General features: G+C 34.4%; 1 protein-coding gene across 1 annotated transcript; it reads left to right on the top strand.

Annotated features, from left to right (window-relative positions):
* The first annotated feature begins 42456 nt into the window (after positions 1-42456).
* LOC149170408 (uncharacterized) lies at positions 42457-48062 on the top strand. The gene is made up of 4 exons (XM_089425565.1): positions 42457-42697; positions 43503-43602; positions 46004-47016; positions 47170-48062. The coding sequence occupies exons 1-4, from the start codon at positions 42457-42459 to the stop codon at positions 48060-48062; spliced, it is 2247 nt and encodes a 748-aa protein (XP_089281691.1).
* Positions 48063-72089: the final 24027 nt, after the last annotated feature.

Genomic DNA, 72089 nt, shown 5'->3' with positions numbered 1-72089 from the left:
AATGTCGATTCACATACATTTTGTTATTTTTTTCAAATATAATCTAACCCAAATGTATCATATCTTCACCATTTGCACTTATCTCGTTTCTTGAACGAAAATTTTAATAATTTGACGGTCCCAGGTTCAATTTCCAATCAAGATATTTTGAGAGATGTTAGTTTTTTTAAGAGTTCATGTTGATACAATTATTATTCTACTTTTATTATATCGGTATTGTGAGGACATATTTTTAAAAGAAATAATTATGTATATATAATTAAATGTTAACAGATTCTGATTTTGTCCGATGTTTTGGACATAGCACCACCCTCTTCCTCCCTACTAGGAGATGTGTCAAATATTCGATTGCCACAAGTATTAAATATTTCACTTATGTTTTGTTATAAATTGAAGTGCAAGTTTCATTAAAAAATGAGATAGATTTATTTTATAGTTTTAAAATTTTCGAATTTTAGGTTTGTGGAGATGATTTCCATTCTCTAAAGACTTTAGCGATGGAGTTGAAAATGGGGATAAGATCATATAAACAATTTGAAAATTTAATGTAAATTTTTTTAATATTGTGAGTTTATGTATTTTCATGTGCAATTTTAAATTTTTAATATATACATGTACATGTATTGTATAGGGCATCCAAGAGGGTGCAATGCATGGTGAACACCATAAGGTCACAATGGAGGGGGAACACCATGAGGTATTGCATGGAATTTGAAATTTTTTATAATTTTGTTTTGATGATTACATTCTCATTTAGTTTTAAAACATTAAAATTTGATTTTAAAGTACAAAAGCTTATGTATATATGCAATTACACATGTTGTGCAAGGAACCCATGATTTAGATGAGAGCATGAGGTTGATAGATCACATATTTCAGCAAGATTCTCTAAATTGGTGCAACTTTTTATTTGACAATCTTTTAATGTTATATTTACTTTTATCATGATATAAATTTTGGACATATTTAAAGTAAAACACTTTATTATGAATTGATGCATATTTTTATTTGACAAATTTTTATTATATATTTACTTTTATAATGATATAAATTTTGGACATATTTTAAATCTAGAACTCTTTATTATGATTTAATACATGATTATTTTGGAGTTTATGTACATTTTGCATGGTACAATTGGCATGATGCATGGTTTGATGCTTAAAACTGGTTTTACATATTTAAGTTCATGAATATGTAGCAATGAAGGTAAATTTGTATTTAATTAGTACATTTTTCATAATCATTGTTACAATGTTAGTAGATGATTCTTAGGTTTTGTTTAAAGTTGTCTTGTCTTAAAACGAATCTATTAAAATTGCAAATTACAAAACATGGTACATTTTGCATTTGAATGAATCTTTTAATTCAGTATAGAAGTTTAAAACAATCATAACTTAAATTTTGCATTATAAAATATGTTATGTACATTTTGCATTCATGTATAAAAAGACTACTATGGATGTCGGTTGATAGGTAACTTTTAAGATAAAGTTATTTGAATGCACAAACATCCCAGATAAAATTGCATTATAAACATGGCCCACAATTTGCATGGTTTGATGTTTTTGAAGGTTTTACATATTTAAGTTCATGAATTTGTAGCAATGAAAGTAAATTTGCATTTAGTTGTACATTTTTCATTCAATCATTCCTATAATGTTAGTAGGTGATTCTTAGGTTTTGTTTAAAGTTGTTTTGTCAATTTATTTAAAATGAATCTAGTAAAATCACAAATTACAAAACATGGTACATTTTCCATTTGAATGAATCTTATAATTTGTTGTAGATGTCTAAAACAATGATAAATTAAAATTGCATTATAAAATATGGTATGTACATTTCGCATTCATGTATAGAAAGGCTACTATAGATGTCAGTTGATAGTTAACTTTTAATATAAAGTTGTTTGAATGCACAAACATAGTAGATAAAATTACAGTATAAAACATGGCCCACAATTTGCATGTCGCATGCATGGTTTGATGCTTTTAAAGGTTTTACATATTTAAGTTCATGAATATGTGGCAACGAAAGTAAAATTGCATTTAGTTGGTACATTTTTCATTCAATCATTCCTATAATGTTAGTTGATGATTCTTAGGTTTTGTTTAAAGTTGTTTTGTCAAGTAATTTAAAATGAATCTATTAAAATTACAAATTACAAAACATGGTACATTTTGAATTAGAATGAATCTTATAATATGGTGTAGATGTCTAAAACAATGATAACTTAAAATTGCATTATAAAATATGGTATGTACATTTTGCATTCATGTATATAAAAACTACTATGGATGTCGATTGATAGTTAAAGTTTAATATAAAGTTGTTTGAATGCACAAACATACTAGATAAAATTGCATTATAAAACATGGCCCACAGTTTGCATGATGCATGCATGGTTTGATGCTTTTAAAGGTTTTACATATTTAAGTTCATGAATATGTAGCAATGAAAGTAAATTTTCATTTAGTTGGTACATTTTGCATTCAATAATTCCTATAATGTTAGTATATGATTCTTAGGTTTTGTTTATAGTTGTTTTGTCAATTTATTTAAAATGAATCTAGTAAAATTGAAAATTACAAAACATGGTACATTTTGCATTCGAATGAATCTTATAATTTGTTGTAGATTTCTAAAACAATCATAACTTAAAATTGCATTATAAAGTATGGAATTTACATTAAATTGCATTAGTGTATAGAAATGCTAATACATTTTGCATTCATGTATGAAATCGTTTAAGACCAGAGAATGTATACATATAAATTACTTTTCGTGCATGCAAAGATAATATCAGTAGCATCAAATCCTCAATACACCTACATAATAGACAATATATATATAAACTTGTAACTCAAAACCAGACCCAATGAGTATCGCTTTCACATCATCACATTCTTAAGAATGGACAACTTAAGAGTGCACAAAAAGAAAGGCTAACAATGTACTTGAACTCTAAGTTCTCAAAGATGAATCCAAGGAGAAGAAATTGTTAGGTAGTTAAATTAAAAAAATTCTAATGGAATGCCATTCTCAATGATCCGTTCATGATCAACTTTTGACATTATCCATTTTTTAACTTTCAATTGTTTTTTTATTGAACTTCTATCAAATTTATGCACGTTGCACACACCAAGTGACTATATTGACAACTTATGACATTGGGTTGATAGTCTTGAAAGTAAAAATTAATCTTATTTTGATGAGTTTCTTGGAAAAAATAACCTTTCAATATAATAGACCATCTTTCATATATAAAACCGTTATCATCATAGTCTTCCAATAACTTCATCTTTCATTCGGTGCACTGCATCAAATAATGCTTGACATTTTCTATGTTGTTAATGGGTGCAACTATAGCAAAAACATCTCTTGCACAATAAAACAAGTGTAAATTCATATCATAATTAACATGAAATTAACTTTATCAACATGGACTTGATTTTATTATCTATTTCTAGATCTCTATATTTTAACTATTATCCAGATACCTATACACATATGATATTTATAAATATATATAAATATATATATATATATATATATATCCTCTAAAATAAATTGAAATGTTACCTTCTCCAACAAGATCATAAACTCAATCACGTTTAGATGATAATATAGTCTCCTCTGATTCCATCTCTTTGAATCTTGCACCTCACATTTTCCCCTTTGTATTTATTTTTGTATGTTGCCAAGATTTTACATACATATCATTTTCACAAACATCATTGGGTTGTGTCCTTTATGCAAACAAGACAAAAAAAAGAATATTTTATTTTATCAAATGAAATGAATTTCGATAATCCTTTGTTTTAATTGAATGCAATTTTCAAGTCCCTTTTACTGTTTCAGCTTCATATGTAATTGATCTATCTACATCTTGGACTCCAATATGCCAAAAAAACCTATAGTAAATTCAAACAAGAATTTAAATATGTTATTTAAAATACAATTTATATATCAAAGATAATCATCATCATATTGTTTAAACTATATAATTTATAAATGTTTAAAATTAGAAAATTAATAAAAATTATCATATATTAAAACTATATACAAGTTAATTTGTATATATGTACATACCTTCGTACCTCCCTTGATGGGTTAGTCTGATGGCTTAGTGTAGCATTGCACCATTGAACAACTTGTTCAGCTAAGACAAGTCGGTTTGCAGAGTGTTCCATTTGATATCTTCGAAGTGCTCATTTTAGACATGCCCTTGCATCATCATGTTCTCCTTTTTGATGACCAGTCTCAAAGAAATTCCAACAATGTTTAGTGTGGGTTTTATTACGAAGACGACACAACCAAAAGAATGATCGTGAAGATTTGAATTAACCTGCGCATCCATCTAACCATATCCAATGTTCATTGAGTTTTATTGCATGACCTTTCAATGAGTCATAAATCTTATCAAAATAATGTTGTACAAAATGTGTATTATGTACACGATCATCACTAATATAAAAGTGATATTCTTTAATAACATGTCAATTCTCACTGGTGCTTTCTATATGATCAATATTTTGTTCAACATGTCTATATAGAATATGGACAAGCATAGAGACTTGGTCAGAATGATAATATTCACTTTGTATTTCATTTTGTGCAACAAATGTGTAATTCTCTGCAAAATCAACTATTGACAAAATGGTCCCTGGTGGAAAAATTTCATGGGATTTTTTGAATTGCAGGTCCTACCATCGAGCTCTATGCGAATGATTGGTGTACTTATAAATTTTTGTCTCAAATTTCTTCAAAAACTCTATCACAAAAATTTATTCTTCTTGTAAATCAATCATTTTAGCACTTGTATTATTATTTGAACTAATCGATGTATGGATATATTCATATCTCTTCCATTTCACTTTTAGGTTAGACAATGATTGACCATTTATATCAATAGAATATTTGTTGTCAAATAAAGTCAAATTTCCACAAAGATCACATTTTTTACCACCAATATATTTCTTTTGGTAAAATAATTTATAACTTTCTCTTGCGCATAGAATTTCGGATATGAAACCATGGGTAGTGGAAGGAGGAGATGAATTTATCCAAAATGTTTGACCAAAATTAAGGAATGTGTCATAATATATTTGGAATTCCACATGATAATGACAACAACAAGTGTTGTGTACAGTGATAGGTTTAACATACCATGGTTTGTGTTGCACAAAAGCACTGATTGAGACATTAATTCCACGGTTATCTTCTATGAACTTATTGAACAACTCTATCTGAGTGGTGTCCAAGATATGTTTTACATGTTCTTCATACGGATTTCATGTTATTCTTCGTCGCATCACATCTCTTGCTTTTGGTGAAACACGTGAATTTTTCATCCAATATTCATATATTATTTTTTAAACATATTCTCCAAGTCTATCTTTGTATGGTTGCCTAAAAATAACTATCCAATAAGCGATCTCATCATTTACATCTATTTGCAATCGAAATTTCCTATGTTTGTGCAATGTTTTTCGTGAGGTCCCTAATGCTTTTTCCATAGATTTTACCAAACAATTTTCTTTAGTACTTGATGAAACCACTGCCATTTGTATTTCTCTACGTGTATCTATATCACTTTTCTTTCTAGATCTTCCAATTGATTTTAGAGCACTACTTATATTTTGAATCACATTTTCCTTCACCTTTTTATCTTTCGATGATTTTCAAATACCCAATAGATTTGTAGATTCTTTTAATTTATTTGATGTTAAGTGACCTCTCAAAATTTGAGTTTGAACTGTCACACTTTCATCTTTGAAAAACCTATCAATAATGAGCTTAACACGATATCATATAACATGGTCAGCTTTTTTATCTCCATATATGTCAGTGTCAACATTTTCTAACATCTCATCATTGATATTGATTTCATCTGTACATATGAAAATTAAATGTAAATGGGTATAAATATTCATTAAATAATTAAATTAAAAAATAGAGTTTGAATGAAATTGAAATTAATAAATATGTATAATTTCAATAATACACATGACATATATATACATACTTGATGGTGATTCAACTTCTTCACTTGAATCTCTTTCAACATCTTCAACAACATCATCAATAATTGGTTCATTATCTTTTTTCACTTTGTCTTTCAACATTTTCAATCTCATCATCAACGTTATGAGGAATATCTCTCTTTATTTACATTGCAAAATATTTTTCAAATTAGTTCATGAAATAAAAATTAAATTTCACAATACACTAGTTAAACTTTAAATATCATTTATAATATTTACATTTACATACCTGCTTCAACTTCTAGTTGAGATTGATTTTCCCTTTTAATATTTAAGTGTTCTTTCTTGTTTCTTTTGTAATAGTTTCTCGCATATTCTCTATAAGCCTCACAGTCTCTTATTCGATCATATTTTCTCTTGAAATTTCTTTGATTTCCCATGATAATTAAATCTATGTAGATTTTTAAAATCCAACCCAAAAAAAACATATTTCAAAATCCTGCAAAAAAACTCACTTTCAAAATTTAAACCAAAAAACTCACTTTAAAAATTCAGCACAAAAGACTTACTTTCAAAAAAAGCTCACTTTAAAAATTCAGTGAAAAAGATTTAATTTCAAAAAAACTAATTTTAAAAATTCAACACAAAAAGCTCACTTTAAAAATTCAGCCCAAAACACTTACTTAATAAGCAAAAATAATGTTTCAGCTCCATTTATTTATATCGTTAGGGCGAAACGTTTTTTTTGGTCCATATGTATTCAACTCTACACCTCTTAAACAGAATGATTCAAATTTTAATCCATTGTAAGCATATTGTAACAATATTCACTCTTGTAAAAGCTCAAGTATCCATCACATCAATTAATTTGGAATGGAATATATTGAGATGGAGAAAATTCTTGTAAATAGTCATGGCATCAAATCGTTTGTAAAATTTAATAGTTTTGTTCAATGTTTGTTAAAAAAGTTAAAAAAATTATTTTTAAATCTATCAGAGATGTCATAGATGTAACAGATGAAAAAGTGTGGGTACCAATTCACTCGAGACAACATTTCTCTTTGCATAGACATTACAACCCAAGAAAATGAAAAGTATTTTCCTTCTAATAAAAGTTATCTTCATATTGTCCATAGGAGCATGTTATGATATATGCATACAAGGCAATATCAAACCCTAAATTATTATATCTTCTACTAGGCTAGCTAAAACATATATTTAATAGCCTAAGTGACTATCTCAAAAGTTTTTGTAGAGCATGATAGAATTACAACATCTATAGTTGTTGCAATATTTGGGATCTCTTGAAGTCACAAACACCATACGATTGCAATTCACAAAGTAACCAGATGCTTATAGAAAGTAAAATTGTGATAAAATGTTGCTCACTATTGAAACTATCAAACATATTATAGAACCAAAAAAACCCTAAAACATATATGAAGGAATATAAAATCTAAAAACTTGTTTTGATATAGATAAAGATTGACAAATTAAAACAACACAAGAAACATTATAAAACACTTTGTACATATATTTCATGATAAATGAAAGAACCCAAGATGTGCATGAGATTATTTTAGAAGAAAACTCAAAAAACAGAAGGAGAAAACCAAAAACAAAATTTGCATTTAAATAGTTAGGGCAACCTTTTAGATTCTAAACTTGTAAGGTAAGAGTTGTTGAACATAATTGCCTTAATGAGCCATGTAGTATGCATGGAGAATTCATTTGTTTGGAGAAGCTTCTTTTGTTTGTCATGTTGTTTTAAATATATGAACAAAATATTGTTATTTTTTATATCCTTAAAAACATTATATAAAATAAACAAAATTATTTATGTTCAAACATGAAAAGCCTTTATCTTTTAATTGCCTACTAATGGATAAAGACTTGCATGAATTTTTGGTGGGTAGTAACCACTACTAAGTTTTCACATTTACACTTTTAGTCCTACATGTTAAAGCACTGAAGAAAACATAAATAATGGTGAGAAGTAACTCCCGGTACGTATAATTGTTTTCATCCCGTTCCTATTCATTTTTTATGCAAATACTTGCTTAAATTATGGTGGACAATACCTGATGATAAGTAGGTTATTTACATAAGCTATTTTCAAGGATTTTAATTCTAGGTGGTTTTCCTATGAATCTTAACAATGAAAAATCATTGCATAAATAGTTAAAAATCATGGCATAAATATTGCAAGTACATCAAAAAATTATGGAAAAAAATGTGAGGTATTTATCCACATCGCACAAAGGTTGCAATAAGGTCTTCAAACTTATGGTCCAATCAAATGTTTGGAAAATAATTTTTTAAATAAAATTGAAAAATATATATTTGTTTTTTCAAAGTTAAACATTATAACTTACAGTGTTCAATGCTAAACTAATAGTGGTCAACAAACAAATAGATTGCTGGAGTGGCAAGGACTAATAAGATATTCCAATGTCCATATTATTTAATATATTTTAATGACAACTTCATTTATATCTCTGTAAAAAATGAGACTAAAAGAAAAATATTTTAATGTTAACCATAAATAAAATATTTCCATGTTTATTTTAATTAAAATAATTTTATTTATATATAGGGATATTTCAATTACTTCCTACTTCTTCCTAGTATCCTATAAATGTGTAATTTATTTCATTCTTAAAATGAAATTGATATATGAAATTTCAAAATTATTAATAACAAATATATAAGAGAGACATAATTATTATTCCATTGATAGGTATTTTCTAATTCACGGGATATAAGGGAGATGTATAATTTTTCCAATATGGAGTTTATATGTGTGCGTGTGAAAAAAACAAAAATACATTGAGAGAGATTATTTCCTTGGATTTATGCTTTCTACTTCCAACTTGTATTTAGAAATATATTAATAACAAAAAAACATTTTAATCTAGTGTGGTCATAAACAAAATAATTTAATTGTTATGTTTAAAACACTTTATTGGTGGGTTGCTAAAAATGAAAGAAGTGTAATTATCTTTATACTCAACATGGAATTGACACATGTTATACATGCCTCAACATAAAGTTGACATATGGTATATATGTCTCAACATGGAGTTGACACATGGTATATATGTGCACTCATGGGAGCATAACGAGCATAGATCCATCATGACTTCCTTAAATACAAACCTTTCTTTAAATTATCCATTAATAAATCCAAAATTAAATTAAAAGTTAAGAAATTTAAAAATTTAAACATTAAAATGTTAATTAAAATTCCATTTTATTAATAAAAAATTAATTATAAAATTTCCTTCTAAAAAATTGTCTCATTTTAAAGCTACTTAAATTAATAATATTTTGGAAATATAAATAAAGTACAGTAAAGCATTCTTAAAAGAATGAATTTGATATTTGTATTTTATTTTTAAATAAATAAATATCTAAATAATAAATAATAGATATATAAAATATTATTTTGAAATAAAAATATTACTGGCAAGTCTTATTAATTACATAGAGAGGAGAGCTCTAGCTCAATATGGTATATATATTATAATGTAATGTAATGTCCTATAAACATTTTAGCACTCTAAAAAAAAAAAAAAGATCCATCTTAATTCCAAATCTAGAGGGATCAAATCTCACACCACTTTTTAGATCTAGAATTAAGATGGATCTAGGTTGGTCTACTAATTATGAAATAATAAGGGCATGAGTATGTTATCACATGAAATTAACATAATTTTATAAATAAATACACTAACATAGCCATATAAATTAAATGGTTGGGAAATGTCCATAGTAATCTATTCATAAGCTCGAAGGCTATTTAGAGGAAGCGGGATGTGATGGCATGATCTTAGCTAGGATAGTCTTCATCCTTCTTCTCTATGCTGACGATATTGTTCTTTTCGCAAGGTGCCCATCTGATCTTGATAAGCAACTCAAGCTTCTTAAGGATTTCTGCTTTACCATGGATATGACTACTAACATTGACAAAACAAAAGTTATGATTCCAAGAACGACACTTACGCTAATTTTATGTATGACAATAATAACTTGGAGGAAGTGTATTCTTACAAGTACCTAGGAATTGATATTCATCACAAGCTCAACCGGAAACATAGCATTGAGAAAAGGATTAATGGAGGGTGGAAAGCCTATTTTGGTCTTGAAAATAATTGTAAAAAAACAAACCTCGTAATGTGGGATAAAAAGAAGTTCCTCTTTGAAACTTTAGTCATCCCCGTTATCTTATATGGCTATGAGGTTTGGGGTTGCAGCATCTCCAGAGAATCATGGAGAAAGATTGAGAATCCAGAAGCATTTTATAACTTATAACCTGAAAATTAAAAGTAATACACCCTATCCTATTCTCCTTATAGAAGCAGGTCTTTCCCCTATTGAGAGCCTAGCTATGATTAGGTTTCTGCTGAACAAGCACAAACTCAATAACATAGACAATCATAGACTTCCTAAGCTAGCTTTAAATTCCAGCCAAAACCACCTAAGGCTCAATCAGGGGTGGCATAAAGACACAAGGGCCTGGATAAACTATTGGGAGATCAACGAGAATGATGCATTGCAAAACATTAATAACACTAAAGATATTGTTACTTCTAAGTTCAAAGAAAAAATGTGGTGTGAGAAAGATTTAGCGGCTAAAAGAAAATTAAGCTATTATAAGAAGGTCATCAACCCCACCCTAGAAGATCAAAATTATCTCTCTATTTTAACTAGCTCAAAGAAGAAAATTAATATAGCAAAGATTAGAACGAATTCTCGTGAGCTCCATAGTGAAACAGGTCGTTGGGCAGTTCCTAAAACACCATGGATGGAAAGGATCTGCCATATATGTGAGAATAGGAACATCGAGGATGAAAACCACTTCCTCTTAGAGTGCCCTGCATACAACCACATTAGATCTCAGTTTCACAATCTTTGTTAGAATACTGACCTTCCTAGCCTTTTACAATGTCAAAATTATAGTGAGCTCGGGAGGCTTCTCTCCAAGCTTTTTGAGCATAGGAATAAAATCTTAAATCAAAATAAATAATTTGTTTCTTTAGGTCCAATAGACCAATGTTTGGTCTGAGTGGACGTTAACCATCATCATCATCATCATCATCAAAAATCAAACCACTTACTTCATCATACATCTCAAGTTACGAAAATGAAATAAAATAAAAACATAAGAATTAACTAAATTATACGTTTATTATTAGTAGTAGTAGTGGTGGTAATAATGATAAATTAAATAATATATAATTTAAATTAAGTTAATATATGTGTTTATTTTGGAATAGGATTTCCATAATTTTAATTTAATTATCAACAATTATTATGTGGATGATAGGGATTTAACTTTGATGAAATATTTTAAAATATTTATAGTAGTATACACAAATCAAAGGTTAAAATTTATCTTCAAAATAATTATGTTTTTTTTCATTTTCTAATTAAATTGATTAATTTTACAAACAAAAAATAAAAAGTCATATGAATAATAAATGGGTTGTCATTTTTTGAACATGTGGTGTTGATAACTCATGATATTGTGTCATGGTATTGCAACAAATCTTATCACATATTAAGGATCTCCATGGTAAAGTGGCGATAAATTTTTATGGTTAAGAATTTTTTACATGGTTGATTCGGTTTCTTTTTTAACCTCAAAAATATTTTGATGCTTTTTAGTCCCTCTCAAAACAAGACTAACAATCTATTTGCATTTGAATACTCATTAGTTGATATTGTACTCATTAGTTGATATTGTTTTAATCGAATTTTATGCCACAATCAAGGTTTGTGCATCATTGTGCAGCTGCATTTTCCCCATAGTAGGAGAGCTTCATTAATATAACTATTTTTCTGTTCTCTATAGTGGATAGAGACGCGAGAATTTCATTACTCATGTTGCTTCAATGAATTTCCTTATTTGTAGACATATTCAACCTTGATCTGTAATGAAAATCTTGATTTTGAAGTTTCAATTGTGCACCTAACTGAGAGTGTTTAATCTGTGAAACTATGTAGATGGTCTTTTATTACATGGAAATTGGTTGGGTAGACAGACAACCAGATAAAGAATCACTGAAACAACCAAATCAAGAGAAAATTGTTGAGCAAAGGGAATCGACCCCAGTCCCATCGTCCCCTCAGTCAACCCTTGGGACCCCTCAGTCAACCCTATAGTAGCAACAGTACCTGCGTCTCTGGGCCTATTCCTCGCCACAAAGTTCAGGCGTTCTAGAGCCCTACAACACCAAAGATAGCAGACTTCTTCAGAGAAGACCAGTTGGAAAGGTGGACGATCGAGGCAGCAACTTTGAATGAGGAAGAACATGTTGACCTCAATGTCAATTTGTGTATGAACTGCAAACAAATCTTCAACCATTGAAGGAACGGTGGTTTTAAATACTATACTACTTCTGGTCGAGATTGTTAAATCCAAAAGTGTTTGGGTGGAGAGCGATATGATGAGAGAAAGTATGGATAATAAAGTAGTTGTTAAATCTCCAAGATGGTGTAGTCCATGTATGATAGAAACACATAATAAACTATTACAACAGAAGCATTTATCAATACCGGTGAATATATCCTACCATTTTATACCCTACTCATGGCATGGCATAGGTGCAAATTAAATTAATAGTAATACCAATGAGAATTTATGGAGACCTTATCCTATCATTTTATATCCTACTCATGGCATAGGTGTAATTAAATTATTAGTAATGCCAATGAGAAATTATGGACATTTGAAATTTTAGGTTTTCAATGTTGGAAGGTATTATTTGGTAAAGGCATTTATGGTGATGGACTTTATGTATTACTCATGGCATAGGTGCAATTAAATTATTAGTAATGCCTGGAGATCTGAAATTTTAGGTTTTCAATGTTGGAAGGTATTATTTGGTAAAGGCATTTATGGTGATGGACTTTATGTCTTACTCATGGCATAGGTGCAATTAAATTATTAGTAATGCCAATGAGAAATTATGGAGATCTGAATTTTTAGGTTTTCAATGTTGGAAGGTATTATTTGGTAAAGGCATTTATGGTGATGGACTTTATGGTAAAAGTATTGAGTATAACATTTTGGATGACGTGAGTTGTATTATATTATTTTTATAACATATTAAATTTGATTACAATGGATTGTATTACTTTTATATTTATAAAATTTCAATGCTAATGATATTAGTTTAGTTATATTATTATTATTATTAAATTGTATTGAATTGAAATGTTTGATTTGTGTAATTCTATTTTTTTAGGATATTAAAAGTTAGTGGATAGAATCACAACTCTAAGGTATAATGATATTAGTTTAGTTATATTATTATTATTATTAAATTGTATTGAATTGAAATGTTTGATTTGTGTAATTCTATTTTTTTAGGGTATTAAAAGTTAGTGGATAGAATCACAACTCTAAGGTATTATGTTATGGTATTTTTTCGTTATCTTTTTTCAAGTATTTTTTTTCAAATTTGTGTGACAGAGACTACACTTTTATACAATAATTGTTATAAATTGATGTCTATCAGTATTTATCAGTCATTTAATTTATATGGTTGTGCTCGTATATGTACAATTAAAAAACATGTAACAAGATTATTAATCATGGAGATTTATGCTCATTTTATCATGGAGATTCTTAATATATAAATAGGCTTTGTTACAATAACATGAGCCAATATCATGATTCATCAATAGCACATGCTTAAAAAACCATAATTCATTTCATATGAAATTTGTTCATATAAGATTTTTTTACTTAATGAATTTAGTTAGAAGAGCAAAAGAGACATAACTGCTTTAGAAATAAATCCCAACAATTCATGTATATTATTAAAAATATTCTAAATAAAAATTAAACTCTGCCATCCACTTAACAAGTCTTGATAATTAAATTAAATTTATAAAAAATTTATTCCAAAATAAACTTATTTATTAAGTTAATAAAATTTTATTTTAAAATAAAACCGCTCCTCATAAATCTTGTTCTGGTAATATAATAAATTAAAATGTAATCCTGAACAAATAACGCCAATAGTATCGTATAATAAAGATAATCTTTTTACGTTATAAAGTTATGCTAATGACTTGAGAAGGAAGGAAAATTGTGGTTTTGAATATATATATATAAAACATAAAATATATTAAATTATAAATTTTATATTAATTTAAAATATTATGTAAAAAAACATTTTTTAAATCATAAGCCATGTATTTTTTTAAGTAACTTAAAAAGCTAATTTAATATATATTGAGATTACTTTTAAAAAATACATTATTTCACTTGCTAGCACAATTTATTTGAATAAATCATATTTAAAGGTCATCAAAGGAAACCAAGTCAATGTATTTTTTTTAAGAAACTTAAACACCCAATTCAATATATATTGAGTTTGCTTTCAAAGAATGCATTATTTTACTTCCAAGCATGATTCTATGAAAATGAATGATATTTTAATCTAAAATTTCTGTATTGTTTTAAGAAACTCAAAAATCTAATTTAATATGTATTGAGATTACTTTCAAAGAATGCATTATTTATTTCCAAATATGACCTTATGAAAATGAATGAATGATATTTTAACCTTGGACTTCAGCTTTTTTTTTTGAAAATCCAAAAACCTAATTCAATATATATTGAGATTACTTTCAAAGTATGCATTATTTCACTTCCCAGCAAGATTCTATGAAAATGAATGAATGATATTTTAACCTAGGACTTCAGCTTTTTTTGTTTTTTGCTTTTTTTAATTCAGTTTTTTTTAATTCAAAATTGATAATATTGAGATTACTTTCAAAGTATACATTATTTCACTTCCTAGTACCACTCTATGAAAATGAATGAATGATATTTTAACGTAGGACTTCGGCTTTTTTTGTTTTTTGCTTTTTTTAATTCAAAACTGATAATGAACTGGCTCAACTTTGTAACAGTTCCCTTGTTAAAAAAACAATGCCAAAAGAACAATACTAACATATTACCAAATGTTCGAAATAATTTATGAAATGTATAGATTTACGGTCTCTTACCGCTTACCCAACTAGATTGGGGGCGCACCCGGGGGCAGCACCCAAGTACGTGGAATAATTATTGACCAGTCGGTGGTGACTTGGACTTTGTTGCCGTTGTTAGAGACAGCTCAGCTGTTGTATCCCATAACAAATGCTACTATGGAGTCACACTATATGAACCACTGTTGTTTTTAGAAATCTGCATGCAAGGTGGTCCAAATTGGAGTGTAGTTGGTCTCCATAAATAAGCAATGCTCATGCCCCACCTTGCAATTAATTGTCTGAAAAAAGAAAAAACAAAAACAGCTACCTAAATTTGAGGGGGTCAAGATGGAGTTGTCTATAATGTGACTTTTTGGAGATTCCGGTGACGGAATACGGCGGAAGAAATTGAGGTTAAATCTTGATTTGTTGCAGTTAAAATGGTTTTTTAACTACATATTTGGATTCAGCACCCTCAAAACCCCTGGGACGCTTTCATTGTGCAGAAACTAGCTATCAAACTTGCAATTCCAATAAATTCCTGCCGGATTTCGACCGAAAAAACCCGCCGGAAAGACTTTCAAAAAGTCACGTTATAGACAACTGCGGTCAACATAGGGTATGATTGGCGAACAATAAATAATAATGACAGTGGCCCACATTGAAATAATACAGTTATAGTACTAGTATTATGAATGTGAGGTGGCAAGTAACATGATTCACCAATTTGACTTGGACCAATGGTCTCTTTGATGGGCTTCCTCTGTGTTGTGTCTAAGGAGTCAGCAAAGTGGGTCTTACAATTTGTTGCATCGGCGGTCCATCTTAGTGATATAGACATCTCGGTAAAAACACAATTAAATATTTATGAAGATAATTAAAAGTATAATTGAATAATTGATTATAAGTTAGATTATTAAATCATTAAGTGAAAAGCTAACCTTTTCTACTCACAAAGGTCACACTTGTTTTTCAATATTCATTGGTTTAACCGTCGTTTTTTCCAAAATGGGGACAAGGAAAAGAGTTAATATAATTAGTTTTAAAGCCTATGAATTTATTTTAATGAATTTGTAATATTTTTTAATTTATTTTTTTAAGTAATATTTTATTTTATTTTATTTTTTTATTTTTTTTAGCAAAATGATAGTCTATATCAATATGTTTTTCCTTAAATGATAAGCTAGATTCTTTACTAAAAAACTATATTAGAGTTATCATAACTTATTCTCACTATATTTTTAGGAAAACTAATATATAAATATAATCTTTGCAATCATATTAATTTCTTATATCTATGAGGGGTTGCCATGCAATCATCTTTTAAAATTGCATATACATCCTACTTCTTGCTCATCCAATTGGTTCATCCACTAAATAAGTTAAAAACATAATTAACATATCTAGCCCAATCTACATCAACAAAGCCCTATACCTATCTCCCTATGAGGTCCACATCTTCCTTGGTAATAGATTGCATAATCTAGAAGTGCCAACAAATATTTAAAGAGCCTCTTTATAGTTGTTATTGTTCCTTCCTTGGTTTTGACATATACCTGCTCAAAACTCTCACTAGGTAATGTCTAGGCTAGTACAAACCATAGCATACATTAGCCTTCCAACAACACTAGCAAAGAGAACATGGGTTGTGTCCTCTACCTCTTCTTGTGTCATAAGATACTAATTTACAAATAAATTTACATCTATAGGAATATGGACCTTACTTGTTTGCATTATTGCATATTAAATCTTGTGCAAGCTTTGAAACGAAAGGTGTAATCTATATAGTAATTCTTTAAGATGTATGATAGTCTCAAATCGAAAGGATGCAAGTTATGATAGTAAAAAGTATTGACTATTGTGTTGTAGATATTAGGAAAAAAGCAAGATACACAAAACTAGTATGAAAGCTTATCTCTTCCAATGAGAATAGTGATTAATTTCCCTATAAGTATGGGATATTCTCTCTACAAAGTCTATTTTATTAAACTTAATTTTCTGAATTTATACTAAAATAAGATAAAATCATTTTATTAATCTCCATATGACCACAAAAATAGGTCAATTAAACTCTTAGATATAATGATATAATTACAAAGCAAAACATCAAAATTGTTTTTATAAAAGCAAAAGACTCTTTCTTCAAGGGTTAAGAGCTCTGAACAAACACTAAAAGAATTAGACTTTATAAATGAACAAGCACAATAGGCATCAAAGACTCTAAAAACTAACAACATATATGAACATATCTCTAAAATACTGTCATCATAGCTCTAAAAGCGGTGCCAACATATCTTGAATCTAACTTTTTTTTATAAAACCAAAAGACTCTTTCTTGAATGGTTAAGAACTCTAAACAAACACAAAAAGAATTAGACTCTATAAATGAACTAGCACAATAAACATCAAAGAATCTAAAAACTAACAACATATATGAATATATCTCCAAAATACTGTCATCATAGCTCTAAAAGCGGTGCCAACATATCTTGAATCTAACTTTTTTTTATAAAACCAAAAGACTTTTTCTTCAATGGTTAAGAACTCTAAACGAACACTAAAAGAATTATATTATATAAATGAACAAGCACAATAAACATCAAAGACTCTAAAAAATAACAACATATATGAACGTATCTCTAAAATAATGTCATCATAGCTCTAAAAGCGGTGCCAACCTATCTTGAATCTAACTTTAATGACCATGCTAAGGATAAGTGGCAGATGGGTAGGCATATGTGGAGAACCTTCGTTCTGTTCACATGTTGAGTCTTGCACGCACAAATGCAACCAAAGGGCCAAGAAGATAAGTGCATATAAAAGTATTTACCTCATAGTATATGAAACATTATAGTGAATCTCTAACATTAGTACATAATGTTTAAATTGAATCGTGATGTGATACTACACTTCGATATGAAGTTAAATATGTGCAATATGCGGTATTGCTGCTTAGTATTTGTCTTTTATGTAAAAAGTAATTGATAGTGGAAGTTATTGTTATTATGTAAATAGTTGTCCATATTTATAGCAATTTGTTAACACATTTGTTTTGATAGATTAGTATGTTAAGTTGCAAAGTTACTTTTATACCTACTATATTAAACTGAATGAGAAACAAATCAATTCTATATTGGTCCTTTTATATTTTAGAAATTTATAGTACTAGTGTTGTTATGCACATTATTGTTTTAATGTATAAAGCATGTATCTATGTTTTCACTGTATAAAATACACATCCAAACTTCATAACATATAGAATGCAAATCAAGAATGAGAAACAAATCAATTCTATAATGATTCTTCTATATTTTAAAAATTTATAATACTAGTATTGTTATACACGTTATTGTTTTAATGTATAAAGCATGTATCTATGTTTTCACGGTATAAAATACACATCTAAACTTTATAACATATAGAATGCAGATCAAGCATATACCATAAATGTGGTGCCCAATGCATTTTATTGATTTAATTTCCAAGTATTTTTAATATATACAATGTTTAAAATAGTTTTTATATACCGTTAATATGTTCAATTATTTGTTCATTTCTTTGCATAATAAAAAATAATCTAAATTATTTTAATGGTTACATACAATGATTAAAATTTGTTTTTTTTTTTTTTTTTTAACTTTAAAAAAATAATATTATATCCATTATTATTTCAAAATCTATTTAATAAGTTTTCAAAATCTATTTATAATTGTTTTTAGGTTTTATTACTTCAACGTAAATAATAATTTGACATGTTACGTAGAAATTTTATTAATATAATTCACAACTTACACACATCTAAATTATCATTTTGTTTTGACGGTTACCTACACTGATTAAAATTTGTTTTAATTCCTTTTTAACTTAAAAAAGATAATATTGAATCTATTGAATTTTTAATATCTATTAATTTTTCCATTATCGTAGGAAATTATTAATTCTTCCATCATATGAAAGTATATTTTTTGGATTAATATTATTAAAATATTTGTGGTAAGGGATATTTTTAAAATGAAAATGTTTTGAGTTAAATCTAAATTAGAGTGATGGTTATGTAAATATTTTTAAATAATTTAATTTGAACAAAAGAATGATGATTAAATGGATTAAATTGTTTCTAGTATTTACTATTCATGGAATAAATTGTTTTTAGTATTTATTACTTCTTGGATTGTAATATGAAAATATATTATTTTTTAATATATAAATCTTATTAATTTTTTTAATGGTAAATTAGGCCTTTAAAATAGCGGTCCCTTGGCCTATCAACTTAGAGCAGGTGAGCTTTTCTGCCCAATTCATGTTGCTTAAGACCATCTAAAACACGTCTCAACGCATCACTCTCGCTATGACTTATCAATCTCCTCGATACCTGACATCTGTCAAAAGTCTCTCTGCATGTTTTTGGTCTAGCCTCATTTAAATCTGCTGGCGAGCTTTTTGTTTGAAATTTTGTCACCTTTTTCTCCTCCCTACGTACTCCTTACGCAGTGGTTTGCTCACTAGCATTCAAAACCTCTTTGCGAACGCCCTCCATCTCCTGTTGTTTTCTGTTTGGGTTTGTTCCGGCTAGTTATGGTGTTTTTTCTCGGCTACCAATTGCACTCTGCACTCGACATGCTTGCGGCTCCAGGTTAGTTTTTCTATTCCTCTTATTATCTTTGTGTGTCATAAAAAATGCTTTTTTTCAAAAAGGAATTCTCAGAACTTAGGAATTGAGTAAACTCTTTGATTTCGCTTACAGTTTCTGTTTTGGTTATATGGTGTAATCTTAAAGAATCACAGGGGTTGTTTTGATGGTAGTAGTTTTGCATTGCTTATAGTTCTGGGTTTCTCCTTATGATTTCTTATGTCCGTTAAATCATCCTCAATCGGGACATGGTTTTCGGGCTTAAAGGTTCAGAACTATTTTGTCATTTCAAAGCCATGCTCAGATTTTCGTTTTAAGCTGGGACCATGGTGGTGTGTTTGCGAGATTATCTGTTGTTGCCTAGTCTGTCCCGAAGAAGCATCGTGAAGTGTATCACATTTGCTCTGCCCTTTCACTTTGCTCAATTCTTGATAGGGTAGATTTCAGGATGCCAACGGAAATCTCCTTTCGGGACAATGTAGACTCTGATATGTTTCCATTGGTTTTTCCGGCCTAAAAAAATTTCCAGGAGGCTGGAAGCAGACTTTGAGGTACAAGCGCTAATTTCCGCAAAAGATACATATCTTGTTTTTGGTCAGGATATTAAATCCAGAATGGGACAAGATTACGTCCAAGAATAAAGCAAGCCGTCAGTTTCAAAAAAAAATCCCCCCTCCTGTCTAAACCCAGCTCATGTTATCGTCATACCTCCTTAATTTTGATGAACAGATGGGCCCCTAATCAAAATATCTTCTTTTGGGTAGGAGTCATTTGTTTCCCGAGACTTCCTTTGTCAGTATTTCTGTCAGAAGAGCTTTATTTGGCCCACTGTGAACCATCTTCCCCAGGTTTTTCTTTCAGAAATTGACTGTTCTGCAGTGTCAGTCATAAATCCTACCCGCTGTGAACCATCTTCCCCAGGTTTTTCTTTCAGAAATTGACTGTTCTGCAATGTCAGACATAAATCCTGTTGGATTCTATAGTACCTCGATCGAAGAGTTAGGCGGGCTCTTTATGAATGGAGTTCCCGTCTGACTCATCCGCCATGGAGGCTATGGTCCACGCGGCTATTCAGGCGGAGTCTATGCATGAAAATGCCAAGTTGTCATCTGAGTGGCGTTCCACCTTGGAGGACATGCTTATTCACCCAACGGCACCACAAGATGACATGGATGACTTTAATGCATGGAAATCTAGAGAATTTCGAGAGGATAGTCAAAATGAAAACAAAATAAAAGGAAAATCCTTCACCGCGCCTTGAAACTGTTCTCAGAAAAACTCAAAGCCTGTTAAAACTGCTCCTCCCCCAACGGCTATTAAAATAGAAAGTGTATATCTGACAGATTGCATAGAAAGTCTCCAGGATTATGCTCTGGTCGACCGCTGGCATTTCCCGGAGATGGAAGACTCCAAGATGAGGAGCTGGCTTGAAAAACAATGGAAGCCTCTGATAGGCTATGTGCCTATTATAGCCAAACTTCTAAAAGAATGGTATTGTTTTCACTTTTTAAGTTCATCCGACTTGGAAACCATCCTAAACCAGCATTGGGTATCGGGAAGAAGCTTCCTAGCTTTACACAGATGGTATATGGGGTATAATCCGTTAAAAAATACTCCCTCTAACAACTTGATATGGGTCAAGTTGCCAGGGCTTCCTCTGGAGTTATGGTCAAAAGAAACATTAGCGGAGATAGGAAACGCTATTGGAAGGTGTGTTTATGTTGATCAGAGATGCTTAGGTGAGAAAGATAAGAGAGTGGCTTGGATTCTCATAAACAAGTCATTCAGAGGAGGTTTCGCGGAATACATAGATATTTTCTGGAGGGATTTAAAAATTAGTCAGAGGCTGGATTTTTGGGGAGTCCCCTTTAGATGTTCAGTGTGCCACCGGACTGGACATTTAATAAAGAGCTGCCCGCGACGACCCTCAAGAAGTCGTAAGCAACATGGTATCCCCCGAGTAGCGGCAAAATATTATAGGATAAAGTCCCCTTCCCCGGGAACAGAGAAATTATCATCAAAAAAGAGCTTATCTCCTCCTTTTCCTGATGAATAGCGAAGAGACTATCAAGGAGCCCATCAACTTTCTCCGCCGCTTCTCAAAATTCCTCCCCCCTTGGATACCATCTCTCCTTCAATGCCCCCTCTGGAGTCGCCTTCTGACCTCGAGGTCCCGTGTCCCCCTCCGGTTTCTCTTCCCCACATTTCATCCAACATGGAGTTTCATGTCATCCCATCCTCATCCCCTTCTCCAAAAAAGAAAAAATCTCCAGGTGGAAAAGGAAAAGAGCCAATGATTACGGCCACTCCTATAAATTCTCCCACATCCTCTCCAACAAACTTAATTGGGAATGACCTAGACTACCTCTTAAGTAAAAGAATGCTAGAGCTCAGGCCGCTTACTATCCATAAACCTGGAAATCATCTTTCTCCTCAAATAAGCCCAAACTCAACGAGCAACATCACAGTGAGGAGAAAGAACAATAGGGGCAGTAGACATTTCAGGGGAAGGGGTGAGGGAGCAGGCAGAGGAATTCGCAGCATATCTCTCATAGATGTTCCTATCATCGACATGACAGAAGAAAGGCCTCTTAGAGCAAGCATGGCCGCAAAGTCACCAAAATGAATTTTATCTTATCCATGAATATAAGAGGTCTGGGGGAAAACCAAAATTTTTTGGCTTTAAGGGACTTTTTCCGTTCAGCAAATCCCAAAATCATTTTAATCCAAGAGACAATGCATGACTCCTCAGCTACAATCTCTTACTTCAGGAAGATGTTTCCATCCTGGCATATCACTGCTTTGGAAGCATCCGGCCTCTCTAGAGGCTTAGCGGTGATATGGGATCCTGGGTGGATCAAGGCTAAAGCATATCGATGTCTGGTGGGCATCCTCATCTCAACGCAAATTAGGGGGCATAAAAATCCTATAAACATCCTGAATATTTATGCGCCCTACAAGAACAGATGGCCATTCTGGGAAAAACTCTTTGAGTCTGAAATTTTTGACATTGATTTCTTGCTGATTGCAGGAGACCTCAACGTCACTTTAAATATGGATGAAATATGGGGCATCAACAAGAAAAAGGATCCACTTGCTGATAGAATAAAAAATGAGCTTTTAAACAGGAATCTAGTTGATATTATGCCGCATAAAATGCTTCTGACATGGGAAAATGGAAGAATAGAAAATGCTTATATAGCTAAAAGGCTTGACAGATTTATTCTTCATGATAGTTTAATTGATGAGATGGGCATGCCATTCTCATCGATTGAAAATGTATTCATTTCAGATCACAGGCCGATTCTGTTAGGCTGGAGGGAAAAGGGCTTTAGGAAAGGTTATTCATTTAAATTCAACAGAACATGCTTGGAGGATCCAGAGTTTAATGAGAAGATAACAAAGACCTGGAATGATTTGTCGTCAAACAAAATTCATCCATCTTTAATGACCTTCAGGGATAAAATGGATGCTATTAAAAAGGTGGTAAAGGAGTGGCAATTCCAAAAAAGACAAAAGAACAGAAAGACTCTTCATGAAATCCAAATAGAATTAGATAGCGCAGCGGGATCCATGGCTATCCATCAGCTACCTTTCAAGTTACGATGCCGAATAAAGGAGCTCCAAAGGGAAAAAATTAAAATTTTAAAACAGGAGGAAGCTTTCTGGAGATTAAAGAGTAGGGCGATCTGGCTAATGGAGGGAGATAAGAATACAAAATTTTTTCATAAATACGCAAGCTCCAGAAGGGAAAAGAACTCTATTTGGAAAATAAAGGATGGAAGTGGAGATTTCATATACTCTCAACAGGACATTTCAAACGAGGCTGTGAGATTTTTTGAAAATCAGTTCAAGAGATCTTAAAATTGCAAGATTCAGGATATTATATGGGGCATAGAATTATTCCCTCAGATGTTCGATGAGGAGTTAAATGAACAGGTTTTTCAGCCAGTATTGGAGGAGGAACTCTTAGCAACAATGAAATCCTTTAAAAAGGATAAATGCCCAGGTCCAGACGGCTGGACGATAGAATTCTTTCTACATTTCTTTGATCTGATTAAATATGATCTGTTAAGGATGGTGGAGGGGACCAGAATGTCCGGCAGTTTTAATCAGAAAATTTCCTCCACCCACATAGCACTTATTCCAAAAAAGGGAGATGTGGAATCTTTCCTGGACTATAGAACGATTTCTCTGTGCAACATCTCTTTCAAAATAGTCTCTAAAATCATCACAGATAGAATCAAAGGAACTCTATCAAATTTCCTAACAAAAGACCAACACGGCTTTTTAAAGGGTAGAAATATTCTGGATGCAGTTGCGACAACTCAAGAAGCTCTGTTTTCCATTCACAAAAAAAAGCGAAGATGTCATTTTCAAGATTGATCTGTGCAAGGCATATGATTGCCTTGAATGGGGATTCATCAGATGTTTACTTGCAAAGATTGGGTTGAGAACCAATATGATTAACTGGGTCATGGCTTGCATTGAAAAGGTGAATTATTCAATCATTATCAACGGGATCCCTTCAACTTATTTCCCTGCGGCCAGAGGACTATGCCAAGGTTGTCCCTTATCGCCCCTGATTTTCATTTTGGCAATGAATTCACTCAGTCTCCATATCAACAAAGCAGTAAAGGAGAACAAATGTCGCCCTTTAAAAATTTGCAGGAATTCATCTATCTCCCATAATCTTTTTGTGGATGATATTATTTTGTTTGGTATGTTATGCAGGCTCACTTGGTTGTGTTTTTATGATATCCTAAATTTTTTTCAGAAGGCTACTGGGTTGAAGATAAACAGGGAAAAGTCAATAATTTACCACAACGATATCAGTTAAGAAGCAGTTGATTGGTTGTCTGCCCTTTTTGGTGTTGAGACACAATCAATCAAACATGGAATTAAATATCTGGGTTACCGTATCAAAGCAAACGGTTATTCCAAAGGGGATTGGCAATGGGTTATTGATAGATACTACAAGAAGATTTCCTTATGGGAATATAGATGTCTATCGCTGGCGGGTAGAGTAACTTTGGCGCAATCAGTGTTGAACCAACTTGCAGTATATTGGGCACATCTTTTCTACCTCCCTGCAAGCATTATTCAAAAATTGGAGAAGATTACGGTGAATTTTATATGGGGAGGCCAAGCGGAAAAAAGGAAATACCATCTCTCAAAATTATCAGATATATCTGTTCCGAAGAGCATGGGAGGGTGGGTTCTGTTGAACTTGCGGATTTTCGGAAAGGCTCTATTATGTAATTCATTGTGGAAAGGCATTTTTTATGAGGGTTCGTGAAGCGACACCATCCAAAAAAAATATCTAGGTGGAAAGGATTTTGCATTTTGGTTTAGGGAAGGAATAATTGGTCCCTCTTATGGCTCGTCTATTTGGTTAAGTCTTCATAAGGTGGAAAGATATTTTTTGGAAAACTTAACCTGGCATTTTCAATCAGGCAATAAGATCCTAATCGGAATTGACCAGTTTCTGAGTGGCGCCGAGGTAATTAATGTGCCGGAATCTCTATTAATCTTTTTTCACAGAAAAGGTTTTTTCTTCTAGGAAAGTTTGATAGATAGTTGGCAAGGTTCGATCCCACTCTGGAAAGACGCAGAATCCTTGAAAATGCCGGAGGATATTGCTAGGCAATGGGAGCCCATTAGCACATGCCTCAGAAGTTGCGGTATTTTCCGCACGGCGGGATCTGATTGCATAATCTGGAAAAATTCAAAGGCGATGAATAATATTCGTGTAAAAGATGTTTACCAGAATCTAATTGGGATGGGGGTTGTCCCGCACATTACTATTTTTCCAATGATATTTTGGAAAGCTGAATGCCCATCGAAAATGTTATACTTTTCCTGGTTGTTATTCCACAACAGAAATTTAACCTGGGAAAACTTGGTGAAGCGGGGATGGCATGGCCCTGGGTTTTGTACTTTTTGCAGGTCAACAGAGGAATCAAACAGTCATCTATTTTTAAATTGCCAGATATCGCAACAATTATGGCAGTCTTTGGAGAACTGGTATGGATTCCAACATTTGACTCATTCTTCAGTTTCTGATGCGTTTCTCTGGTGGAGTAAACAAAAAGATATTTGGAGGCTTCTGTTTATTACCATCCTCTGGTGCATTTGGAAGGGGAGGAACAATTCTATTTTCAATGACAGGAAATCCTCTTATCTGGATATTTTTTCCAATATTGTATCCATATATGATAATCTCCCTAAAAAGACGCTCATGATGAAAAAAGAAGTAGGTATTGCCTCTCCACAGGAGATATCATCTTTCCCAAGGGCATTCTTTGATGGAGCTAAACAGAGGGGTTTCTGTGGTTGTGGGGTTTATATTCTTGTAAATGAAAGCCGTCAATTTTTCATCCACTGGAATGGCGAGAGGGGTTCCAACAGCAAAGCAGAAGCGATGGCTCTTGCAGGCCTGTTATTTTTTTGTTCCTTTCTAAGCATTCAGTCCGTATTGATTTATGGAGATTCAAAGGTAATGATGGACTATGTGGACAGGAAAAAAAACATCTTCAAGCCCCACCTTGTCGGATGGCTGGAAAGAATCAGATCTTTTTGGGATGGATTGGAGGGATGCTCTATTCATCACATCAACAGGGCAGGCAGACTCTTTGTCAAAAAGGGGTCTTCTTTCGGATCCGGGTTTTTGGTATATGCAGGTATCTTCTGAAGAGAAAATTTTCACTATCCAGGATTTTTCTCTTCCAGTTTTCTAATTTCATTAGAACAGATCCTCAGGTATGCCTGTTTCTTTTAAAGACATGTCCATGGTTTTTGTTTATAAAATGATGCATATGGTGAACTTGTTTATGTGAAGATGCCCTTATGAGTACAGTCTCTTCAATGCCTTTGTCGTGGGCATCTATTCTGGAGGTTTTGTGTTGTGTTTTTTCCTCTTGACAGATCTATATGGACCTATCTCAGATATTTATGGAAATGTAATATTTGTGACTCTTTATATTTCTTATATAATACAATTTGGCTTTTTTCGTCTTGGAAAAAAACTTAGGCCTTTAAAAAACAAAATGTTTTATGAGTGTTAACCTAAAGATTATTAATTTTTTTAATGGTAAAGTAGGCCTTTAAAAACAAAATGTTTTATGAGTGTTAAGCTAAAGATTATTAATTTTTTAATGGTAAAGTACGCGTTTAAAAACAAAATGTTTTATGAGTGTTAACCTAAAGATCCAAAACGTTGTTCAAATTGATAAGATATGTAATACTGGTCATGTGCATCTGCATTTGTGAATGACGGTAATAATATATTATTTAGGGTTCGTTTTAAAAAATGCTTGGTAAGCTCGTCAAAATGTTCTCCATGTTTTGAGAAATAAAGATTATTGCATTCCCTGTAGTTCGTTCTGCAATGATCACACAGTTGGAAACACTGATCAACTTGTTTATTTTGGGAGAAGTGGATTCAAAGATTTTTAATTTCGGTACATTGAGTAAATATGGATTCTCACAAATAATTTTTAACACCACAGCAATTACTTTATTTTTAATATTTTGGTGAACAAATTTTTAGATTACTTTATTTTTAATATTTTGGTAAACAAATTTTTAGATGTTAAAAATCGTGTAGTCTAACAGGTGGAGGAGTTGTCCCGAACGTTATGGAAATTCTGGTCATATTTAGAGAAAATCTGGTAAGGATTTTTGTACGTTATAGTTGTTAAACTTCAAAATTTTAGGTGTCCTAGACGTTTTTGATGGTGCTGAATCCATATCCACCATCAAAAACACGATGCAAACACTGTCTCTACAAGACTTTTTGAAATTTTTTTACCCGGATTTCGACCACTTTTGGCCATCCGGGCAATTCCTTGGCCTCGTTAGACGACTCATTAAAAATAACATACGTTATAATATAATCGAGTCTCCCAAGGCAAGAACGTAATTGATTAAATTAGACAATATGGATGAGGGTATCTAATTTTGTGTGAAAAAATCATGGCGACTATTTGTATTTAATTCTGTGTCAAGCTCATCATCACCACTATTTGATTACTGTACAGAAGTATTGAATTATTGAATGAGCATTAATGATTTGGACTTAGACCTAGATTTTAAGATTTAAAAGTATCTAGCAAGAGTGAAAGCTTATTTCCTTATAGATTACCAATAAGTAATTCCAGTGTTGTGGTTTTTCTTAAATAAAGATGATGAGTTAGACATTATAGGAATAGGTTAATGGCCCAAGACCTAGATCCCAAGACCTAGAGGTATCTAGCAGGAGTGAAAACCTACTCCCTTATAGATTACCAACAAGTAATTTCAGTGTTGTGGTTCTTCTTAAATAACAATGATGGGTTAGCTTGCATTCTTGCATAGCACCTAGTGATGGTTGACAAGTGAGTTATGATAGGTTTTCCCACTCCTTAAAAAAAAAGGATCAATTGATTGGAGATGAAAATCATTTTGCCACGCTACTAACCTTCTTGACTTGTTAAAGTAGCAAAACTATGGTGATCTTGAAATACTTTTCTCCTTTTTATTTTATCATAGAAATAAAATATTAAAAAATCTCAATTAATATTTTACTTTCCTAAACTATATTAATTATAGTGGAAGTTAATCATCATTAATATTTTCAATAAATTCACAAAATTTTATATTTAATCAATAAATTTTATTATAAGTAAAAATGATGAAAATAAATAATTAATTTTATTTAAAATTATTTAAATTATAAGAAAATTAAATAGGGAAAAAAATTAATTAAAATTTTATTTAAAAAATACATAACTTTCACCTTTAAACACCAACTTTTAGCCGATGACTTCAAATATTCAACATATTTAGTCGTTCTCACTATGTATAATGTTTCATAATTTTAAAAGGCGAGGTGAAAGGACGTTTGAGTTAGAAACAATTTTATTAGAAAATGTTGATTAAAATATTTTAATTATATTAAAATTATTTTAGTATGTAGATTTTTATAGTTAAAAATGTGATGTTGAAATTTACAAAGTATTATGTGATTTAATTGAGATGTTTGATGTTTTGAGTAAATATTTATTTATTTTGAGCTTAAGGATTTTGAAGATGGGTGAAGTGTTTATCTAAAATGTTAAAAGCCATAGTGCTCCAAAACTTTTAACATTATATTATTCGAAATTTTTACATACATGATAGTGTTGGTTGTAATATTTTTTTTAAGGAAGTACCATTTTGATTAATAAATGTTAATTTAATGTGAAAGTTTGATTAATAAATGTTTTTATTTTTTTGTCAAGATGTCTTGACCCTCTAGGCTTGACTTGTGGCTTGAGGAGCCGAGACCTAGGGGCATCTAAACCGTCAAAGTCACCCGGGGCCTGGGCCACAGCAGCCGATCCCCAGCTTGGGCCACACCAGCCCTTAGATGACTGGATTTTTTAGCATGTCGCCCCCCCTGGCACAGGGTACAACCACCCCTGTGAGGTTTGATCATGGGTCGCCTTGCTGACGAGGCCCATCCTCAATCGGTTTTGTTATTAAGACTTAACGTTTAATTAATAAATGTTAATTTAATGTGTAAAATTGATATATAAAATTAAGAAATATTTTATGCTCCATTTAATTTTGTAAAATAATTTTTTTTTGGATAAAATTTTATATGATAATATAAATTTTAAATATAAAATATAATATTATTACAAAAGTTATATGATAATATAAATTTTAAATATAAGGTATATTATTATTTAAAAATTTACATTGAAAAAAAAAAAAAAATTCATAACAAATCACGCACCACCTTTGGACTCGTTTTGGACGAGACTTTTGTCCAAAGATTTTATTAATTTGTTTTTTTTGGGTTGTTGGACATGTTTACTCTTGATCTTGTGTCTGTTTCTCATACTTCTGCTCTCTGCGGTATAATTTGAATTCTCCTACTTCCGTGGTTTACCAAATATACAATTATATTCGCCTGCGCGGTGATATTCGATCCTGTGGTGGAATTACATACATTCTTTTGTTTGCTTATACTTCTGCAGTGTATTATTTTGGTCTACGGGGTAATACTTTTATGTCTACCTCGTTCTACTTGAATCCCTCGACATGGTTAAAAACCCTATATTGAATACTCATTCTCAACAATATGGGCCTACCATGATAATATATTCGGATCTGCAGTATTCACATGATAAAAAATCTGGCTTTGTAGTGATTCATGTTCTGTGGTGATACTGAGGTAATTTTCTATACACTAGGGTCTTGGTCTCAGACAATTGTTTATGCATTGTGGTCTAAATCTTGGACAACTTGCACTTACAGGGCGTTCTCAGGCTACAAACATTGCGCCTCACTTTTGCGGTTTCGGTGGATTTTTCAATAGTGAATCTCGGTGTGAAATTCTTGGTCTCAATTTGGGTGAATCATAATATGGGCAACTATTCTACCATACGAAGGTCTGTGCAGGTCTACAAGAGAGGAACTTGGGTATATTTTGCAACTTTATAACTATTCTACAGTTGAGTTCAAGTTGTTGTCAAGATTAAGCAGTGATCTTCACAGTGAATTTTCTTCAGTAAATATCCTAAGTACATAACTTTTTTTAAAATAATTATCATTTTAGTTTTAGTTTTATTTGTTAAAGTTATGAGTATTTCTCCCCATATGTCTAAGCCTCCATCTAGCAAAAGGAGGCCAATCAAAATCACCACAAAAAGCTTTTACAATCATATTGACTCTTTAGAAAAGCGAAGAGAAGAAAGAGAAAGGGAACATAAACTGAATTATCTATAATGATTAAGGAGCATAAACTCGAATTATCTACAATGTGTATGGAACATAAGCTATAAATATCCAAAAGGCTTGACAACAGCTACAAATCATTAGAAAAGAAAAATGGTGGCACTCGAGACCGAACTCCAAGGAATAAAAGATAGAGCGCAAGAAATAGAAAACAAAAACAATCAATGGCTGAAGAATATTGGAACTTGAGAGACGAGATTAAATACTTAAAAGAAAAACTAAATAATATTTTGGCCCTAAGTAACACAGAGAATAAATTAGATATCAAACCCATTAAAGATAAAATCAACAAACTAATTGAACTAGATCATGAGCACCATAAAGGAGCCCTGAACCTTACAATTGTTGGTATAAAAGAGCAGAAATATGAGGACACATTAGAAATAGTAAAAAAAAATTGAAAGCTAAGTCATAAATTCAAACAACTTATCTCACAGAAGCGAAAATGGTGGGAAAAATACTCGAGCATAAACATAGATTGATTTGTGTTAAGGTAAGTTGTAATGACCATAAATTAGATATACTTAGTAAATATCCAATTCTAAAAGGGTCATAAATCTTTATAAATGAGGATCTTATTCCATAAGATCAAGTTGAATTAAGGAAAGAGGTTCAAAAGGTAAAGGAGGCAAGAAAGGGTCGCAAATGGGCAATAATTAGAAATAGGAAAACTATTATTAGAGATAGAGGTCAAAATAAGAGTGATAAATAGGACCTGGGAACACTTAGATCCTCTTCTGGAACTACATGGGGGCTTCACTGGGGGAGCAATACCATATCACGTGTGTATATATTGGGGGATATATATTGAGGGAAAAATGACATAATATAATGGGCATATAATAGGGGGTAAAGGGTTTTTTATATTGGTAGGTATAAAAAATGGAGCTCAAAGTTAATGAAAAAATATAAAGGGTTATAAAAAATGTTAATGAAAAAATGGATATCTACAATATCTAATGAAAGTAGGGGATTTTTTAATTGGGAAGGTGTATTGGGTGTGTATTGGTAGGGGGTTAAATAATGTGAGTTTTAGAGGTATTTTCTAATATGTAGTCAAATTAAGGGTACTATTTAGTATGCCAGGAATGCATGTGATATGTTAGAGGTTCATTGAGTGAATCCCCCGTGTGGAACTACTGTGGTTTTCTGGGGCGTAAAGGTACTATGTTAAGTTGGATCCCGAGTGATATTGATCTTATTTCCGTAGTTGAAACTTGGGAGCATGGTGAATCTAAAGTCCACCACATAGATGGATTCATTCTCTGGTCGAACTAGAACAATAAATCCTCTCATATATGTTTTGGTGGAACAACTTGCTATATAAAACACAATATTTCTCCTCTTATTCAACTTCATAAGATCACCCCCCTCAATTGCTACATTTGGATCAAAATTTGTAACTCTAACACCAATAGGTTATCTTGCAATTTGTTATTTTGCTCTTATCAACTCAACCTCATGTGAGAAAAATAATCTGGATAAGAATTACCCCTTCAATAACTTGGAACAGGTCATTCATATTCTAAGGAATGAAGGTAATCTCCTCTTGTTAGGGGAGTTCAATGCTAGAACCAGAACTAACCAAGCTACTACCCTAAGTAATAATTCTCACTCGAATCATGTATGGCTAGATGAGGACCTTGACTTAGCTAGTAGATTCAAAAGAAATTATGAAGACATAACCAAGAACTTATTTGGTACCAAGATAATCAAGCTTTATATTTCTCAAGGCCTGGTAATTTGTAATGGAATTAATAAGTGACCAACCTCCATCCAGATGACTTTTATTCATGGGTTTAACAGTAGTGTTATGGATTATATGATATATGATATCCATGTTCTCAATTGTATTATAAATTTTTACCTCCTAAACAACCATGAGAGTGGTTCTGAACATAGACCTCTAACCTTAACTCTAAACCTTGACATTCACACCATCTGCATGGAAGAGAATTATCAGAGTCAAAATTTTGACAAAAGTAAAATGAATCTGTTCTTAGAATATTTAAATTTGGATTTAGATTGCTTAATGTATATTGATAACATTGGTCAAATCTACCACAATTTTACTACAACCATTTCCACTACCATTAACAAGTTCTCTATCGAGGTGTTTTATAAAAAGAATAATAGAACTTCCAACCCTTGGTATGATGATGATTGTAAAATTGCCAAGAAAGTGATTAGAGATGCTCCTAACGAACCGTAAAGATTAAAAACATAAATATGTAAAAATATCTTATCAAAAAGGAGAAAAGATCCTATATAAATAGGAGGCAAGTGCATCGTCTTCGGCATTCTAAAGTTGAGCCCATAAAGTTTTGGAGGAAAATTCTTGTTCGTAAATTGAAAGAAAACAATTTGATCCCCTTAAAGAATTGAGATATCTACCTTAATAATATTTAGGATTCCAATGACATCATGGGCACCATATTGAACACTCCTATATAGGAGGATATCTTATCTTTGGAAGACGTTGAGTTTAGGATTACACAACTCACTAATGGGAAAGTTAGGTATATTGAGGGCTACCAAGTTGAAATTCTAAAAATGGGAAGGTTATTCTTCATCCCTCATATACCCAAACTCCTCAATCTAGTAATGAAACAAGGCTTCCCTAAGCCTTGGATGTAAATTATTATTGTGCCTATATTTAAAAGTGGGGATAAAAGCATTCCCTCTAACTACAATACCATTATGATTAACCACATTTTAGCCAAGTTGTATGGACTCATTTGGAAAAAGAAAATTAACCTTTGCCTTGAAATCCATGGTAAAAGAAATAAAGGGTAAGCTTGATTTAGGAGACATCATTCAACTATTTACCATATTGTTACTCTTAGGATCATTGGAGAGGAATATCACAACAATAATACCAATCTCTTATGTTGTTTTGTTGACTTTAGAAAATCTTTCAAAACCATTCCTCATGATAAAGCTATAGAGGAGGCCACAAGAGATAGTGGTTCCTCCCAAGCTGAGGGTTGTAGTGACTATGCTATATGAGAATGTTATTTCCAATCTTAGGACCACGGGGGTTGGTCAGAATAAATTACATGCAATATCAGAGTTAAGTAAGGATGTCCCTTATTCCCTGCCCTTTTTTGCATTTACATTGATAAGCCAGAAGAGTGTTTGGAAGTTGCAGGATGTGATGACCCTAGGCTCATTGGTATGGTCATTACTCTTCTCCTAACGATATTGTTCTTGTAGCTAGGATACATGATGTTCTCGACAAGCAGCTTAGAATCCTCCAAGGTTACTACTCCAAGATGGGTATGACTGTTAATACTGACAAGAATAAAGTTATGATAATTAAATCCAAAAATATCAACTATGATAATTTCATTTATGATAATAACTACTTGGAGAAAGTTTCTTCATACAAATATTTGGGAATTGACATTCATCATCAGCTCAATTGGAATTATAGCATTGAGAAAAGGATAATTGGAGGCTGGAAAACTTATTATGGGCTTGAAAACAATTGTAAGTCAATAGATCTTTGGGCATGGAGTAAAAAAATGTTCCTCTTTGAGACTCTCGCCACCCCTGTTATTTTATATGGATGTGAGGTTTGGGGTTACAGTATATCTAGATAATTGTGGAGGAAGATTGAGTTGATCCAAAAGCAATTTATAACCTACAACCTCAAGATTAAAGGAAATACTCCCTACCCTATCCTCTTGATTGAAGCTAGCCTTTCCCCCATTGAAATCATGACTATGACTAGGTATCTCATGTATAAGAAGAAATTATACAACATGGAAACCAATATGTTTCCTAAAATTGTTTCTAACTCTAGCCAAAACCCCCACCTCTAGCTCAAGCGAGGATAACATAAGGATGCCCAATCTTGGCTAGACCATTGGGGGGTAAAGGAGGAGATCATCTTGAAGAATAAGGATAATATTAAAAATATTATTACTTCCAAATTTAAGGATAAGTTGTGGGACGATAAGGAGTTAGAGGGAAAAAGGAAGCTAAGATATTATAAGGAGGTGATCAACCCCAATCTTGAAAACCAAAATTATCTTTTTGTCTTGACCAGTGGTGGTGATCAACCCCAATCTTGAAAACCAAAAGTATATTTTTGTCTTGACCAGTGCTAAGAAGAAATGAATTTTGCCAAGATAAGAACCAATTATCATGAGATTCAAAGTGAAATCAAACATTGGTCATTTCTAAAATCACCTTGGGACGTAAGAGTTTGTCACCATTGAGATACTAAGAGGGTTGAAGACAAAAAGCACTTTCTCTTGGATTGGCCAACTCTTGCTCCCATCTGTTATAATTTTCAAAATATTTTCCAGACTACCAACCTTCATGACTTGTTAAGTCAACAAAACTATGATGATCTAGGAATTCTTCCCTCTCTTATTTTCGATCATAGACATAAAATGTTAAAAAATATCAAGTAATCTCTTTCTTTCTTAAAGTTTGATAGACCATATTGGTCTTAATGGAAATTAATCATCATCATCACCATCATCAATATTTACTTTAATAATTTTAATATGAATTAAAATTTTATATTAAAATATTAAATGTGTATGTTTGTGTATGTAAAATTTTATGAGAATTTTTTTTATCTTTTTTCAAAATATTTAGATGGAAGGCGATTTAACCATCAGTTATAATAGTATTAAGTAATCCAATAAGACTAGGCAGAACTAGAACTAGACTTCATGGTGACCATTTTCTTAAAACGATATATTCAAACAAATTAAGTTAGATTGGTTTTGTACATGTGTGTGTATACAACAATAGAGTTATTAAAGTGATAGTCTATCTCCTACACTTTTGGAGTTTTCCCGATTATAGTTTTTCAATTTAATTTGCCTCGAATGCAACAGGGATTTGTTGGAATGGCAAGATTGAGTTGTGAACTCTCTACAATCTGAGTGCCCCATGATTATTCATGGTGTTAAATCCATATATGTAGTCAAAAACATATTTTAAACAAGAAAATATCATGATTTGACCAAAAATTGTTTCACCCAATTCTAGCTAAAAACTCCAAAGCATAGAATAGTTAGACAATGTTGTTATTAAGTGGGTCTTTCTTGTGTGGTTAAGAGAAGTTGTTATCCTCCCACCTCTGTTGAAAACATAGTTATGAAAATCTTTCCACTTGTGAGTTTAATGGCACAAGAAAAGTACCAACAATTTAACTCTCTTTTAAGTTCTTGAGAGTGGAATGAGATGTTTCTGAACATTATAAACCCTAAGGTTTGACTCAATTGGTTAAACTATCCAGTTAAGTCATGTTGTCTCCTAGATGCCATATGTCACAGGTTCAAACCTTTCAAGGTTACCAATCACTATTATGATTGGTAGTTGATTCACCCTACATCTAAATACCCTAAGGAAGAGGAGGGATCATGTGATGTTTTTCTTTATATACATGAGGGTGGGAGTGAGGGAAACATGAGTGACTCATGTTTCACCCCACCCTCCCTATATATATATAGAGAGAGAGAGAGAGAGAGAGAGAGAGAGAGAGATCAACCAATTAACCATCTTCCCAATGTATGTTACTCACAAGGATGTCATGAGTCACAAGTTAAATTCTAGTCAAGTAAATTAAGGTTAACGGTGACAAAAAAAAATTCAATTTGAATGCTCCAACATTAATACTATCATGTAATTTCCACTTGCATCTACACTACAACATTAATCGTATGTAAATAATAAGATTGTTGTCCATTAAAATTATCTAAATTCTAGCAAATAACAAAATTTAAGGAAACATTGTTGTTTCTTTTCAATAATTATAACTTCTTATATGGCCATGGGTAGTAGAACAGACTATGATAAGGTGTTCTATTAAGGCACTTTGTGGTAAATAGGTCATCGGTTTGGAACCTTATGGGCACAAATCCAACCATGAGTACAAGTTGGTGTGGCTCAGGTTGAATGTGATCCTCATGTGATTTTGAAAGCTTAGATGCCCCTAGGTCATTGTTTCTCAAGTCACAATAATTTATTTAAAAATAATTAAGAAAATGGAATTACCTAAGCTTAGATTTACTAAATCTCAAATGCTAGTGTAAACATAAATGATTTGAAGTAATGTTAATAACTAATAGAAAATGCAATACTTTCCATAGAATCAAATCCCTCAACTTTAATATTAAGGATCCTAAACTTACTCTCACTAAAAATATAGAGGCATCTCTATCATAATATCAATTCCTCAATATAGGGTAAAAAAATAGTGCTTTACCCTAATTAATCCATATCCTCTTAAACCAATAAGAAAGTTCCTTATATGTGTGATATTTTGACAAAATCGTCCCAACAATCATAACGCATACCATTAAAAGCACATGACAAATAAAAAAACATAATTAACATGTAGAATTTACCATTAATATTTTGTATAAAAATATAACAAACATTTAATATTTTTTTCAAAGATTTATATCACTTTAATTATTTGGTATAATATTAAAATAAGATGTTTTTTTTTAATGATATGGATTTCATTACATTAAAAGTTAAAAAAAGTGTTTTATAATTTAGTATGAAAGAGAGGTTGTCACATACAGTTATATTATATTATCTTATATTGAAGAATTGATATTATGATAGAGAGGGAGTCTACACTGCAAGTTTGTATTTTTGATGATTGAGGGTTTTTTGTAACACGCAAAATCTAGAAATATCAATAAATTTTTTAATTCTTATCATTACTTTGAGTGAATTGTTAATCTCATGTTTCTAAATTTTTTAATGAAATGAGTATAATAATTACTCCAACAATAATAATATCATATCACATAAAAGACTCACCAAAACTTACCATATATGAAAACATTACATTTTTCCTATTTCTCAATTCCGTTTCTTTAAATAATACTCAAATATCAAATTCTTAAAATGCAAAAACAACAAAAAAGAATTATTATAACTTATCTGAGTTGCCAAAAAACCATTGAACGAAAATATAACATTGACAAAGTGAGATAAGGGTCCATGATCCCTAGCTGCCAACATTGAAAACATGTACCTCCTTCCCATGGGTTTCCACACTTGATAAGAAACAAAGTAGCTACATTTGCCTAAACGAGTTGGCATGTGTTTATAACCATCAATTATAAATTCATGAACTTGGTACATTTGAGATTGAAACTTTTTAAATATCAATGCCCAACACATATACATAGGAATAAGAGATTGGCGCTCTTCACCAAGTCTCCAATGTTAGTATAGTTTTCTTAATATAATTTTCTTATTGGCTATGTAATTTGCTTCACATTTTTTTTTTTCAAGGGAAAAATCGTAATCTTTCATTAGTTTTGAAAAATTACATATAGTAGATGCCATAACCATATGCATAACTGCTGGTCGAAACCAATTCATAGTTGGACAAAAAATATTATGTGCCAAAGCCATAAACATAAGAGAGTTGTACATATTCACCACGCAGGGTGATTCAGAGTTTCATAAACAGGATAGGTTTTCATCATAAACATATACATATATAACAAAAAATTGAGCCATTATGTTAATCAAAAAATTTGTGCCCGGTCCCTCCGGGCATAAAAACTGTCAATATAAGGCCGATGGTAAAAATGATATTGTTCTGCTCCCTGCTATTCTGTTATCATCCACAGTCCTCTCGGTTGTGCCGTGGTCTCCTTGGATAGCTTGTCAGCAGCCTCGTTATATTCCTTGTAAATGTGTTGGAAGATTATAGTGTTAAATTGTGCCTTATAAACCATGATCTCATCCAGAATATTTTTGAGGGAATGTGCATGACCTGTATTTTTACAGTTGAACCCGTTTATGATGATTTGTGAGTCCCCAAAAATTTGAATGTTATTGCATGAGTGTGCAAGTGCAAAATGCAGTAAATGCTTGAGGGTAATCAGTTCTACATAATTGTTTGTACCCTCCCCCAAACCCATTTTTGTTTTGTAATAGTGTTGGTCAGACAGGTATAGAAGTGATCCTCCCCCACATCCATGAGATTGGGCTGCTCCATTGAAGTATGCCCATGGGGTATTTCGATCAATAATTCCATAGGCGTGCAAGCGAGCTGTAGAGGGTTGTGTCTCTTCAAGTATTTCTTGGTAAGTAGCGATAACCTTTGCAGTGATGAGAGGCCAACGTGTTAGAGAACCTTGGAAGATGATTATGTTTCTAGCCAACCAGATCTTCCAGCATACAAGGAGGGGTATGCATTGGGACTTGTTGTCTGTGTGTATGCTATTCCAATTTGTCCACGCCTCGGTGATCGACAGACCATACCAGTTGCCCTGTTTTTGGAGGAGGTGAATAATTTGTTGCCAAAGTTGTGCAGTGAGGGGGTAGGTTAAGAAGAGGTGCTCATTTGTCTCTACTGCCTATGTATAGAGGACACATCTGTGCGGCCCAAAATGTGATCTGTGCATGAGGTTTTCACCCGTTGGTGTCTTGTTGCGCAGCACATTCCACATGAGAAGTCTGGCTCGTGGGGGAGCTTTCAATTTCTAGATTTTTGACCACCATTCAAGGAGAGTTGGTGATTGACGATCCCATATCAGGTGTTGATAGCTTGTTTTTGGAGAGTATTTCCCATTCTCTGCTGGGGACCAGATTAATTCATCAATTCCTTTTGTTATGCGAACGTGTGTTTCATTTAGATAATATATATATCCCGCCCAGATATGATGCCAAGGTTCTGGTATGCCCAAGTTTCGAGCCGTGTACTAGACTTGTTCAAAAATGGAGCTGCTACCTCTGTCTGTGATCAAACCGATCGTTTTAATCTGCCTCTGATTTAAGAATAGTATAAGATCAGGAGGTAAGTGGTGCATATTGCCCCCACCAGACCATGGATCCAGACCTATGCGAGCCATGTTGCCTTCCTTGATTTTCCAGGCAAGTCCCTCTCGGATGCTGGGCATGGTATGGAGAATGGATTTCCAAACAATTGATATCCCAGTTCGAGGCCAGGTTGGGTTACGAATCCAGTCCATGAGGTGCTGAGACCAGATGTATTTATGATAAATAACCTTGGTCCAGAGATTCTGAGTAGTGAGTAAGGACCATCCCATTTTAGCTGCAAGTGCTTGTGCAAAGGCATGGAGGTCTTTTAATCCCCACCCACCCCATTTTTTTGGTAGGGAGATTTGTTTCCATCCCACCCATGCATAGGGCTTACCTTCTTTATATCCATTCCAAAGGAAACAACAGCATATCTATTAGATGCGAGCAAGTATCCCTCTAGGGATCCATGCCAAAGTCATCCAGTACACGGGTGTGGCTTCCAAAACAGATTTTATGAGCACTAACTGGCATGCTCTTGAAAGGAAGCAATGGTTCCAATTTTTTAGTCTTTTCTCCACTTTTGTGATGAGCCAGATCCAATTTTCAATATGATAGTTGTGAGGTTTAAACCAAAAGCCCAGGTATTTTAGCCCATCCTCCATAAGATGTTGCTGGAAAGGGAAAAGATGGGCAGCATTTCTGGCTTCCAAGGGAGAGGTGAAGGAGAGAGTGATGGTAGACTTGGAGTGATTTGCTTCCATGCCAGTGGTTTTTGCAAAGAGTTTGAGGATGTCATGGAAGGTTGATGAGTCCCTCTGACTACCATCTAGGAAGATGAGTACATCATCGACAAAAAGAAGGTGAGTGAGGTGGCAGAGTGCATTCAAATGTAGACCATGAAGTCAAACTTCCCTTTTAGCTATTGTGAGGATTTTACTCAAGGCCTCCATTACAATAAGAAAGAGCAGAGGTGAAAGTGGGCATCCCTGCCAAAGGCCTCTCTCAGCATGAAAGAAATGCGAACCAGAGCCATTTATGAGGACACTGAAGGTAGCAGAGGTTATTCAGCACATGATCGAGTTGATGAAAGGTGGAGGGAACCCCAAGTGGGTGAGGATCATTTTAATGTATAGCCAACTGACCTTGTCGAAAGCTTTGGCTAGATCGATCTTAAGAATGGCACCTTTAATCTTTTTATGATTGATAGAGTGAAGGGCTTCTTGTGCAATGTCGATGGTTTCATGAATTTGTCTGTTCTGTAGGAAGGAAAATTGTTTAGAGGATATGTGACTGGACAAGATAGGGCGAAGCCGGTTTGCTATGATCTTGGCTATAATTTTGTACAAGCTATTACAGAGTGAGATAGGTTGAAAGTCATTGAAAGAAGATGGGGAGTCGGATTTAGGGATTAGAGCAATGAATGTAGTGTTAATGGCATCATACATGTGCCCTGTTACTCTACATTCTTCCACCACCTTAAGTAGGTCGTTGCCGATAAGGTCATAGAAAGTAAGGAAGAATTCTATGGGCCAGCCATCCGGACCAGGGCTCTTGTCTTTCTTGAACCATTTAAGTGTTCCTTCCAGTTCCCCTAGAGTGATCGGGGTATTTAGCTCTTCATAAGATTCCTCATCAACGAAGCTGGGAAAGTGTCCAGTTGTTTGGAAGGCCATTACCCTGGCATTGTAACCAGATAATGGTAATGTAAGTCACGGGGAGGACAATTTCGACAATGGAAGCCTCACTGGGAGCCCTGAAGAGATTTCTGAAGTGAGTGGACCCTAACTATGAAATTTGACTGAAAGTAGATGCCATGCTTCCATCTTCCCGGGGCATGTGCCAGATGGTGTTTGAGATTTTCCTTCCTTTAGCATAGTTTTTAAAGAACTTTGTGTTTTCATCCCCTGCTTGTAGCCAGATTGCTTAACTTCGGAGGCGCCAAGTTTCTTCTCTTTCCTTTAGGATTTTGATCTTTTGGTTTTCTAGAGCAATTAGCTAATCCTTGGCCTTTGCAGATGTAAACCCTCTGTTCTACTCATCCAGAAGTGAGGCCAGAGAAAGTTCCATTGTAATGAGGGTGTTCTCATCTCTCTTGGATTTTTCCTTTGCCCATTTGATAGAGAGATTTTTGAGCATTTTGAGGTTCCAGCAGAAACATTTAGCCCAAGTGCTACTTCTAGATGGGGGATGGAGCTTCCAGAAATCATTTATCATTTGAATGTAGGATGGATCATTTAACCAGATGGAGTTAAATTTATAGCGTGCCCCCGGTTTTTTTTGTGGACTCGAGATCTCCATGAATATGGGGGAATGATCCGAGATACCACTAGACCCCACCCATTATCTGTAGAGAGATAGATTTTGTATCAAAGAGTCCTTTATCAGGAATCTATCCAACCTTCTAGATAATGTTGCTTCACCTATGCGGCCGTTTCTCTAGGTGGGGAGGGGTTTGTTCTTGGGAATGTCTGTCAGGTGGTGTTGTTCCAGTAGTCTCTCCATTAATTCAGTGAGCCTGTCAATTTGAGAATTGGTGCCCAAGGATTTTCCATATCCAATAGAGAAATTTAGGTCGCCCCCAATGATAATATTATCTGAGGCCATAATCGATAGGTTGAGTAGCCGATTCCAGTAAGCCTTTCTATGGTGGCATGGTCCATAGATATTGACAATACGCAAGTCCACTCCTAGATCAGAGGCGAAGATATCCATGCCGATGAACCCGTCTCCACCCCATGAGCTTCTCAAGTTTATGGTACGGGGGTTGTATCCAATTGCCAAGCCTCCAAATCGTTCAATAACATCCAGGGATTGAAAAATCCAGCCGAGATTCAAAGAGTCGAGAGAGCGAGAGATGAGGTCAGCTTCTCCCAAGGTTTCTTGTAGGAGGATGATGTCTAAAGATTCGAAGTCGAGAAGTCTTTTAAGGGCTAGTTTTTTGGGCAAACTAGCCATGCCCCTATAGTTGAAAGATAGGCACTTCATGGAGGCAATTATGCAAAGGTGTTTGTTGCTCTAAGTACCCGGTCCAGTGATGTTTGTCTGCCAGAGGCAACTTCTGCCTCTGCTATCAGGATAGCTTTGGATATATGAGATTTCCGACCCCGGATGGGTTTGTGATTCAGAGAGGTGGGTAGCAGGCCCAGGCCGAGGCCGGATCTGCCGTCCTGAGGAGTGACAAGTCGGGATCTAAGGTTGTATGGATGAGGGGAGACAGGGGGGAGAGATGAGGAGGTTTGGGGAGCAAAGGGGGGAATAGGAGGGAAGTATGAGGGGGTGGTGGAGGAGGTAGGGGGTAGAGGGGTGAATGGACATGGAATGGGGGTAAGAGTGTCTCCCAAAGATGCAGCATGCACATGCAATGCAGAGGTTGCAGATGAGGAAATAAAATCAGAGATAGGGGCAGAGGGAGTACCCGATGTACGAGCAGCTTCAACAGTAGCCCAAGCTCTGGTCATCGCCGGGGAGGGTGGACAAGGTCAACTGAGTGAATCCAGGGGAGACAGATGTGCCAATCCAGAAATTGTTGCAGCAGCAGATGCAGGAGGTCCCGAGATGGGTTCATAGCACGGCCCTGTGTCTTCCTCAGCTCCCGTAAAGGGTTCCTTGTCCTTTCACACTAGAGGGCATTCCTTATATATATGTCCAACTTTGTGACATCTTCGACACCTAATGGGGACTCCTTCATAATCCAATATTTGTATTCTGGTGAAATGCCTCCATTGGAGGGTGATATTTTTCTTTCAAGTTGTCCCTCGTGTCTAAGTGCACGAGAATGCGAGGTAGAGTTATGTTCTTTGATTGAATGTAGGTTTTGTCGTAGTCCAGATAGGTACCCAGGGTATTCTCGATGTGGACGAATACATCCTCGAACTAGTATTGCAATGGGAGCCCTGGTAGTCTCACCCATAATGGTCCGGCCCCGATCTACTCTCGTTCAGGGTCGAATAGCAGACTCCATTGCTTTAGTAATACCAGGGCCATTTCAATGTGCCAATAGCGAGATAAGGCCAGAGAGGTGTATTCTTCCAGAGAGAAATGCAAGGCAAACTAGCCTCGGGGTAGGATCTGAACCTCAGGGAGGTCTTTGAATATGTTTCCCCAGATTTCCTTTACCCAGCAGTTGAGTCGCTCAGCATAAGCTCGACCTATGACCCTACCCACCAGGACCTTCCCTGTTGTGTTGACCACTTCTCCCATGGTGAGGTTGTTGCCGAACGTGAGGGTGAAGTCCATTCGAGAAGCCCTCACACACTTAGATTTCCTTTTTCCGGTTCTAGGGGCAGTGGGATGATCGAAAAGCGAGTCAGGAGAGCCCAGATTCGCTTGCTATGGACCTTGAGCAGTTGGATTAACTTTAACAGTTGGGGTTTCGAGGCACCCAGAAGGCAGGCCAGAGTCTGTGGCCTCTGCAGCCGTGGGTGGGGTATCCGAAAAGGTGTGCTGCGCTGGGTCTCCAGGAGGGTAAGCATGCAACCAATAGATGTAGGGTCGCCAGAGAGAGGGGCGAGCAGTCCAGATCCGTTGAGGCTATGGAGAGGCAATTGAAATGGAGGCTAGAGGTGGATGTTCCAGGAAGGGTAACCATAGGCGAAGGGTTGTTGCGAAATGAGGCGAAGGGGTTACGGGGGATAGCTTGGGTCGACGGAGGGTTTGAATGATTGAAAATTTGCTGGTTAGGGTTAGGGTCAGCTGAGTAGTCCACTTCATCAAGGTCCATAGTGTCCATGCTGCAGTGGGAACAGGGCTTCCGTAACGGTTGGGGGGAGCAGCAGTCAGAGGGCTAGGGCAACAGCTAGCAGTCAGTGACAGCATGCCCTAGGAACAGTCATTCAACGGCGAAAAAATTACAGGGGGTAAGAAATAACAGTTAACATGTCTGTTAGTGTTGATGGGCCTCTGTTTCCTCATGGCAGAGGGCTCTGAACCTCACCGTCTGAGCACTGTTAGGTGACCGCCATGATCCGTTCCGAGCCTGCTTCCCTTCCATCTCTCCCTCAAAGGGTCATGTCATAAAATTTTGCTTCACAATTATTTTATCTTAATACATAATAGAATTTGAAAATTGCAATTTAAATTGAAGATCTCGAACTTTTTTATATTAAAGATTTCAATTTCATGTTTTTTTAGAAGATTGTTAATAACAAAATGACGTTGAATAATTTTAAAATCTCAAATAATCATTAAATTAGATAATAAATTACCATAAGCTTGTGATAACCTTTAAAAAAATACATAAGGATTTGTACAATTGTTTGATAAAAAACAAAACCCTATACATATGATAACCATAATTTTTCAATCTGGTTAAATTAAAGTAAAAAATAATAAGTAGATTAAGTTTGTTCAAGGTTAAATACCAATTTAAATATGGTTAAATTAAAGTAAAAAATAATAAATAGATTAAGTTTGTTCAAGGTTAAATACCAATTTGTTATAGACAATATTTATTTTTTAATAAATCTATATATAATTTACAATAAATATATATTTGGTGAATTAATTTGATTGAATAAGTTTATGATTTACAAAGAGATTAAATTATTATTTTAATTCTTTTTTAAATTTCTCAAATTTTCTACATTCCATCAAATATACTATTGTATACTGCAATAACAAACAGTTTTTTGCAATCCATCAACAATACTCTTGTAAAAAAATGATGTTGTAAATCACTAGCCTTGCATTAAACTATTTCAAATTTGATTAATTTTTTTTATCAATTTCTTAATTAATAAATTTCCGATTTTCTTTTAAAGAAAAATGAAAACAAAAACAATTCCCAAAAATTAAAACCTGGATTATATTATAGTCAAGACCAACCCTCATTTAATAGCCAAGTTAAGGTTTATTTCCATCTCACTATATAATATTAAGTCTTTGCCATTGAATTTGGTGTGTTATTTCATCTTGGTTTGCCTACATTGATTAAAAGACTTTCACTAAAAGAGGGTCACTAGACAAATCACAAATCATGGCTAAACATTTGCCTTCAAATTTCTAAACAACAATGGAGAATAGATTAAATCGTGTAGGACAGAAGTCCACTCTTAATTTGATCAAAATGGAGGACTATGCATCTCCATAGTTCATGTCTATGCATTTGTGCAGGAAATCCTCTCAGGAACTTGTAGCTTTTGTTACACTAAGTTTGTATTAAATTCTATGCAAGATCAATTTAGGAGTTGTGTTAGTTAGCGGACCTGCTGCGGGTGGTCGAAGAGAGCCGATCTACAGGATCCATATATCATGCTATCAATTCTACATTCATTGCTCTCATCCCCAAATCTGACTCCCCGACATCCTTTGATGATTACAGGCCCATTTCTTTGTGTAACTGCCTCTATAAAATCATCTCTAAGACCATTGCAAATCGTCTTAGACCTATCCTCTCCAGATCCATTGCCTCGCAGCAATTTGCATTTCTAGAATCTCGACAGATCCACGAGGCCATTGGACTCGCTCAAGAAGCCCTCCACTCCATCTGGTCGAAGAACCTAAAAGCCATCCTCAAAATCGATCTTTCCAAAGCCTTCGACCATGTCAGCTGGCTCTATCTCAAAATGATCCTCATACATTTGGGGTTCCCACACGCCTTCATCACTTGGATCATGGCCTGCATCATCTCACCATCCTTCAGTATCCTCATTAATGGCTCGGCCTCTACTTTTTTCCACTCTGAAAGGGGCTTGAGGCAGGGGTTCCCCCTATCGCCCCTCCTCTTCCTCTTGGTCATGGAAGGTCTCAGTCGCCTCATGGATTCTGCTAAGTGAGCTGGAGCCATTGGGGGACTTCGCATATCCGACTTATGCTATCTTACTCATCTACTTTTTGTGGATGATGTCCTTATTCTTCTACATGGCAGTGTTCGAGACTCTCGGACCTTCTCAAAGATCCTGCAACTATTTTCCGCAACTACTGGTACGCTGCCTAATCAGATGAAATCAACCATCACCTGTGCTCGCACATCTGTTCAGGAGACTCAGACAGCTCTACAGTCATTCCCCTACTCGGTCCACCCTCTGGATAGAGGTCTCAAATACCTGGGGTTCAATCTGAAGCCAACTTGCCAAAGGATCGCTGATTGGGTTTGGTTGGTCGCCAAATTGGAAAAAAGACTCTCTGGATGGAGCTACAGATATCTCTCTAGGGCTGGCAGATTGGTGCTCATTAAATTTGTGCTAGAGGCTACCCCGGTATTCTGGATGGTACTAGCCTGGATACCGAGGAACATCCTGGGGTGGATACAGCAGCTATGCAATCGATACCTCTGGAATGGGAATCAGGACAAAAGAATATTTGCATGGATCAGCTGGAAGAAAATCTCTTTGCCCAAAAAATGGGGAGGATGGGGGCTCAAAGAACTACCTGACTTTGCCAAGGCACTGGCTGCCAAGATGGGTTGGACTCTGCTTACTAGCCAAAACCTTTGGACACAGGTAGCCTATTATAAATACATTTGGCCCCAAAATATTCTGGATTGGGCCCGACTTCCAACTTGGTCATCAAAGGGATGTTCATCGGTCTGGAAGGCCTTGATACAATCCCTTCCCCTCATCCGAGACAATCTAGCTTGGCGAATAAATGATGGTTTGACAGGCAGGATTGGTTTGGACCCATGGAGTAACAGTGGGGGTAGACACATACTAAATCAAGACCTTATTGCTCACCTTCAGGCCCGGGACATCCGGCATTTCGCTCAGATAGCCGATCAGCAGCGCTCTGATATATTCACCCAAGCTTGGAAATCCGCCCAGCAACTGGATCTCCCTCTTCAATGGCATCAGGAATGGGACCACTATACTGAGGCATTATCTGAATCACACATTCGAATCAAACAAGGGCCGGACGAACTTATTTGGTGCTGTGCAGATCATGGTATATATGCTCCTAAATTTGGATACACAACACTCATATCTCATAGAATGCCCGATTCGATTCATTCTTAGTGGCAAGTCATTTGGAAGCTCAAGGCTCCACCCCGCTCCAAACTCTTCTTTTGGTGCGCCCTCAATGGTAATGTTCCCACAGGTGATCATCTTACGCACAGAGCCATCTTCGGCCCATCGTGGTGTATTTTCTGTAAAAATGCATCTGAGAACTTGGATCATATTTTCCTCCTCTGCCCTGTTATCCTCAATTTATGGAGCAACATCTGCAACCATTTGGGCATAGCTGGCAATTGGACTAGGATTGATATTCCGAGCGCATGGGATACTTGGTCACACAGTCATCCGGGCACAAAACTTCTAAACCTCCCCCCTGTGGCTACCTGGCATATCTGGCTCGCTCGGAATCGAGCCATCTTTGAAGATCGATTGATAACTTGGAGCCGGGTAGAGGCCTCCATCATTGCTGCTTATCATGAGTTACCTGATCCACCGCCTCCTAGGCCTCGATCCATACAGCCCATGCCCAACATCGACAAATCTACCCCGTGGGCTTTCTTCGACGGAGCTGCAAACCAAGCTGGGTGTGGAGGGGGTTTTGTTCTGCATATAAACGATCACCATCGATACCTTGCAAAAATGGGTTTCGGAAATGGATCAAATAACTTTGTTGAGCTTTCTGCTATCCACAATCTACTTCATTATGCATTATCACATCATCATACAAAGATCACTGTATTTGGGGATTCAATGGTGGTCGTAAACTGGATTAACAATGTCACTACTTGTCATACACACACACTCAGCAATTTATTACATGATACACTCACTCTCAAAGCAGCTTTTAACCATTTCTCTTGTCTACACATTTACAAAGAGCATAACAGTGAGGCTGACAAATTATCCAAAGAGGCCTCGACACTTCCCAGAGGCGAATGGCTAATAGTGGAGCAGAATGGAACAGAGGAACATCAATTTTACCACAGGCCATTCATAGATCAGAGAGAACAGAGGGACAATAGTCCCGATAGCTGACAGTTAATGAAGACTATTTTGATATGACGAAATGTACAGAACAATGGATATATAGATTATAAATCAGAATCCTTTTTTTTATAGCGAATAGGCTGAACAGCCAGATGAATGTACACAGCTCAATTTTGCAACTACTTTCTAAACAACACCTTGATGAGGTGAATTTTGTATGAACAATACAGTAATGCCTTGGCATCTACTATATGTAATTTTCTAATATTAATGAAAATTACTGATTTTTCCAGTGGAAAAAAAAAAAAAAAAAGGAGTTGTGTTAGTTAACCATATTTTATAGCTAATTATTATTATTATTATTTTTTAATCTCAGTGAAAGGATATATAATAATATACTTATAGTAAATATAAGTAATTGGATTAAGATTTGGTATGAAGTTATATTGTTTTAATAAATTAAGACATTGAGAGTATGGGTTGTTCTCGTATCTACCCAAAATATTTCATAGATAACTTTTTTTAGCTCAGTAAAGGAATATATGGTCATATACGTATAGTAAATATAAGTAAATGGATTAAGATTTGGTATGAAGTTATATTGTTTTAATAAATTAAGGCGTTGGGAGAATGGTTTGTTCTCCTATCTATCCAATTAATTACGAGAGGAATTTTTTACTAGAATGGTAAGTGCCTCCTTCTATTAAGGATGCTTGGGCTTTTGCTATGTCATAAGTTATTGGTATTTTTTTTAAAGTACTAATATTGAGAATAGGGAAATTTTGACATCTTATTTTTCGTTGTATGTGAATTTTTTTAAAGATAAGTGACTTGAACCTATGGTTTCTCTATAATTATGAACTAATTGCTTTATGACTAGCATAACCATATAAATTAAATGGTCGGTAAATTCCAATAGGCACCAATTCATGATAAACATCAAAACACTTATTTCATGACACATCTTACATTTTCAAGATTAAAAAAACCATCAAAATTAACTAAATTATAATTTTATTATTATTATTATTATAATTAATTTTAAAAAGAATCAATATATGAGTTACACACACACACACACACATATATATATATTCACCCCACTTAACCATATTGATTCTAAATTTATTAGGGTTTGTTCCAATATGATTGGTTAATTTCATGGTTTAAGAATACCACATGATCAAAAACCATAAATTTTTATATGACATTTTTTTAATTAATCAATTTATTTAACAAGTAGAAAAAACAGATTTACTTTTGAGATAAATCTCAACATTTGGTTCTTGATTAGTATTAAGAATATATCAAAATATTTAATGGAGATTAAATTCCTACCATCCACTAAATAATTATTGATAATTAAATTAAAATTCTAAAATGATGAATTAATTGTTTTAAGTAATAACCTCTAAAAGAAAGGAATTTTGCCTTCTCATATGTCATATTATTGTATATGATTTTTCTTTTTTAAATAACTACTTTAAATTTCATGTTCTCACTATCCTAATTTGAATTTCCTGTTCTCACTGAAGTAGATAACTACATAAGCATACAAGCTATCTTTCTTGGATTTAAATTTTGCAGGGGAAAATATACATTGATCTCTGCCTTTACACATAAGAGGTCTGACTACTATATCCTATCCCTTCTAGATTTATTTATTTGCATTTTATTTTCATAAAATTTATGCAAATGACTAACCAAGAAAATCTTAAATTTAATTAAAAAATAAATAATTAAAAAATTATTTTCATAATTACAACAATAAAAATATGTTAGGAATGGTGTGATGTTATTTATAATATTTTTATATTAGTATTACTGGTTAACCAACTAGATTCAGGTGCACGCGTGCGTAGCATCCAAACTGTGGAATAATTGCTGACCTATCTCCGCTGACTTGGACTTTGTTGCCGTGTTCTAGAAGAGACAGCTCAGCCATTATATCCCACATCAAATACTACCCAAGTCGCACTATGTGAACACTATGCAAGTCTTATCCCAGGTTTTTCTCTAGTGAAGAATCAGATTGGATAGGTATGCTTGTTTCTCACTAGGAGGTCCTAAATATTTTGAAGATGATGCTTATGGCTGATTCTTGGAGTTGTTTTTTGGCTTTTCTTTTTTTTTACTTTATGGAAAGGGACATTAATATAGGGGTGGTTGAGGAATTCAAAAGGAGAGGGTTTCTCATTGCATTAATCCCAAAATCAATGGAGCCTGGATTTTCAATGGTTATCGGTTGATAGTTTTGTGTAACATTTTATATAAAATCGTTTCAAAGGTGTTAGTTAGTAGGTTAAAAATTGTCTAATCAAATCATATGTTTTTGGCTTAATTTGGCATTTTATTCAATAGACAAATCTGTGATGCTAATGGGTTGGCTCAGGAAGCCATGCACTCCATTAAATGCAGAAATATTCCAGTTATTGTGATGAAGATTGACTTGAGGAAAACTTATCATAAAGTGGATTAGTCCTTTCTCAGGATGGTCTTGCGTTAGATTGGTTTGAATTTTGATGTAGCTTCCTGGATAATGCATTATGTGAGATCAACCAATTATGTTGTTTTGGTTAATAGTGAGCCATTAGATTTTTTCAAAGCTTCGTGTAGCATTCATCAAAGTTGTCCATTATACTCTTTTCTTTTTTTACTCATCATTGAAGGATTGAGTAGATTAATTATGGAGGCAAAATCAAACAGTAGAATTAAACGAATAAAATTTGGTCGAGAGATGGAGGATAACTCACTTTATTTGTAGATGATGTTTTCTTCTTTGGCTTTGGGACTATTGAGGAATGGCAAAGTTTCAAAGGTATTTTGCATTGTTTATGTATTGTGTCAAGCATGGAGGTCAGCATGGACAAATTGTCTTGTTTCAACGACAACTTGGATGAAGACCAAGTGAATTTGATCCAAGAATTGTTTTCTCTTAGGTTTGGTTCTTTAAATGATAGCTATAAATATCTTGGATTTTTCTTAAAGCCTAACGATTATCAAACCATAGATCGCTCATGGCTTGTTAAAAGGGTGGAAAACACATTTTCATTTGTGAAATTGATGGTTTTCATTGGGAGGTCATCTGATCTTAATGGAATCGGTCTTTGAAGGAATCCCACTCTTTTGGTTGACTTTAACAAAAATTCCTAAAAGTATTTTAGGTGTTATAAAAAAATGTATTCATTTTTTTTTATAATGGCAAGAAGCAGGGGAGAGGAATGGCTTTAGTGTCTTGGAAAAAATCGGCACTTCCGAAGTCTCTCGGGGGTTGGGGCTTACGTAATATGGATAAATTTAGTCTAACTCGTGTAGCCAAAAGTTGTTGCATATGATTTTTCACAATATTCTGCGGAGTCTACTAATGAGGGTGAAATATTTGAAATCCATGTCGGTTGTAGATTGGATTAGGCAAGAGCCAAAAGTGACTAGGGGAGGTTCTATGATTTGGAGGAATTCAGTCAAGCTTTGGAGAAATGGCGCTTATGGAAGACTGGGAATAGGGCTAAAGTTCTTCTTGGTTGTGACCCATGGATAGGATGTAATGGTCGCCATAAATTCTTTGATAGGCTAGTGGATTTTTTAAATTATTCGGGATTATTTCTATCGCAAATGCTGCTAGGCAGGAAAATGCGGCTCCATATACTCAAGAGTGGCTTTCCACTCTCAAATTAGGCCTTTCTCATGTCTATGCAGGTGAATGGAGCTCTTTTGTATTGATTTTGAGTAAAGTTGGTATTATTATTAACCGGGAGGGGGAAGGCATTATCAAGTGGTCTAAGAAAAAACAAAGTGGAATTATAATAGTTAGATCTGGACATGATGTGTTGATCCAAGAAAACCTGTTTGCTTCTTCAAAATGGTGGCACAAATTAGTATGGAAGGGACAAGGACCCCTTAAATGCAAGTTATTCCTTTAGCTATTCTTGGAAGGAAAACATTGACTTGGGATATTCTTGTTAATCAAGAATGGGTAGGTCCTAGATTTTGTGTTCTATGTTGGATAAATGAAGAGTTTATAGCATATTTATTTATTCACTATCCTTTTATAATTTATGTTTGGAAGGTGATTTTCTATTGTTTTAACCTTGATGCCTAGTGGAATGGAAGCTCAGTTGAAGAGTGTCTTTGGACTTGGAATCAAAAGTATATTTCTTCTTCCCTTAAATTCCTTTCGATCTTTATATTGTGAGGAATTTGGATAGGGAGAAACCATTGTTTGTTTGAAGACTTTGTGTTTTTCTCTAAAGTTCTTGCACACAATGAAGATCATCTTATCTTGAGCAAGTGACACCTATGAAAGGGAAGAAGATCAAGCTAATCAAATATGTGAAGCTATCAACTAGTATAGTGTGGGGATTATTTGATGGAGTCATTTAGAGGGATGTTTATGGTGTGGGTATAGCCATTTTCTTCTCCCTAGATCTGATGATTAAATGCAAACTAGGTATTGGCCTAGGCACAAATTTTATAGTTGAATTCCTTGATATGTGGTGTGCCATAAGGATTTCCCTTTGGAAGCAGGTAAAAGTATTCCTATTATATAGGAATTCAAATGTCCTTGTGGACTAGTTCGATAGAAGAGTTGACTTAAGGGTCCTTCATTTAGAATCATGGCAAAGGAAAATCCGCCAACTATAGGAGCAATATGATGATGTGCAATTTCTTCATACATATAGGGAAAATAATGCCTTGGCTGATATGTTCTCCAAGGAAGCTTTGTTGTTAGATGCTAGGTTAGTATCCATTTTAGAGGTGTTTAATGGTAATATGTTCTCTGTTTCTTTAATCTGTTTGATCTTGTTCAAATAGGATTTAATTAAACTTCAAGATATGTATAAGTTCTAAGATATATCTGGGATTATGTTCTTAGTCCAATTTTTAAGTTTTCAAGTGTGTTACTATTCAATCAAAGTTTTCAGGTGTGCTACCATTCAGTCAAAGTTTTCAAGTGTGCTACTATTCAATCAACTAGTTGTACTCTTTGGTTCCCTACGAAATATCAAAAGTATGTTTTTTCTTAAAAAAAATAACTTGTTTTTTACTCTCGAAAGTGTTTATCCAACTTTAGTGGGTAAAAAGAGTCATTTAAAAGAAGAAAAAATGGGATATCATATTAATAAATCATTGTATTGTAATTTGTAACAAAGTTTATTCAAAGGTTAAGAATTTTCATTATAAAATGGGGGTAAATCTTCATAGTTAAGAATCTTGTTACATGTTTTTTAGATGTGTATATGTTTAATTCATATACTAGTGCACCCATATAACTTAAACCCCTTGTCTAATTAATAATAAAAAATGGCCATTTTCCAAACATTTTGCGTACTCAATTTAACCTAAAATCTGGTAGAGATTTTTAAGAATCATAAGTTTAAGATATTTAATTGCAAAGTTTGAGTAACTAAAACATTTTTTAGGGCATTGAATCCATTTATCCATTAAAGTGCATTTTAAATAATAATAAATAACAATCTAATTCAAAATTATATGTGCAAAAAAACGATTTTGTCCATAAATTGCATTGCACCTAAATTAAATGGTTGGTAAATACTTATAGACATCAAAACATTTACCTAATGATGCATCTCATTTTGACAAGATTTTTAAAAACTCATAAAAATTAACTAAATTATAATTTTATTTTATGTAAGTAGTATTATTATTAATGATAACAATAATTAATAATGAGTTAAATACACACACATAGACACGCAAACATATATTAAAAAAACAAGTAACAATATTCTTAACCATGAAGATTCGCCCCCTTTTTGTCACAAAGATTCTTAACCTGTAAATAGACTTGATTACAATACCGTGGGCCAATACCATAACTTACTAATACCACATGGTCAAAACACCATAACTTACATTCATATTAGACATCTTTATATGACAGTTATTTTAATTAATCAATTTAATTGAAAATGTAAAAATGGCATAACTATTTTTGAGATAAACATAAACTTTTAATTTGTCAATACCACTAAGAATATCCTAAAATATCAACTTTTAATTTTGGAAGTCTTATTCCAAAATAGACAGGCATATTGCAAAAATCAACTAAATTATAACTTTATTTTAAGCTAATATTATTATTTTTAATAATAATAATAATTAATAATGAGTTAACACACACACACAACATGTAACAATATTCCTAACTATGGAGATTGGATCACGCTTTATTATGGAGATTCTTAAGTTGTAAATTGGTTTTGTTACAATACCATGACTTTTTTCTATTTTTTTTATTTTTTTTTAATTTTTTTTCAGAAGGAAAAAAAAAATGCTAGCACTTTTTGTTAAATAATAGGTAGTTCCAGTACATATATATTCATATAATTATCCAAAAATACAAGATCATCAACATAAGTCCTTTTCATGTTAACCAGGTTCTAAAGAAGCATAAGGTCACATAATTATATCAAAATAACACATTCCACTCTCCATGGTCTCCCATGAACAAGAGTCGCATTTAATTACATGGAAAAATAAAAAAGTGCATCATACTATTGCAAACAAAATAGCCAACTGTGAAATCCAGAATCAAAATTTAAGGCATCTCAAGGTTTCCCTCCTCCATCACCTTTCCATCAACTAAAAACATGAAATGTATTAAACCTGCTGCAACAACCAATCCTTGTTTTGAGAGCCCATCTGCCACCAAGTTACGCTCCTTGTAGACATGTGAAAGGGATATATGATCAAATAAACCAATAAACATCCTTATGTGATCCATCCATCCATCCATCCATCCTTATGTGATTCGGGAATCGACCACCCGCCCCCCGGCCGCCCGTGGTGGCGCGGCCGTGGGCGGAGGGACTACGGGGCGCGGCCGGGGGGCGGGGTCCAAAAAAATTTATTTTTTTTCATAAAAAAAAAAAAAAAATTCCGTTAAAAACATATTTAAATTTTAAATTTTTTTTTTAATAATTTTTTTTAAATATGGAAATTAAAAAATTATTTTTTTTTATTTTTTGTTAATTATTTCCATTTTTAAACTTAAAAAAAAAAAATGTTTAAAAAAAAATTATAATTTTTTTAATTAAAAAAAAAGTTTGTTTAAAAAAAAATTAATTTTAATTTTAATTTTTTTTAAATAAAAAGGTTAGGTTTAAAAAAAATTCCCAAGAAAAAAAATAATTAAATTTTAAATTTTTTTTTAATATTTTTTTTTAAATTTGAAATTAAAAATTTAATTTTTTTTTGTTTGAAAAAAAATTAAAATGTTTTTTATTATTTGTATTTTAAAATTAAAAAAAAAAAATGTTTAAAATAAAATTTGAATTTAAATTCTTTTTTTCTTTTTTTAAAATACAAATTTTAGGTTTAATAAAAAATAATTAGATTTTTTTTTTTTAATAAAAAATATGTAATCTTTTGGTTTTTTTTTTATAATTTGATTTTTTTTTTGTTTTTTTTAATATTAATTTCACTAGTTTTTTAATTTCTTTTCATTAATTTTCTAATTTTTTTTTTAAACTAGTTTGTTTTTAATTTCTTTTTCTTCTTTTTTTCCATTTTTTGCTAATGTTTTTTTTTTTTAATTTCTCTGTTTTTACTTACTTAATTTGTGATATAATTTTTTTTTAACTTTTTTTATTTTTTATTTTTGTTAATTTTATATTTTTTTAAATCTAGTTTGTTTTTATTTTTTTTTGTTTTTTCTTAATTTTTTTTTTTTTTCTATTTTTACCTACATAATTTTTAGTTTATTTTAAATGTTTTTTTGTTTCTTTTCCGTATTTTTTTTTTTTTGCAAATTTTTTGATGGTTTTATATTTTTTATTTTCACTATTTATTTGTTTATAATTTATAATTTTTTTTTGTTTTTTAATTTTTACCATTAATTTTGTTTTTTTACATTTTTATGATCGATATTTTTTTTTTTATATATTTGATTTTTTTTAAGTTTTATATTTATATTTTGTGTTTGTTTTTATTATATATCTTAATTTATGTTTTGTTATTTTTTTAAACTTTTTTTTGTTTTGTGTTTTTCATTGTTTTAATTTTTAATTTTTAATTTTATTTTATGTTTTTATTATTTTTTTAAAATTTAATGTTTTTCGGGGTCATGAAAAAATATTTTACGCCATTATTTCGAAATGTTGAAATTTTACTTTCGAACAAAAAAAAGTGTTCTTCCAGAATTAACACTATTTGTTTTGAGGGTGTTTTTTGGATAATTTTTGAGCAAAAAATTGGTTTTCACCACCATTTTTAAAACATGTTGAAAATTTACCCAAGAAAAAAAAAGGTGTTATTCCAGCATCAACACTTTTCGTTTTTAGCACTGTTTTTGATGTTTTTTGGGGTTTTTTGGCCAGAGTTCCCGTTTTGAGTTTATAGTTCCCGTTTCAAAGTTTACATTGTTGTCTTCTTCTGTTCATAAGCATAGATCCTCTGGAAAAAGTCCTTTTTTGAAGCTTGATGTAAAATTCGAATTACCTATGTTTAGTGGTGAAGTGAATGCAGAAAAGCTTGACAACTGGATTAGGCAGTTGGAAGTTTACTTGAGGATCCAGAATATGCATGATGATGCCACAAAGATTCAATTGGCTTCTTTGAGAATGGATGGAGCGGCACTGGTCTGATGGGAGGCCAAGACTAGAGAGGAGATCAAGAAATTTGGTAAGGTCACCTTAACATGGCCTGAATTTCTGTTAGCCATTAAAAAACAGTTTTATCCTCTTGCTCACATGCAGAAGGCCATTATGAATTGGCAAAATTTCAGACAACTTAAGGGTCAGAGTGTCCAAGACTACACCCAAGAATTCAGGAGAAGAGCTCTCTTGTTAGGGGTAGATTTGCAGACCCAAGAAACCTTGCTGAAATACATCGGTGGCTTGCATAGCTACCTTAGACACACCATCTTGATGTTTAACCCTACTAGCCTGGACGAGGTTTGTGTCCAAGCTACCCATTTAGAGGCAAGGGGAAAAAACACATTTGAAGAGGGTAGAAACAAGCCCCCCAAGGGGAAAAACAAAGAGAAAACCTCCAAGGGAAAGGGCAAAATGAATGCATCTGTCAAACAGGAGAGTGAGAAAGTGATCTGTAAACACTGTTCTAAACCAGGTCATGAGGAGAAAAACTGTCGGAAATTATATCCTGAAAAAAGACCTCAATTTAACAAATCCAAAGGGAAACAGAAAACTACTGCTACTACATCTACACCACAAGATTTAGGGGAAGATTCAGGTGATGAAACCAAAATTACAGTCATGGGTTTGAAAAACTTGACTAGAGAACGAGAGAATCCTCAGTCAAGGAAGGCTAGAGAGCCATCACCTCCACCTTCAATTTCACCCTCAAGAGTCTCAGCAGAAGCTTCAAGGATGTCTGAACATGAAGGAGAAATTCCTATAGAGACAGATCCAAGAGAAGAAGAAAGAGTCTTCAGAAAGGCTTTCTTGGACCTCATTGAAATGGTGAGGATATTGTACCAAGAAAGAAATGAGAAATTGGCTGGAGAAGGGTCCAAACATCCACATGAAGGAGAGGGCTCTTCAGGAGGTAAGAAGGATGATGATCATTCCAAGAAAGGACATGGAGGAAACGGTGATCCACCACCCCCATCTTCACCTTCTTCCTCTTCATCCTCGTCTTCTTCTGTTCATAAGCATAGATCCTCTGGAAAAAGTCATTTTTTGAAGCTTGATGTAAAATTCGAATTACCTATGTTTAATGGTGAAGTGAATGCAGAAAAGCTTGAAAACTGGATTAGGCAGTTGGAAGTTTACTTGAGGATCCAGAATATGCATGATGATGCCACAAAGATTCAGTTGGCTTCTTTGAGAATGGATGGAGCAGCACTGGTCTGGTGGGAGGCCAAGACTAGAGAGGAGATCAAGAAATTTGGTAAGGTCACCTTAACATGGCCTGAATTTCTGTTAGCCATTAAAAAACAGTTTTATCCTCTTGCTCACATGCAGAAGGCCATTATAAATTGGCAAAATTTCAGACAACTTAAGGGTCAGAGTGTCCAAGACTACACCCAAGAATTCAGGAGAAGAGCTCTCTTGTTAGGGGTAGATTTACAGACCCAAGAAACCTTGCTGAAATACATCGGTGGCTTGCATAGCTACCTTAGACACACCATCTTGATGTTTAACCCTATTAGCCTGGACGAGGTTTGTGTCCAAGCTACCCATTTAGAGGCAAGGGGAAAAACACATTTGAAGAGGGTAGAAACAAGCCCCCAAGGGGAAAAACAAAGAGAAAACCTCCAAGGGAAAGGGCAAAATGAATGCATTTGTCAAACAGGAGAGTGAGAAAGTGATCTATAAACACTGTTCTAAACCAGGGCATGAGGAGAAAAACTGTTGGAAATTATATCCTGAAAAAAGACCTCAATTTAACAAATCCAAAGGGAAACAGAAAACTGCTGCTACTACATCTACACCACAAGATTTAGGGGAAGATTCAGGTGATGAAACCAAAATTACAGCCATGGGTTTGAAAAACTTGAAGGAAAAAGAAATTGAAACTCCAGCCAGCACTAGTACCTCAAACTGCCATGTACAAGCTCCTAATGAGGAAGAAAGAATTGAACTGTTTCATGTGAGGGTGATTTCAAAACATACTAAAATTGACACACTTTTTGATAGTGGGTCACAAGCAAACCTTATATCAGAGGACTTGGTCAAGCAGCTTAAACTTGAGACCGTTCCACATCCGAAGCCATATCCACTTGGATGGATTTGCAAGGATGCAAATTTACAAGTTTCAAGAAAGTGCACATTGCGCTTTGCAATTACTGCACATTTTATTGACACAGTTGAACTTGATGTGGTACCTTTTGATATAGCAGGAATTGTTTTGGGAAGTCCTTACTTGTTTGACAGGAAAGCTATCTTTCATCGCCATGAAAACAAATATCATCTGTTCAAAGATGGCAAGGAGTTCATTGTTAGAGCTCATCGCAAGAAGACAAATATAACGATGGTGAATGCAGGACAGGTAAAAAGGCTGGTCAATTCAAGTAAGAATTTTGTTCTTCTTATGATTAAGCCCAAGGTTGATGTGAATCATGAGTCATTTGACAATTGTGATCCAAAACTTAAATCAGATCTGTATGATGTAGTTGATGCATATCATGAGATGTTTCAGGAGCCTACAGGTTTTCCTCCTAAGAGGGAGATTCAGCATGAAATCCATTTGCATCCAGATTGTCCTCTTCCAAACATAGGCATGTACCGCATGTCTATTATGGAGAATGCTGAAATAAAGAAGCAAATCAAGGACTTGTTGGACAAGGGTTTCATAAGGCCAAGTACTTCGCCATGTGGGTCACCGATTGTATTGATTCCAAAGAAAGATGGCACTTGGCGTATGTGTGTTGATTTCAGGGCCTTGAACAAGATAACGGTAAAGAATCGTTACCCACTCCCAAGGATAGATGATTTTCTAGACTAGCTGAAAGATGCTCGATATTTCACTAAGCTAGACTTGCGCAGTGGAGATCATCAAGTAAGAATTGAAGAAAGTGACATTTGGAAGACAGCCTTTAAAACCAAACAAGGACTCTTTGAGTGGCTTGTGATGCCGTTTGGTTTGTGCAATGCACCTGCAACTTTCATGCGGGTAATGGATGATGTCTTGCGTCCTTTTCTTGATGATTTTGTTATTGTCTACTTAGATGACATCTTAATTTTCAGCAAGTCTAGAGAAGATCATGTCATGCATGTTAGAAAAGTACTTGATGTTTTGAAGAAGAATCAGTTATTTCTTAAAATGTCAAAGTGTGAATTTGGAAAGACTTCTTTGGTTTATTTGGGACACATAGTAGGAGGAGGTGCTTTGAGAATTGATCCTGCTAAGATTGAGGCTATTGTGAAGTGGCCTACTCCCAAATCCATAACAGAGGTAAGAAGTTTTTTGGGTGCAGCTCAATATTGGAGGAAGTTTATCTCTAACTTCTTTTCTATAGCAGCTCCTATGAATGCAGTGACAAGTGTGAAGCATGCTTTCCAATGGGGAGGCAAGCAGCAAAAAGCTTTCGAATCTTTGAAAGAGAAGATTAGTTCAGCTCCAGTCCTTGCATTACCGGATTTGAGACAGCCATTTGAGATACAAACTGATGCTAGTGATTATGCTATGGGTGCAGTTCTTCTACGGCATGGTAAGCCTATTGCTTTTCATTCTAAAACTTTTAATGGTGCTGTTGTAAATTATCCTACATATGATAAGGAGTTGTATGCGTTGGTACAAAGCGTCAAAAAGTCGAAACACTACTTGATGGGCAAAGAAACTGTTATACATACCGACCATCAGCCCTTATAGTACTTGCAATCACAAAGCAAGTTACAACAGTCACAACACTTCAGATGGATGGGCTTCTTGCAACAGTTCCATTTGGTAATAAGGTATAAGAAAGGTACTTTGAATAAGGTTGTTGATATGCTTTCAAGGCCTATTATTGGTGTTGTTACTTTACTTAAGAATGCTTCCATTGTACATGATAGTTACATAGAACAATATGCATCTGATGATGACTTTAAAGATGTGTATGCTAACTTGAGTAAAGGGAATCATGTAGAGGAAAATGACTATCACATGCATAACAATTTGCTATTTCATTTGGGCAAGTTGTGTATACCACAGGGGGAGAGGATAAATGTCATAAGAGAAGCTCATTCTTCTCTTATTGCTGGCCATTTTGGTGTGAGCAAAACAGTTGCACATCTACAGAGGTATTGCTATTGGCCTCGCATGGTAGATTCTGTTTCAAGGTGCATAAGAGGTTGTTCATTATGTGCTACAAGCAAGCCTAGCAACAGGAAGCTTGGTTTGTATACTCCTTTGCCGGTACCTTCTAAACCATGGGAGCGCATCTCTATGGATTTTGTACATCTCTATGGATTTTGTAGGAGGTTTGCCAAAATCTCGAAAGCAGCATGATTATTTATATGTAGTAGTTGATCGTTTCAGCAAAATGTGTATACTTATGCCTTGTAAGAAAACTATAACTGCTGAACAAACTGCTGAATTATTTTTTCATCATGTATGGATTCACTTTGGTTTGCCTACTTCCATTATTAGTGACAGGGATTCCAGATTTGTGGGAATTTTTGGTCCAACCTATGGGAGATGATGGACACAAAGTTGAAGAAAAGTACTGCTTTCCATCCGCAAACAGATGGACAAACTAAAGTTGTGAACAGAACCATTGTGCACCTCTTGAGAGGTTATTGCAGCAAGCATCCCAAGCTTTGGGATGAACATTTGCACTACATACAGCATGCTTACAATCGTGTCAAGCACTCTTCCACAAACACCTCACTGTTTGAAGCTTGTTTTGATTACTTGCCAAAATCACCTCTTGATTTCATTCTTGAGAAAGATGTTTCCATTGAGGGACATAATGACATTAACAAAGCTCGTTCATTCATTGAAAGAATTCAGCAAATACATCAGCAAATTCAAGAACAGCTTGAGAAGAGTCAAGGCAAGTACAAGGAAAGACACGACAAGCATAGATTCGATCACAAGTTTCAAGAAGGAGATGAGGTATGGTTGTACATCAGTAAGGAAAGGATGCAAGGAGAAGGTAAAAAGTTGAAGCCTATTCGTTATGGTCCATTCAAAATCCTCAAGAATGTTGGAAATAATGCTTTTCAATTAGATTTGCCTTCTTACATGCAAATGTATTCTGTTGTCAATGTGGAGAACTTATGTTTGTATGAACCTCCTTTGATTGCTGATCATGAAAATGTTGTTCAGCTGCCATCTATAGAATATTTCTCGCCAGAATTCTTAGATGAGCTGAAAGAAGATACAATCCTTGACAGAAGGACACGCACTTCAAGGAGGGGCAGTGTAGATTATGTTCGGGTTGGTTTCAAAGGCAGAAAACCGAACAAGACAAAGTGGATGGAGGTGGACAGAGTGAGGGAGTTGTACCCTCACCTCTTTAACAGGTAGTTGAAGGCTTTTGGGGTCCAAAAGCTTCCCAATGGGGAGGCGTGATCAAGTGCTCATGTCCTAAGTGTCGTAAAATGCTCAAAATTTAAAGTACTTAGAACTGGTTCAAAGTTGAATGACTGGAAAGTGCTCGTCTTCCCGATTCTGGCGCCGCAAACGGTTCGAAAAACGGTCGCCGTATGAGGAAGTTATGGCAAAAAGAAGAATTTGTCGATAACATTAGAAATTTTAATTTTTCAAAAAAAAAAAATTAAAAAAGGAATATTCCGCCGGGCACGAAATCCGAGGCAACCACCAAACATTAAATGTAACTGCAGTTAATTTGGCAGAATTTTGGCACGAGTGCCAAATTTGGCGCACCCGCCATAATTGGCGGAGCTAACTGGAGTTAACTAAAGTTAGCTGGAGTTTTACTAGGGAAAAATTGGAGAAACTTTAAATGGCCATAACTTGGGCTAGGAAAGTCAGTTTTGGACGAATTTTTTTTGATTTTGGGTATTTTCGACCTTCTGAAGCCATTGGTTCAGGTCTTACAGCCATCTGAGGTCATTTGTAGAGGATTTTGGAGCCGTGAAAGTTCTAGGAGCCACAAGGGCCCAGTTTTGTGAAGACTGTATAGGGTTGCAGGTATCCATTGGAGGTGATCCAATAGTCAATCCTGAAGGATTCAAGTGTTTTGAATCCATTTTTACCATCTATTTCTCCTGTAGATGCTTCTATTCAGCTGTATTTTCAATTTGAGCATTTAATAAAAACAAGGACAAACCTGGTTGGGAGCTTTGGACCCAGCAGACGTAGCCCTGGAGGGGGTGAACTGCTTTATCAACTTCTTTTGCATTTGTGGTTGATTTATTTTGCAGATCAATTTCGTTTTAATGTGTTAAACAGTAAAAGGAAATAACTCTGCTATGCTTAAATGGGTCATGAACAGCTGCAAATTTCATGTGTTTTCTTTCTGCAAGACATGGAAATCTTTTAAACATGTTTAATTCTGAATTGAATACCTTACAAACAAATTTCAAGTAGTTTCAAATTCATATCAGTGTAGGGACTTGTTTGGCTAATTAACGATGAACCTTAGTCAAGCCCCCCCAAGCCAACAAATGGTTCCATTGTCGGGACCGGAATTTGCATAAGAGAAGTGTGATGTTGTATCACTGGAATCCAACTAAGAAGGAGATTGGAGACTAGTTGGATAGAAAGATCCACGAATTCGCGGCACAGGAGAACAAAAACCTGCAAATGAAAAAGGAACAGTGGTTGGACCGATACCTGTATACAGAGATCCATGAGATATTTTTCTGCTCTTTCCCTATTGAGTTATACGAGTGGATCACGAAGCTAGCAAATAACTAAGGAAGGTGGAAACTTGATAGTCCTATTTTGTGGACCCCAGAACTAGTGTGAAGGTTGGAAGCATCGGAGGATAAGATTGACCGCGTTGTCGATCATTGGCTCGATCACGTCATAGGAGGATTTGTGACTGAATTCGCGGTCGACACCTCAGTCAGCTATAGTGAGGCAGAGCGACGCTTTTTCAAAGGACCGCGAGGTAAGTATGTAAAATCTTTGAATACTTGGATTAAAATGCTATTGTGCAAAAAATGGGTTATGCAGCTACCTTGATGTTCGAGACTACGCAAAGCGGAAAAACTTACAAGAACGAAGGAAAAAAGGGTCCAGAGTATAGCCCCTTGATTTCACCTCTGCGAAGTGACAAAGAAGGGATAGCGAAGGTTTCTCCGCGAAGTGCTATTCAGTTAATAAGACAAGGATTCCTGTGAATACCACCTCCACCCACACCAGCTCTGACTTCACCACAATCACCTCCAACTTCACCAGTACCACCTCCACTACCACCGCGGTTCAATATGGCAAATACAGTGAAGTTGCCTTTGTTCAAAGGCTTGGGAAATGAGGACCCGGACCAATTTTGGTTCGTTGTGAGGGTTGTATGGGAAGCTCAAAGTGTTACAGATGATCATATAAAGAAGTCGATGCTGGTTAGTGCTCTGTAAGATCGTGCGCTAACCTGGTATATTAAGTACTCTAATGATAACCCGAATGCTGGAGTAGCAGACATCTAGGCAGCACTAAATAGGGAATTTAGTAGGCCTAAACTTGAGGCGCAGTCAATTGTGGTATTCAAAGAGATCGCGATGCAACTAGGCGAGATGCCTTGGGAACTAGATTAGGGGCTGAAATGTACAATCTGCGAAGCGAACATGAATTTGACAGATGGACAACATCGCAAGTGGTTTGTGGCTTCACTACTACCACACTTAAGGAGTGCGCTGTTGCAGCAGAAGGTAACAACTCAGGCAGAGACCTTGGAGATTGCCATGAGACTACATGAGACTCCAATGGAAGATCCTAATCTAGGAGTTCAGTAGATCCATGCGTAGCTGAAGAATCTGTGCCTTGAGATGCAAAGTCTGAAGCATGACAAGACGGTTCGACCAGAGGTACGCGAGGAGGTATGGTGCTTGAAATGCAAGATTCAGGGTCATGACAAAGACCATTGCCCGGTCTTTGCAAATTACATTGCAGGAGGAGGACCAATGCCTTTAAGGCTAGAATCTCAAGCAGGACCTAGCGCGGGGCCTGCATTATGGTGATCTATTTTTCAGATAGTTGGAAAACATGCCACGGATAACTGTCACTTGCTACCGAAGTATGTACAAGCACCGCAACAGCTGTTCTGCAACTTTTGTAGGTCGGTAGGACATGAACAACGTACTTGCAAGAGCTATGAATAGATGATGGATAGAATTCCCGCCTATAGGGTTCAGGCCGAAACGCGGCCCCTTGGCCATAATGCAGGGATGGCACGGGCAGGATTTCAGGGGCGTGGATGAGGCCGAGGCAGAGGAGGCCCTGGTAGAGGTCGAGGACAATTGATTTGCTACAATTGCGGAGGACCATGACACTATGCCCGCGATTGCACTAATCCAACACGTCCGTCATGCAAGTATTGCACGCTATTTGATCATAAAACAAAACACTGTCCTACGCTAATAGCTAGGATACATGACAAAGGGGCACTACCACCTCCGCCGACTCAGAACCTGCAGATGATGAGGTCTGAGCCGCATGAGGAAGATCCAAACGTAAATATAGTGCTCAGGAGTGGAATCGCGACAGGAGATGACAAGGGGAAATAGCCAGAAGACAGTACATGGGTTCGCAAAGCCCCAGCAAAAGAGGCTGAGTTCGATTTGGAGCGCGCTCGTGAAGCCTTCATGGAAGCTAAGAAGAGCTTCGTTGAGGCCTCCACCTCAGGAAGCAAGGATAAGCCTGAGCCAGAGATGGACCCCTCTATGCTCACAACTTTCCTAGAAACCTGTATGAAGTTACTGCGCGACAGTAAGGCTGTGAAAGGGTTACAAGAACTCATCAATAGATGCGATAGAACCGTGCTAGGTGAGTCGTGTGTAGTACAAAATATTGGCAAGCATAAAACAAGGACGGGATGGGAGATAAGACTAACCGCACAGATAGGAGAGTATGAAATGGATCACTTCATCTTGGACCTGAGGTCAGGTGTGAATGTCCCACCAAAGCAGACTTGGGAGCAAATGGGGAGACCTGCACTGTAATGGTCTCCAATTCAGATAAGGATGGCGAATCAACAAAAAATCATCCCCATGTGGCGGTTGCAGGGGGTGACCATGGATATTGAGGGAGTGAGCGCGCTAACCGATTTTTAAGTAATAGAGATAGTGGATGACAATAATCCCTACAGCAGTGCTCCTGGGAATTGACTAGGCTACTAATATGAATGGGGTAATCAATCTGAAGAAGTGAAAGATAAACTTTGAGAAGAAATCGTTGCGCGTAATAGTACCCTTGATCCTGTTGAAGGATCGCGCTATACTGAACCTGTCTGTGATTATGAGAGTGATGACGACCTGGACTGTATCTATAAGATAACAGCGTAAGACCAAGATTGTGTGAATCCCACCATGGATGGATGGATTACATGGGATCGTGAGAGTTCCTACACTTCAGACTCCGACGAAGAAATAGTACGTTGGCAAAATCGGTTACATGAAGTAACTACGCTGAATTGCAACATGATGACCCAGTCGTTGCACTGTGTGTCGTCAGAGGTAAGAAATCTACCTATTTATGATGGTCTGAATGAGGTAGATATCTTTTTGGATGCATTTGAAAGGGAGGTACCAAAAAAGCAATGCTTCCAGGCCTTGGAATGGGAACTATGTGCTATGCCCACAAGATCGTGGGGTACACACAAGGGAAGCTTTGATGATTGGCACGAATGTGGGAGGATGATGAGAACACGATTTGGGAAGCCTAAGATGTGACTGACAGACAAGTACAATGGGCAGAATGATCTGTGCGCGCATCTGGCCAAATGGACACAGGCTTATGGAGAAAAGCCCCAACCTGAGTGGATGCACCTATTCTGTCATACCCTGGATGTTATCCCAATGAATTGGTATATAGAAACATAGCTCTACCATGGGACGGGAAAATGGGATATCCTGAGCGAAGGATTCATGATGACATTCAGTTTTGAGGACGGGTTTGACAGTATTGATGAAGCACTACAAGAGGTTAAAGCAACTATCTTTAGGATACCGCCAAATCCTTTAGACCTGATTCAGCCTGAATGGGCTACTCAGCTGAGTCACTCACTCAAATGTTATAATGTAATTGTTGAAGCAGAGGACGAGGATCCGTGAAAGATTAACATTCCAGAAACAGAAGGCCACCACGAGGTTCAGGGACCGCAGATTGAGAACCCTGATATAACTGTGTCGGTGAAAACGAAACAAGTGAACATTGGTACGTAGGCAGAACCCAAATTCATGAAGATTAGAGACTATTGGGAAGACACGACGGTGAATAAAGTCGTTGAATTGCTCTGCAAATACCAAGACTTATTCCCCACCAAGTTTACAGATCTGAAAGGAATAATCGGGGACCTAGGAATGATGAAGATCACGTTAAAGCCTGACGCGAAGCCAGTTAAGCAAAGGCCTTACCGTCTCAATCCGAAATACAAGGAGAAGGTCCGCTTAGAGCTAGACAAGATGCTAGCGGCAAGCATCATTGAGCCTGTGGAAGAATCTGATTGGGTAAGCCTAATGGTGGTGCAAGAGAAGAAGAAAAAGGATGAGATAAGGATATGCGTGGATCTCAGAAAACTGAATGATGCTTGTGTGCATGATCCTTTCCTGACTCCATTCACAGATGAAGTGTTGGACAATGTAGGCGGCCAGGAAGCATATTCCTTCACTGATGGGTTCTCTGGGTACCACCAAATCAAAATCGCACCGAAGGATAGGAGCAAGACAACCTTTGCGACTGAGTGGGGTTGTTTTCAATACACTGTAATGCCATTTGGATTGAAGAATGCGCCTGCAATATTTTCGCGCGTGGTTGTTGCGGCATTTAAGGAATTTATTCATAAGTTCCTGGAGGTATATTTTGATGACTGGACTGTATTTGGGTTGGTTAAGTGCCATGTAGCAAGCTTGCGCCTGATGCTAGATGCCTGTCAAAGATATCAAATCGCACTCAATCTCAAGAAGTGTCTATTTTGCGTTCCTTTTGGGAACCTATTGGGGCATGTGGTTTGCAAACAAGGACTGATGGTAGACCCTTCAAATATCGAAGTGATACTGAACTTGGAAGCGTCGAGGAGTGTGAAACAATTGCGTGCTACTCTGAGACATACAAGATATTACAGAAATTTTATCAAAAGTTATGCCCAGATTACTGCACCTATGGAAAAATTGTTGAAGAAGGATGTCACATTCTGCTGGAACGATGAATTTAAGAAAAACTTGGATATATTGCAAGAAAATATGGTTACCGCATCGATTCTAGTCTTCCCGGATTGGAAGAAAGAGTTTCATGTACATGTCGACGCATCATGTATAGCGCTAGGGGCAATACTAACACAGGCTGGTAGAGAAGGCTTGGACCATCCTATCGCGTTCGCAAGTCGAAGATTATCCAAAGCAGAGAAGAACTATTCTACCATTGAACACGAGGGGCTAGCTATGGTGTATACGCTCCAAGAGTACTGGCACTACTTGCTAGGAGGCCATTTTAAGATGTATACGGATCACTCCGTGCTGAAGTACCTAGTCAATAAGCCTGTGTTGGGGAGGCGAATCTGCAGATGGCTCTTATTGTTCCAAGAGTACGATTTTGAAGTTGTTGTGAAGCCTGGATGATTGAACGCGGGGCTAGACCATTTTTCTCGCATCAAAACAGGGGAGGAACCTACTAACTTGGAAGAAGGATTGCTTGACGTGAAGCTATTTGCAGTGCATGTCGTGGATGGTCATTTTGAGGATATAATACACTTCCTAACAACAAGAACTGCACCGGAAGGATACTCTGTCTAGCAAAAGAAGGAATTAGTGGTGCATTCGGCTTATTTCTCTTTCATTGTTGGGCATCTATACAAGATGGGGACTGATGAGATATTGTGACGGTGTGTACCTGAGTTCAAACAAAGCAGCATCCGCATGGGGTGCCGCGGGAGGACATTATGCAGGAAGAGCAACTGCGCAAAAGATTCTATGCACAGGGTTGTGGTGGCCAACCCTTCATCGGGATTCAAAAGCATATTACAAGGCGTGTGATGTATGTCAAAGAAAGGGCAGGCCATCGCGGAGGGATGAAATGCCTTTGAATCCACAAATGACATTGTAACCCTTCGAGAAGTGGACAATAGATTTTGTAGGACCCATTTAGCCACAAGGGAACACAGGAGCAAGGTACATTATCACTGCAACGGAGTATTTGACTCGTTGGGCGAAAGCGCAGTCAGTGAAGGATTGCACGGGTGCGACGACCACGAAGTTCCTATTTGAGCATGTACTTACGTGATTTGGATGTCCAAGGATCTTGATGAGTGATCGTGGTATGCACTTCTTGAATGAGATGATTAGTGCACTAACAGAGGAATTTCATGTATATCACCATAAGAGCACACCTTATCACCCACAGGCTAATGGGACAGTGAAGGCGTTTAATAAAGTGCTTGAAAATGCGCTGACCAAGGTTTGTAATGCTCAGCGAAGTGATTGGGACCTACGCATACCTGCAATATTGTGGGCTTATCGAACGACATGCAAGAAATTGATGGGACAAACCCCTTTTAGGCTTGTCTATGGTGTGTTAGCCATAATGCCATTTATTCCCAGACCAAAAAATGTGTGCCTTTTATTCCTAGACCAAAGAATGTGTGCCATGATGGCTTTGATTTTGTTACTTACTAAAGAAGGAAGCCAAAAAATATGCATCTAATATATTAAAAATTGTTGTAATACCATGACTTACTAATACCACATGTCCAAAAAACTATAACTTATATTCATATTACACTATTAAGAATTTTAAAATTGCATATTAGCTAAAGTAATAATATAATTTAAATGTATATTTGTAATTAGTTTAAAATTTATAAATAATTAACTTTATATAAATTAAATACTTTATTATTAAATCAATTTATATATTCAAAAATATATTTTAAATAATATTTTTATTAATTTTTAATTATTATTCTTAAAATTTGATTAATAATTTATATAAATATTATAAATTAAAATTAAAAACTAATTATGCGATATTAAATATAACATTTATGTTCATAATAATTTAAAATCATTATAAAAACAAATGTGAATTTCTTTTCATCCTCTTAAGCAACCAAAAGACCGAATTCAATGCATCCTTCTAAGGAACCTAACGAACCAATCCAATGCACATTGAGATTAGGGGCAAAGGGAATACGCGCAGCACCCAAGTGCGTGGAATAATTGTTCACCTGTCTGCGGTCACTTGGACTTTGCTGCCGCTGTAAGTAGCAAATATTTAATATGTCTATTAATGTTGTTGGGTTGTAGGTGTATTTTAGATAATGTATTTGTTTAAATTTAATGGTCTATTATATGTGTTTATTTTTAAATAATATATTTATTTAAATTTAATAATAAACCTATATAGCTCAGCCGCATTAATAAATCAATAAACTGAGCTATTATATCTTATATCTAACACTTGGAATAATTTTTTATGTAGATATTAACAACTCCTCCCGACCAGCCTAATCACTATTATAAACCACTCTTACTTTTACACTATCGGAAATATTTATCGAATTTCAGTGAATTAAAAAAAGGTAAACTAAAAGTTTAAAAAACCTGAATGCTGGTCAAAGATAGAGTGTAGGTGGTGTATATAAATAAATAATGGTCATGGCCCACCTTTCAACATGCCAACTCTTGTTTTTTTTTTAATTGTAGGGCAAAAGAAAAAAGGAGACTAAATGTAAGGTGGTCAAGGTCATCATTAACAAATAATGGTAATGGCCCACCTTGCAATAACACCAATTCTCTGGCAAGCAACATGATTCACTAATTTGACTTGGATGTTAATGGGTCCTTGTTTTTTGTTTTAAGTTTGAGGAGTCAGCAAAGTGGGAAGTTAAATGGAAAATATGGTATTTCTTTTTGTTGTAGTTTAATTAGTTAGAGGAATTGTTCAGAAAATTATGGAAATTCTGGTCATATTTATAAAAAATTTGGTAAAGATTTTTGTAAATCTAAGTTATAATTATTAAACTTCAAAATTTTAGGTGTTTTAGACGTTTTTGATGGTGCTGAATCTATTTCCACCATAAAAAACACGAATCAAATACAAGATTTTTTGAACTTTTTTTAGCCAGATTCCCGCCACTTTTGGTTGTCCAGACAATTCCTCCGCCTCCGTAAACGACTCCTCCCTTTTTTCCTTTAAATTATAATTTGGAATTATCTTGTTCAGTTTGGTGCCCTTTTTGGGGTTTAGGTTTGAAGAGTTAGCAAAATGGAGATTTAAGTGGGGAATATGTTATTTTTTTCAATTAAATTATATTTATTTTTAATGATAATTTGGAATTATTTTAGGATTAAATTTATGATTTTTATTTTCTTTTATAACTCAAAAATATATTTAAATGTTTTTAAGCTAAATATATCAATAGCTTGTAATTTAATTTATCAAAAAAATAAAGATATTAGAGACACACGAGAGTCTACATGGAAAGTGTTTTAACATATTAATCATAAAAATTCGAGCTTAATGAGGAAAAGAACAAACCATCTATGCGCAAATACTTGAGCTAGCTTGCTAAGGGGTAAGCCTAAATTACTGGTAATTGAGCAGGAAAAGAATACAAATAAGAAAAATTTATATTATCTTTATTAAAAATTATTATTAAAATAATAAATAAAAAATTATTTAAGAACAAATTTTATGTTAAATATATAAATAAACTCTTAATTACAAATACTTTCAAAAAAATATTGTTATGAATATCAAGTTTTTTTCAAATATTTTTATTATTATTATGTATATGCTTAATTTATTATAACATGTTTTTTACATTATTTATATGCTTAATTTATTATAATAGGTTTCTTAATAAAGTCGGTTCACAATTTTATGTTTAATTTACTATAACATGTATGTTTCTTAATAAAGTTGGTTTACAATTTTATCATATTATTTAGGTTTACATTTTGGTCCTATTTTTTGAATTAAGTTTTTTTTAATATGAAAATAAAATAAAATAGTATTGGTCGTAGTGTTTGAATTAAATTTTTAAAAATATGAAAATAAAATAAAATAATATTAGATTAAATTATAAGAATAAAAAATATTTGAAATGGTAAATAAAAATAGAGATATATGAATATAAAGTTTAATTATTAATCAAATCTTAAAAATAAATAATATTATAAATAGATTAATAAAGAATAAATTAGTTGTTTTTCTCAAGAAAATTTGTAATTTCTATTATATAAAATAGTGAAAATTACATATTGTAGATGAGTAAGGCATATCAAAGATATTGGTTGTTTAATCACTCAATAAGCATTTGAGTGTCCATGTAATAAAAGCAAATTCTTATATAGATAGTTGTCCATGAAAAATAAAACTCAAGATCTATCAGTGGATATGATTAGTGCCTGTGGCTGAGACATATCAAACACAAAAAGGTGTGAGAAAATAGTAATTTTGAACATTGGTCAGATTGTTGTGGACCTATAAAGGGGGGATGATAATATTGGAAGTATTCATCACCATTATGCTCAATAATTAGCC

This window comes from Pinus tabuliformis, chromosome 4_2, assembly GCF_031772625.1.
Source record: "Pinus tabuliformis cultivar Carrire ecotype Pingquan chromosome 4_2, CPIR1, whole genome shotgun sequence".
Lineage (NCBI taxonomy): Eukaryota > Viridiplantae > Streptophyta > Pinopsida > Pinales > Pinaceae > Pinus > Pinus tabuliformis.
This window is presented reverse-complemented; position numbering and strand designations above follow the sequence as displayed.

Bases quoted from the DNA above. Each gene is read 5' to 3' on its own strand.
- LOC149170408 (XM_089425565.1), top strand. From the start codon at position 42,457: ATGGGGGTAAGAGTGTCTCCCAAAGATGCAGCATGCACATGCAATGCA. The intron at 42,698-43,502 runs GTTCATAGCACG...TAACTTTAACAG, and splicing joins TGCAGGAGGTCCCGAGATGG to TTGGGGTTTCGAGGCACCCA. The intron at 47,017-47,169 runs GTATATATGCTC...ATGTTCCCACAG, and splicing joins TTGGTGCTGTGCAGATCATG to GTGATCATCTTACGCACAGA.